Source organism: Eriocheir sinensis, chromosome 24, assembly GCF_024679095.1.
Source record: "Eriocheir sinensis breed Jianghai 21 chromosome 24, ASM2467909v1, whole genome shotgun sequence".
Taxonomy (NCBI): domain Eukaryota; kingdom Metazoa; phylum Arthropoda; class Malacostraca; order Decapoda; family Varunidae; genus Eriocheir; species Eriocheir sinensis.
Genome location: NC_066532.1, coordinates 13,314,741 through 13,386,829, shown reverse-complemented (window position 1 = coordinate 13,386,829; position 72,089 = coordinate 13,314,741). Strand labels below are relative to the sequence as shown.

General features: G+C 45.5%; 2 long non-coding RNA genes across 42 annotated transcripts; one reads left to right on the top strand and one right to left on the bottom strand.

The window, feature by feature from the left end:
- Positions 1-33,193: 33,193 nt before the first annotated feature.
- On the bottom strand, positions 33,194-34,781 carry LOC127002866 (uncharacterized). Of its 8 annotated transcripts, none has more exons than XR_007756625.1 (4): positions 34,661-34,781; positions 34,463-34,595; positions 34,197-34,397; positions 33,194-34,128 (listed from the first exon to the last, which is right to left on the bottom strand). It is a non-coding gene; the product is annotated as an uncharacterized LOC127002866 (long non-coding RNA). The 8 variants fall into 8 exon arrangements; XR_007756624.1 differs by having other exon boundaries at positions 34,463-34,527; positions 34,596-34,722; XR_007756626.1 differs by lacking the exon at positions 34,661-34,781 and having other exon boundaries at positions 33,194-33,797; positions 33,863-34,128; positions 34,463-34,585.
- On the top strand, positions 33,562-35,961 carry LOC127002865 (uncharacterized). Of its 34 annotated transcripts, none has more exons than XR_007756595.1 (5): positions 33,562-33,706; positions 33,837-34,102; positions 34,236-34,371; positions 34,437-34,968; positions 35,105-35,961. It is a non-coding gene; the product is annotated as an uncharacterized LOC127002865 (long non-coding RNA). The 34 variants fall into 34 exon arrangements; XR_007756600.1 differs by lacking the exon at positions 33,562-33,706 and adding an exon at positions 33,714-33,836 and having other exon boundaries at positions 33,905-34,102; XR_007756609.1 differs by lacking the exon at positions 33,562-33,706 and adding an exon at positions 33,717-33,836 and having other exon boundaries at positions 33,970-34,034; positions 34,171-34,371.
- Positions 35,962-72,089: the final 36,128 nt, after the last annotated feature.

Here is a 72,089-nt window from a genome sequence, read left to right as displayed (position 1 = left end):
CTGTCGGAGAATTGTCCACGACATGTCGTCGACACTTCGGTGACATGCGAAGACAATTCGGAGACTTGTCGCCAGTTATTCCGCGACAAAAAACGACATGGACGCCAAATAGTCGGCGACATGTCTCCGAATTGTCCCCGAATTGTCTTGAGCATTCGCCGACATGGCGCCGAATGGTCACGAACTGTAAGAATTTTGGTCATGTCGGTGAACCGGTCGCCGAATTTTTTCACGAACTGAAATGGTAAGTCAGTCAGCTATGCACGGCAATATAACGCAACCACAAACCCTTAAGGAATACGCCAATAGTGTTCTGAATTGTGTGAAGGAGAAAGAACACTGAAAGGCGGTACATGTATGCGCACCAATTCTTTTTAAATACAGCTCTGGAGTGAAGGAAAGAGAAAGAACATTGAAATTATAATACTCAGTTACGTAAAGCATGAAAATACATGTATCAACCCTTAAGGAAGATTCTAATGCCATTCCTAAGTGTACAAAGGAGTAAGAACACTGAAATGCGGTAATTATATATCCATTACCTCTTTTAAATACTGTTCTAGAGTGAAATGAAGAGAAAGAACATTGAAGGTATACTACTCAGTTACGTACGGCAAGATAATACATGTATCAACCCTCAAGGAGGATTCTAATACCATTCTAAATTGTATAAAAAACACAGAAATGCGGTAAAAAAAAAAAAAAACGAATTACATGACTCCAGACTGGAGACTGTAGAACGCTTAACCTCAGACCATTCTATCATTTCTGATTGGGGTAAAAGGAACTTTGTGTCCTTCAATGCCTCAAAAATCCAATTTCTCCACCTATCAACTTGACACAATCTTCCAAACACCTATCCCCTATTCTTCGAAAACACTCAGCTGTCGCCGTCTTCAGCACCAAACATCCTCGGTCTATCCTTAACTCAAAATCTTAACTGGAAACTTCATATCTCTCTCACTAAATTAGCTTCCTCGAGGTTGGGCGTTACGTATCGTCTCCGCCAGTTCTTCTCCCCCGCACAGTTGCTATCCATATACAGGGGCCTTGTCCGCCCTCATATGGAGTATGCATATCACGTGTGGGGGGGCTCCACTCACACAGCTCTTCTGGACAGAGTGGAGTCTAAGGCTCTTCGTCTCATCAGCTGGCGATTACGAGAGAGAGAGAGAGGTAATCTAACCTAATCTCGCCTTACCTAACAAACCGAACCTAACCTAACCTAACGTAGCCTTACTTAATATAGTGTAAAGTAATGCACGAGGACCTAACCTAACAACTATCGTTACCTGACCTAACAACCTAATCTATCCTGGCGAGAGGGCGAGGGCGAGAGAAGGCGAGAGAGGGTAAGGGAAGGATGTGAGAGTGGGGCGAGTCTAGAGACTGACAGGAAGACCTAACCCATCTTACCCTAGACTTATACCTCACCTAATATAATCTAACCTAATATATCCTAGCGAGAGGGAGCAGACAAGGGAAGGAGAGGTAAGAGGCATGATGGGGACGAGTCTATCTTAGCGAGAGGGAAAGGGCGAAGGAGAGGGAGAGGGTGAGAGGGACGACTTACCTAACCTAACCTCACCTAGTCTTACCTACTCTAACTTTAACTTGTCTTACCTAACCTAGCTTCATCTAGCCTTACATAACCTAATCTATCCTAGAAGCAGGTAGGAGCGAGAGAAAGGGAATGCCAGTGCGAGGCAAGGAGTGCAAAGGGACGACTCAACCTAACCTTACCTAGCCTAACCTAACCTAACGTAACCCAATCTTAACTAGCGAGCAGACAATTAAGCCAAGGTCAGCATCCCACCCAGACAATTAAGCCAGGGTCAGCATCCCACCCAGACAATTAAGCCAGGGTCAGCGTCTCACCCAGACAATTAAGACAAGGTCAGCACCCCACCCAAACAATTAAGACAGGGGCAGCATCTCACCCAGACAATTAAGACAAGGTCAGCATCCCAACCAGACAATTAATCCAGGGTCAGCATCCCACCCAGACAATTAAGCCAAGGTCAGCATCCCATCCAGACAATTAAGCCAAGGTCAACATCCCACCCAAACAATTAAGCCAAGGTCAGCATCCCACCTAGACAATTAAGCCAAGGTCAGCATCCCACCTACACAATTAAGCCAAGGTCAGCATCCCACCTACACAATTAAGCCAGAGTCAGCATCCCACCTAGACAATTAAGCCAAGGTCAGCATCCCACCTAGACAATTAAGCCAGGGTCAACATCCCACCTAGACAATTAAGCCAAGGTCAGCATACCACCCAGACAAATAAGCCAAGGTCAGCATCCCACCTGGACAATGCAGCCAAGGTCAGTATACCACCCAGACAATTAAGCCAAGGTCAGCATCCCACCTACACAATTAAGCCAGGGTCAGCATCCCACCTAGACAATTAAGCCATGATCAGCATCCCACCCAGACAATTAAGCCATGATCAGCATCCCACCCAGACAATTAAGCCAAGGTCAGCATCCCACCCAGACAATTAAGCCATGGTCAGCATCCCACCAAGACAATTAAGCCAAGGTCAGCATCCACCCAGACAATTAAGCCAGGTCAGCATCCCACCCAGACAATTAAGCCAAGTCAGCATCCCACCCAGACAATTAAGCCAAGGTCAGCATCCCACCCTGACAATTAAGCCATGATCAGCATCCCACCCAGACAATTAAGCCAAGGTCAGCATCCCACCCAGACAATTAAGCCAAGGTCAGCATTCCACCCAGACAATTAAGCCAAGGTCAGCATCCCACCCAGACAATTAAGCCAAGGTCAGCATCCCACCCAGACAATTAAGCCAAGGTCAGCAATCCACCCAGAAAATTTATCCAAGGTCAGCATCCCACCCAGACAATTAAGCCAGGGTCAGCATTCCACCCAGACAATTAAGCCAAGGTCAGCATCCCACCCAGACAATTAAGCCAAGGTCAGCATCCCACCCAGACAATTAAGCCAAGGTCAGCATCCCACCCAGACAATTAAGCCAAGGTCAGCATCCCACAAACACAATTAACACCGCGTCATCATCCCACCCAGACAATTAAGCCAAGGTCAGCATCCCACCCAGACAATTAAGCCAGGTCAGCATCCACCCAGACAATTAAGCCAGGGTCAGCATCCCAACCAGACAATTAAGCCACGGTCAGCATGCCACCCAGACAATTAATCCTAGGTCAGCATCCCACCCAGACAATTAAGCCAAGGTCAGCATTCCACCCAGACAATTAAGCCAAGGTCAGCATCCCACCCAGACAATTAAGCCAAGGTCAGCATCCCACCCAGACAATTAAGCCAGGGTCAGCATCCCACCCAGACAATTAAGCCAAGGTCAGCATCCCACCCAGACAATTAAGCCAGGGTCAGCATCCCACCCAGACAATTAAGCCAGGGTCAGCATCCCACCCAGACAATTAAGACAGGGTCAGCACCCCACCCAGACAATTAAGCCAGGGTCAGCATCCCACCCAGACAATTAAGCCAGCTACAGCATCCCACCCAGACAATTAAGCCAGGGTCTGCATCCCACCTAGGCAATTAAGCCAGGGTCAGCATCCCACCCAGGTAATTAAGCCAGGGTCAGCATCCACCCAGACAATTAAGCCAGGGTCAGCATCACCCAGGCAGTTAAGCCAAGGTCAGCATCCCACCAGGCAGTTAAGCCAGGTCAGCATCCACCCAGGCAGTTAAGCCAGGTCAGCATCCCACCAGGCAGTTAAGCCAGGTCAGCATCCCACCAGGCAGTTAAGCCAGGGTCAGCATCCCACCCAGGCAGTTAAGCCAGGGTCAGCATCCCACCAGGCAGTTAAGCCAGGGTCAGCATCCACCAGGCAGTTAAGCCAGGGTCAGCATCCCACCCAGGCAGTTAAGCCAGGGACAGCATCCACCCAGGCAGTTAAGCCAGGTCAGCATCCCACCAGGCAATTAAGCCAGGGTCAGCATCCCACCAGGCAGTTAAGCCAGGTCAGCATCCCACGGCAGTTAAGCCAGGGTCAGCATCCACCCAGGCAGTTAAGCCAGGTCAGCATCCCACCAGGCAGTTAAGCCAGGGTCAGCATCCCACCCAGGCAGTTATGCCACGGTCCGCATCCCACCAGGCAGTTAAGCCAGGTCAGCATCCCACCCAGGCAGTTAAGCCAGGTCAGCATCACCCAGGCAGTTAAGCCATGGTCAACATCCCACCCAGGCAGTTAAGCCAGGGTCAGCATCCTACCCAGGCAGTTAAGCCATGGTCAGCATCCCACCCAGGCAGTTAAGCCAGGGTCAGCATCCCACCCGGGCAATTAAGCCAGGTCAGCATCCCACCCAGGCAGTTAAGCCAGGGTCAGCATCCACCAGGCAGTTAAGCCAGGTCAGCATCCACCCAGGCAGTTAAGCCAGGGTCAGCATCCCACCAGGCAGTTAAGCCAGGTCAGCATCCACCCAGGCAGTTAAGCCAGGGTCAGCATCCCACCAGGCAGTTAAGCCAGGGTCAGCATCCAACCCAGGCAGTTAAGCCAAGGTCAGCATCCCACCCAGGCAGTTAAGCCAGGGGTCAGCATCCACCCAGGCAGTTAAGCCAGGTCAGCATCCCACCAGGCAGTTAAGCCAAGGTCAGCATCCCACCAGGCAGTTAAGCCAAGGTCAGCATCCACCCAGGCAGTTAAGCCAGGGTCAGCATCCACCCAGGCAGTTAAGCCAGGGTCAGCATCCCAGGCAGTTAAGCCAGGTCAGCATCCCACCAGGCAGTTAAGCCAGGTCAGCATCCCCCAGGCAGTTAAGCCAGGGTCAGCATCCCACCAGGCAGTTAAGCCAGGTCAGCATCCCACCCAGGCAGTTAAGCCAGGTCAGCATCCCACCCAGGCAGTTAAGCCAGGGTCAGCATCCCACCCAGGCAGTTAAGCCAGGTCAGCATCCCCAGGCAGTTAAGCCAGGTCAGCATCCCACCCAGGCAGTTAAGCCAGGGTCAGCATCCCACCCAGGCAGTTAAGCCAGGGTCAGCATCCACCCAGGCAGTTAAGCCAGGGTCAGCATCCCACCAGGCAGTTAAGCCAGGGTCAGCATCCCCAGGCAGTTAAGCCAGGTCAGCATCCCACCCAGGCAGTTAAGCCAGGTCAGCATCCCACCCAGGCAGTTAAGCCAGGTCAGCATCCACCCAGGCAGTTAAGCCAGGTCAGCATCCCACCCAGGCAGTTAAGCCAGGGTCAGCATCCACCCAGGCAGTTAAGCCAGGGTCAGCATCCACCCAGGCAGTTAAGCCAAGGTCAGCATCCCACCCAGGCAGTTAAGCCAAGGTCAGCATCCCACCCAGGCAGTTAAGCCAAGGTCAGCATCCACCCAGGCAGTTAAGCCAGGGTCAGCATCCCACCCAGGCAGTTAAGCCAGGTCAGCATCCCACCAGGCAGTTAAGCCAGGTCAGCATCACCCAGGCAGTTAAGCCAAGGTCAGCATCCCACCCAGGCAGTTAAGCCAGGTCAGCATCCACCCAGGCAGTTAAGCCAGGTCAGCATCCACCCAGGCAGTTAAGCCAGGGTCAGCATCCCACCAGGCAGTTAAGCCAGGTCAGCATCCCACCAGGCAGTTAAGCCAGGGTCAGCATCCCACCCAGGCAGTTAAGCCAAGGTCAGCATCCCACCAGGCAGTTAAGCCAGGGTCAGCATCCACCCAGGCAGTTAAGCCAGGTCAGCATCCCACCAGGCAGTTAAGCCAGGGTCAGCATCCCACCCAGGCAGTTAAGCCAAGGTCAGCATCCCACCCAGGCAGTTAAGCCAGGTCAGCATCCCACCCAGGCAGTTAAGCCAGGTCAGCATCCCACCCAGGCAGTTAAGCCAGGTCAGCATCCACCCAGGCAGTTAAGCCAAGGTCAGCATCCCACCCAGGCAGTTAAGCCAAGGTCTGCATCCCACCCAGGCAGTTAAGCCAAGGTCAGCATCCCACCCAGGCAGTTAAGCCAAGGTCAGCATCCCACCCAGGCAGTTAAGCCAAGGTCTGCATCCCACCCAGGCAGTTAAGCCAAGGTCAGCATCCCACCCAGGCAGTTAAGCCAGGGTCAGCATCCCACCAGGCAGTTAAGCCAGGTCAGCATCCACCAGACAATGAAGCCAGGGTGTAGCTACATGGAATCCGGGCCACTAAGCCAGGGTCTTCATCCCTTCCCATTACTTTTATTTTTGATACCCTTCCGTTGTTGTGGTCTTCCCCCTTCTCCCAAACACACACACACACACACACACACACACACACACACACATACACTCACACAGTCCTATTGTTTGTGCAGTTGGCAACGTTTTTTTCTGCATTTTACAAGATTTTCTTCAAGCGCCGGACGACTGTTGTGAGTGGAATCCTTGCTCCTTTTTCAACGTTAAACTTAAATCCTTATTTAAATTAAAGTTAAACTGAACTGAAACTTAACCAAGTTGTAAAACCTTGCACACATTTTTTTTGGTCTTATCTTTTTTGCTTGTTTTTTTGGCTGTTTTTTTTATTTTTTTTATTTTTTTTTTACTTTTATTTTTTAAAGGCCATATAGTTGCCCGGCAGGGCGGGTTATATGCTTAGTGAATAGTTTTGGCACTCTTCGCTTCTGGCGACTGCTCCTCCCCTTCCCTCGCTCGCTTCACCCTCGGTAGAATAGGCCTAACAAACTGCTCAAGCGGCCAGCCGGTCTCTTTATACATCCTTTCCTCCTGTTGCTTGATCCTCTCGGCATCCCGCCTCACCGTCTCTTGGGCCGCGAGAAACTGCGCCCTGACCTCCGCCATGTTCTCCCCCGGCCTCTCTCCCAACCAGCTGGCTCGCAGTTCAAGATACTGCTCCCACTTCTCCTCTTCACGTCTCCGTTTGGCCTCCTTTCTGTCCTCCGCTCTCTCCCTCGCCCGCCTTTTCTCCTCCTCCTCTTGCTCTCGCAGCAGGCGGTCCAGTGTTCAACAACCCTCTTCAACTCCTCCTGCTGACGGATCCGTTCCTGTTACCGCCTCTCCCTCTCATGCTCGTACAGCATCTGTCTGTACTCCCTCTCCTGCTCCATCCTCTCCTCCTCCTCCTGCAGCCAACGACGCTCCTCCTCCTCCTCCCTCTCCTTGCAGCGATGTCTCCAGTACTTCCGATCGGCTCGCCCTTTTCCCGCTCAAATTCTGTCTCCGCGCTCCCCTTGGGGCGCTTCTTGAAACTCCTTCTTTGCTTCTTTTTCTCTCTCGGCAGGGGCCTCGCTCTGACCCCTTCCTTCCGAAACAAAACACTTGGTGCATCCAACCGCAGCCCCTCTTCGACGACTTTTCTCTTTCGAGGGGCCTCCTGCCCGCCCTCGGCCCGCTGAGCTTTCCTCCTGAAGCACTTGGTGCACCCAGGCTTCCCACAGCCCCCTTCTTCCGCGGCAGGCCCTCTCCTCCGCTCCTTCAGCACCCTGAAGGCAGACTGTAGCGCCTGGAACTGCTTGGTGGCAGCCTTAATATTGTCCGGGTTTTGTCGGGGTGAAGCCGCAGGGCCGCCTTGTGGTAGGCCTTCTTCACCTCGGCGAAGGGCGCGTCCTCAGCCACGCCAAGGAAGCGGTAGATGCTGCGTTGGGGCAGGCCATCAGGGCTCTCGTGCTATCATAAGGGCGCCGATTCAACACGTCACCTCGGTTTGGCATTGGCGGATTTAGGTAGCCTGGGTTGACATTGCACCCCAGAGTCTAGAGCTGGTGGCACCCAAGACCTGGGTGGCACCTGCTGCTGAACTCTGACGACTTCACGCGCCTCACTCCCCTGTTTCCTGACACTGTCGCTTGATATTAAGAAAACTGCGGCCGCCATCGTCTCCCAGAAACTTCCGCATCATATTGCCGCGAATCTGCAACAGTAATGTGAACATAAGGATGCACATAATTATCTTCTCGCGCATGTTATTGAGATCCATGAAAGGACACGTTTCCTTCCCTCTAAAGCGGCGTCCACACAATGCGTGACTTGTTATAATTCCCCTGCCATGCCTCTGCTTCCCTTCCCTTCCCCGGGCACCCCCATCCCCCCCACTTCCGCCCCCTGTCATTCCTTTGCTTCCCTTCCCTGCCGTCCACACCTTACCCCTTACCCTTGCCATTCCTCTGTGTCCCTTCTCCTCGCCACCCCGTCTCTGCCTTCCTTCCCCTTGCCATTCCTTTGCCTCCCTTCTTTCTTTCCCCTGCCACGCCCTCCCTGGATTCCTTCCTTCCCCCTTCCATTCCTCTGTTTTCCTTCCCTGCTGCACCCTTCCCTGTCATCCTTCCGCCCCCCTGCCATTCTCCTGCTTCCATTCTTTAACCCTATCTCACTTCCTCCCCCTTCCATTCCTCTGCTTCCATTCTTTAACCCTACCTCACCAACCCTGTCTTACTTCCTCCCCCTGCCATTCCTATGCTTTGCTTTCCCTGCCGCTCCCTCCATGCCTTCCTTCCTCCCCTTGACGTTATTAGAACTTAATTTATCTGATTAAATTTGAAAACGTCTAATGTCTGGGCAAAGAAGGAGAGAGGGAGAGGGCGAGGGGGAGGGTGTGAGAGGGGCGAGTCCAGAGGAATGCACGAAGACCTAACTTAACTCTGCCTTACCTGACCTGACCTAACAACCTAATCTATCTTAGCGACAGGGCAAGGGCGAGAAAGGGAGAGGGTGAGAGGGACGACTTACCTAACCTAACTTTACCAAGCCTTACCTAACCTAGCAACCTAATTTATCTTGGCGAGAGGGCAAGAGGGAGAGAGAGGAGAGGGCGAGGAGAGGGGGAGACGAGGAGAGGGGGAGACGAGGGGGAGGCAATGGGTGTGACAGGAGGCTAGAGAAATGCACAAAGACCTAACCTAACCTAATCTATCTTAACGAGAGGGCAAGGGCGAGAGAGGGAGGGTAAGGGTGTAAGAGGACGCCTTCGCTTAACCTAACCTAACCTAGCTTATCCTAGCCTTGCTTAACCACATCTAACCTTACCTAACTTTCCTAACCTAACCTAACCTAGCTTATCTAACCTAACCTAGTTTATCCTAGCCTTACTTAAACACATCTAACCTTACCTAGCTTCCCTAACCTTACCTAACCTAGCTTATCCTAGCCTTACTTAACCACATCTAACCTTACCTAGCTTTCCTAACCTTACCTAACCTCACCTAGCACCAGGCCTTCCCTAACCTAACCTAACATTGCCGAGCCTTACCTAAGCTAACCTATCTTAACCTAGCTTTACCTTACTAACCTACCTTAACCTATCCTCACTTAACCTAACATAATCTAATATATTCCAGCGAGAGAGACGGTAAGCAGAACAGGTTCAGGGAGGCGGTGGCTGAACGGATAGCGAGACGGCCCCGCGTTCAGGAGGACGCGAGTTCAATCCCCGACCGGTGCCACCAAGCTGGGATTTTCAGCCGCCGCCAGTGGCTTAAAACTACCCACATGCTGTCCAGAAGACCACCTATCAACCCGGACTCTAGATTCTAGGATCAAAGATGAGTTCCGGGAGGGCAGCATGAGCCAATGCAAGATGGCGCCACTATAAACACTCGCCAGCGCCAGGACGGGCTGGGCCGACCATCAGGACCCACCGGGAAGAAGCCTTGGACCGACCATCAGGATCCACCGGGAAGAGGCCTACTGGCGCAATAGGCCAAGACGTAAAAAAAAAGGTTTAAAATAGTCAGTGACGTGAGGCTGCCGGAGACCGTCTTGCTCCACCTGCACGGTGTCTCTGCCTGCCTGCCTGGCTGCCTGCCCCCCGCCCCCTGCCCCCCCCCGCCACCCACCCACCTCCCACCCTCTCTACCCCCTCCACTATCCATCCACCCATTAACACCCACCCACAACTCTGACTTTCCACCTTCCCTTCCATTCCCTTCCCTTCCTTAACTCTGATTAATCCTTCTCCTTATTTTCCATTCTACGTCCTCCTCCTCCTCCTTATCAGACTCCTCCACATTTTCTTCATTTCCTTCTCTTTCTTCTCCTGCACCTTCTTCTCCTTCTCCCTCTCTTCCTTCTCTCCTGCTTCTCTTCTCCCAAACCTTTTATTTAACCTGCGTGTCTTCCTTCTCTTCTTTTCTTCTTCTGCTTCTTCTTTTTCTTCTTCTTCTTCTTCCTTTTCTTCTTCTTTTTCTTTTTTTTATTTCTTCTTCTTTTCTTTTTCTTCTTCTTCTATATCGTTTTCAGTTCCCGATGCCAGTCCTTTCTCTTCTCTCACTCACTCAACACCCACTAACCCCGCCACCACCCATCTACCACCCCATCTACCACCCACTTACCGACCCAAACTACCCTCCCACTCTCCCTCTCTTCTTCGTGATGCCGTTTCTTCTCCTCCTCCCTTCGCTTGGCTCTTATTCCTCCCTCCCCTTCCTCTCCCTTACCTACCCACCAACAACCCCACCCACAACCCCCGCTACCTACCCTCTCGCCCGCCCACTCGTCTCCGTGATGCCATTTCTCCGCCTTCCTTTCTCTTAGCTCTGATTACTCCTTCCCTTTCCTCGCTCCCGCCCACCCACCCACCTCCTCAAAACTCCGTGATGCTCTTTCCTCACCTTTTCCCTTCCCTTCTTTTCCCTACTGTAATTCCTCCTTCTCCTCCTCCTCCTTTATCCACTTGTCCTCTTCATCCTATCCCATTTTCTTTTCTTCATTTCCATCAGTTTTTATATTTTTACTTTCATCACATCTTGTTCTCTCCACTTTCCTCTCCTTTTCTTAAACTCACATTCCCCTTTCCCTTTCAGTCATTTTCCTCCTCATTCAATTTCCTTTTCTACATTTTCTACCCGCCTGATAATTCTACTTTTATCATATTTTTTCTCTCATTTTTTATATTCCCTTCCCTTTCCTTCCCTAAATTCTAATTCCTCCTCCTTCCCTTCCTCACCCATCTCTCCTCTTTTCCAGCATACCTTCCCTTTCTCAACAATATCCCGTACATTTCCTACCCTTTTTTGGCATTCATTCTCCACCCTTCCCTAATCTGTAATTCCTCCTTCCCTTCACCCAAGTCCTCTTCCCTACATGTCCTATCTCTCCCTCATCCATCGCCTTTTCTGCATTTCCTAACCTCTCCGTAATGTCACTCTAAGCCAATTTACTTTAACAGGTCATTCATTCTTAACCTCCGTTCCTTATGTAACCTCTAACTCATTCCTTCCCCTTCCCATCCCCATAATCCTCATCCATTTTCTTTTCTATAATTCCTAATCTCTCCATGATATTACTCTCATCCCATTTTTTTTAACAGGTCATTCATCCTTAACCTTCCTTCCTAATGTAAACTCTAACTCATTCTTCCCCTTCCCATCCCCGTCATCCTCATCCATTTCCTTTCTATATTTACTACACTTCTTGATAATTTTACTATCATCGCATTTTTTCAACAGGTCATTCATTCTTAACCTCCTTCCCTTATATAACCTCTAACTCATTCTTTTCCTTCCCATCCCTTTATCCTCATCCATTTCCTTCTTTACATTTACTCACCTCTTGATAATTTTAGTCTCAGCACATTTCTTTTAACAGGAAAAAGAGGAGAGAGAGCAGGAAGGTTGAGGATGTGAGGGGACGATTCTATACCTAACCTAACACCTATCCTAACCTAACCTACCTTAACCTAATCTAGCAAGCAGGCAGGCAGGCCAACCTAACCTTACCTAACCTTACCTAACACCTTACCTAACTTAACTCCTTTCCTTATATAACCTCTGACTCGTTCTTCCCATTCTCATCCTTCTCTCCTCTACCCACACATCCACCCTCATCCTCATCCTTTCCCTCTTCTCCATTCACTCCCCTCTGCTCTACGGTTTTGGTCCCGGTTTTATTTTTCCTCACAGGCAGGCTATTTTTTTTTTTTTTTTACAGCAAAGGAGACAGCTCAAGGGCACAAAAAGTAAACATTAATAAAAAAATATTGCCCGCTACTCGCTGCTCCTAAAAAGAATCCAATGAGGTGGCCGAAAGATAAGTCAGTTTCCGGGAGGAGAGGTGTCCTGATACCCTCCTCTTGAAAGAGTTCAAGTCGTAGGCAGGAGGAAATACAGATGAAGGAAGATTGTTCCAGAGTTTACCAGCGTGAGGGATGAAAGAGTGAAGATGCTGGTTAACTCTTGCATAAGGGGTTTGGACAGTATAGGGATGAGCATGAGTAGAAAGTCGAGTGCAGCGGGGCCGCGGGAGGGGGGGGCACGCAGTTAGCAAGTTCAGAAGAGCAGTCAGCGTGGAAATATCGATAGAAGATAGAAAGAGAGGCAACATTGCGGCGGAATTTAAGAGGTAGAAGACTATCAGTATGAGGAGGAGAGCTGATGAGACGAAGAGCCTTTGCCTCCACTCTGTCCAGAAGAGCTGTGTGGTGGAGCCCCCACATGAGATGCATACTCCATACGAGGGCGGACAAGGCCCTGTATATGGACAGCAACTGTGCAGGGAGAAGAACTGGAGACGGTACAGAACGCCCAGCCTCGAGGAAGCTGATTTAGTAAGAGATGAGATATGAAGTTTCCAGTTGAGATTTTGAGTTAAGGATAGACCGAGGATGTTTAGTGTTGAGGAAGGTGATAGCTGGGTGTTGTCAAAGAATAGGGGATAGTTGTTTGGAAGATTGTGTCGAGTGGATAGGTGGAGAAACTGTGTTTTGAGGCGTTGAAGGACACCAGGTTCTTCTTGCCCCAATCGGAAATAATAGTAAGGTCTGAGGCTAAGCGTTCTGCAGCCTCCAGCCTTGAGTCGTTAAGTTCCTGAAGGTGGGTCTTCTATTAAAAGAAGTTGAATAATGCAGAGTGGAATCATCGGCGTAGGAATGGATAGGACAGTTCGTTTTGGAAAGAAGATCATCAATGAACAACAGAAAAGAGTGAGATAGGACAGAACCCTGTGGGACACCACTGTTAATAGATTTAGGGAAGAACAGTGACCGTCTACCACGGCAGAAATAGAACGGTCAGAAAGGAAACTGGAGATAAAGGTACAGAGAGAAGGATAGAAACCGTAGGAGGGTAGTTTAGAAAGCAAAGATTTGTGCCAGACCTTATCAAAAGCTTTTGATATGTCCAGCGCAATAGCAAAGTTTCACCGAAACGGCTAAGAGAGGATGACCAAGAGTCAGTTAAGAAGGCTAGGAGATAACCAGTAGAACGAACCTTTAGGAACCCATACTGGCGATCAGATAGAAGGTCAGAAGTGGAAAGGTGCTTTTGAATCTTCCGGTTAAGGATTGATTCAAAAGCTTTAGATAGACAAGAAAGTAAAGCAATAGGACGGTAGTTTGAGGGATTGGAGCGGTCACCCTTCTTAGGTACAGGCTGTGTGAAGGCATACTTCCAGCAAGAAGGAAAGGTAGATGTTGACAGGCAGAGGCGAAAGAGTTTGACCAGGCAGGGTGACAGCACGGAGGCACAGTTTTTAAGGACAATAGGAGGCACTCCATCAGGTCCATAAGCCTTCTGAGGATTGAGGCCAGAGAGTTCATAGAAAACATCATTTTGAAGAATCTTTATAACATGCATAAAGGAGTCAGAGGGGGGATGAGTAGGAGGAATATGCCCAGAATCGTCCAGAGTGGAGTTTTTAGAAAAAGTTTGAGAGAAGAGTTCAGCCTTAGAGATAGATGAGACGGCAGTGTTGCCGTCAGGACTGAGGAGTGGAGGGAAAGATGAAGAATTGAAGTTGGAGGAGATGTTTTTGGCTAGATGCCAGAAGTCACGGGAAGAGTTAGAGAAAGCAAGGTTTTGACATTTTCTATCAATGAAAGAATTTTTGGTTAGTCGGAGAATAGATTTGGCACGATTTCGGGCAGAAATGTAAAGTTCATAATTAGCATTAGTTTGAAGGCTCTGGTATCTTTTGTGAGCTACCTCTCTATCATTGACAGCACGAGAACAAGCGTGATTAAACCAAGGCGTTTTAGCGTGAGGAGTAGAGAAAGAACGAGGAATGTATGCCTCCATTCCAGAGACAATCACCTCTGTGATGCGCTGAGCACACACAGAGGGTCTCTATCCTGGAAGCAATAATCATTCCACGGGAAATTGAGTACATCCTCAGGTCGTCCCACCGAGCTGAAGCAAAATGCCAGAAGCATCGCCTCTTCGGTGGGTCCAGAGGATGTACAGGAGCGATAGGACAGGATGCAGAAATAAGATTGTGATCGGAGGAGCCCAACGGAGAGAACAGTTTGACAGAATAAGCAGAAGGGTTTGAGGTAAGGAAGAGGTCTAGAATGTTGGGCCGATCTCCAAGACGGTCAGGAATACGTGTAGGGTGCTGGACCAACTGCTCTAGGTCGTTGAGGATAGCAAGGTTGTAGGCTTGTTCACCAGGATGGTCAGTGAAAGAGGATGAAAGCCAAAGCTGGTGGTGAACATTGAAATCTCCTAGGATGGAGATTTCAGCGAAGGGAGAGTGGGTCAAGATGTGCTCCACTTTATAATTCAAATAGTCAAAGAATTTTACATAGTTGGTAGAGTTAGGTTAGATAAACAGCACAGATGTATTTAGTAATAGAATGACAGTGAAGTCTTAACCAGATGGTGGAAAATTCAGAAGAGTCAAGGTCGTGGGCACGAGAGCAAGTGATGTCGTTGCGCACGTAGGCGCAACATCCAGCTTTGGATTGAAATTTAGGATAGAGATAGTAGGAGGGAACAGAGTAGAGATTGCTGTCAGTAGCCTCAGAAACCTGTGTTTCGGTAAGGAAGAGAAGGTGAGGTTTAGAGGAGGAGAGATGATGTTCCACAGAATGAAAATTAGAGCGAAGACCGCGAATGTTGCAGAAATTGAGAAGAAAGAGGTTCGAGGAGTTATCAAGACACCTCTCGGGTCGGCAGCCAGAAGGGGAGTCCTCCCTGGGGGAATTTGTGGTCCCCCCCCCAGGCGGGGACTCCGAGGCATTGCTTAATTGAGCCATTTTGAATTTTGAATTTTGGAAAAAGGTGTATATGTTATGTGAATGTAGTGTGGTGTGGATAAAGAGAGGATCTGTCTTTAGAGAGCATGCTGAACTACTCTCCGGTGTTGGTGAGACAATAGGGAAACGGTTAGTGAGGACATGGGAAGGGTCTTTGGAGGGCTTCAGCTCCCTTCTCACCTCCCATATATACCTCACCGGGAGTGGCTTGCGCCCGTTCGGTAGGTGTCTTCCTACCTACTCCAGCCTCCCCAGCTTCTCTTTACTAAGTCTCTGATTCCTCCTTCCCCTTCCCCTCCTCGGCCCAATTCTCCCTTCTCGGTGTATCCGTTTTCAGTGTATTCCTCTTCTATATTTACTTTCCTCTGTTCTATTTATCTATCTACCTTTTATCAGCATTTTTTTTCAATCTCAAACTCACTCACTCTCAGATTCTTTCAGCTCTCACAACTATTTCCAAAGGCTACAAAGGAGATTAGTCGGGTTCTCATGAGTGTTTCTTCACGTTCATGGTCCAGAAGCCTTGGCAAACTCTCACTAGGCTCATAAAACTACCCATGGAAATACTACTAACGTGACCTCTACCAAAGTGTTATCTAATGTGTGAATCGTGAAATGTTTGAGACTATTGGCTTTTTTTTCAATCTCATGGTACAGTAGCCTTGTCAAACTATCACCAGGCTCATAATACTACCCATGGAAATACTTCTAACACAACCTCCACGAAAGCCTTGCCAAATGTGAGTGTGTAAGCCCCGAAATGTTTGAGAAGACAGGCATTTTTCCCCCATACATAGTGCGGAAGCCTTGTTAACTCCCTAAAACTACTAACACAACTCCCACGAAAGCCTTACCATGTGTGTGAGGATATGTCAGCCTCGAAATACTTGAGTCACTCCTTTGCCTTATCTCCGTTTCGCTTCGGCACTACACAGCAGGCACCCGCATTTGGCAACTCCTCCCTTGGGTCCTCTACTGCCCTCATCGCTCACGTCCCTTTCCTTTCCTTTTTTTTCTACCCTCTTCTACCTCTCCTCCTTACTGCCTCTTTGCTTACCCTCCGTTCTGCCTCCAATGATCAGTCCCAGCTCTTGTTCCTTCACCTCCAGTTCACCTTCTTTCCCTCGCTGCACTTTCCTATTTTACCGGCCTCCTCTGTCTCTCCGTCCGACTGCCTCCCACTCTTTATTACTCCACCTCTCTGCTCACCCTCCGTCCTGTCTCCAATGGTCAGTCCCAGCTCTAGTTCCTTCACTTCTAGTTCACCTTCCGTCCCTCGCTGCACGTTCCTCTTTGTCCGGCCTCCTCTATCTCTCCGTCCTACCGCCTCCCACACTTTATTCCGCCACCTCTCTGCTCACCCTCCGTCCTGTCTTCAATGGCCAGTCCCAGCTCTTGTTCCTTCACCTCCATCTCCCCTTCCTTTCCTCGAACCGCCAATTCTTTCGTCTGAACTCTTCTGATCTCTTAACATCCAACCCTCGCCTCAGTTTCCTCTCCTCCTCGCCTTCTCTGTGCTTTCACCGGTGTCTTAGAATAGAAGAGCAACGCTTGACAGAAGTGCGGCCGTGTGACATTTGATAATAGACATCTACTGAAGGGTACAAAGGCGGTGGCTGAGCGGTTAGAGTGGGAGCTATCAACCCAGACTCTCGATGCTTGCTCTAAAGAGGATCAAAGATGGGCTCCGTGGGGCAGCATCAGCCAAGCAAGCAAAAAGAAGAAAAAAGAAAAGAAAAAAATACTCCCTCGGTTAGAAATTTTATCTCTGTGTCTGGAAAGGTTATAATGCCGCCATGATGCTGATAGTTTATGAATAGTCGTGACTGGAGTGGCCTCGGCTGTTATGTTTCCGTTGATTACACGTTATAATTTTCTTGTCCCACCCACATCCCATTTTAGGTGACGAGGGAAGGCCAAGGGCGAGGGCAAAGGCTTCCTGGACAATGGTAAGTGAATAAACAGATAAATGGTCCTTGTTCTTATCTTCTACGTCGTTTAAGTTCAGGGTTGTCCATTTTTCCTCACCACATAATATTTTCTCACCCACCACAGGCTCAAAGGCTAATGCGACGGAGATGAGCACCGAGGCCACGCGCAGCTATAGCGGATGCTCTCAACTTTACTGCCTTACATAATCTTTTGTATTGTCACGAAAGGGCATGGGCGGTGGTGTGGGAGCAGCGATTAGCGGGCTTTTTTTCTACACTTTTTTGTTGCCCTTGAGTTGACTCCCTTCCTGTAAATAAATAAATAAATAAAATAAATAAGAAACAACTAACCCAATCAATGACCTCTGCTGTAATCATTTCTATATATTGATCACGGTTCATCTTTATTTCTCACCCCAGAACATTTAGGGCGAGAAGAAAAGGGCAAGGGCGAGGGTGAATGGTTCCTGGTAAACAACTAACCCAATCAATGACCTCTGCTGTAATCATTTCTATATATTGCTCACGGTTCATCTTTATTTCTTAACCCAGAACATTTAGGGGAGAAGAAAAGGGCAAGGGCGAGGTGAATGGTTCCTGGCAAACAACTAACCCAATCAAAGACCTCTTCTGTAACCTTTCATATATTTTGCTCACGGTTCATCTTGATTTCTTCACCCAGAACATTTAGGGGAGAAGAAAAGGGCAAGGGCTAGGTTTGAGGCTCCTGGTAAACAACTAACCAAATCAACGGCCTCTGCTGTAACCTTTTATATATGCGGCTTACGGTTTACCTTCATTTCTTACCCATAACGCTTTAGGTGACGAGGCAAGGGCGAGGGCGAAGGCTTCCTGGGAAACGACTAACCAAACCAATGACCTCTGCTTTAATCTTTTCTATACGTCGCTAACAATTCTTCTTTATTTCTTACGCCATAGCACTTTAGGAGACGAGGAAAGGGCAGTGACGAGGGTGAATGCTTCCTGGCAAACGACTAACCAAATTAACGACCTCTACAGTATCCTTTAATATATGGTGTTTACGGTTTACCTTCTTTTATTGCCCATAACGCTTTAGGTGACAACGAAAGAGCAAGGGCGAGAGTGAAGGCTTCCTGGCAAACGACTAACCAATCAAAGTGTTTCATCTCGCGGGCACAGCGGCTCCGTCTATCTCCATGACGAATGACCCGCCTGCCGATCGGTCACCCGGGTCGCTGTCCTGCACTAACACGACCATTTCCAGCAGCAGCGGCAGCGGCGGCCTAAAGGAGAGGGACAGGTGTTTGGTTGGTATTTTCAGACGCTTCCACCTCACGCTCCTCTCACGTCATCTGTTTACAAAGGCCCAAAAGGAGATTAACAGGATCTGCTTGAGTGTATTTTACGTTCATGGCACAGTGGAAGAATTGGACTACCACCAGGGTCATAAACGTACCTCTAGATATGTCCCAAACACCTCCGAAAGTCTTGTCAAATGTGTGTGTGCTGTGGTATCGAAAAGCTTAAGAATATGACCCTCAGACGCTTCCACCCTTTCAGCAACTGTTCACAAAGGCCCAAAAGGAGATTAGTCCAGGTTTTCATGAGTGGGCTTTTACGTTCCTGGTACGGACGAAGGATCAAACGACTCCCGAGGTCATAAACGTACTTCTAGGAACTCCCAAACTCCTACGAAAGCCTTGTCAAATGAGTGTGTGCTTAGGGCCGAAATATTTAAGAGTAAGGCCCAATGACCTGAGTTTCTGCACTGCAGCGCTCAGTATATATATATATATATATATATATATATATATATATATATATATATATATATATATATATATATATATATATATATATATATATATATATATATATATATATATATATATATATATATATATATATATATATATATATATATATATATATATATATATATATATATATATATATATATATATATATATATATATATATATATATATATATATCTCTCTCTCTCTCTCTCTCTCTCTCTCTCACCTCTTTCCTTCTTCCTTCCCTCTTTCCTTTCCTTCCTCCCTCCTTCTCCGTGCCTCTACCTTCCCTTCTACTACTATCTACCTCGTACTTTCCCATACCATTCTCCTCAAACCTTCCTTTCCTTCTCCTTCCCTTCCCGTCTCTGTCTCTTTCCTTCCCTTCTCTTCCTTCCTTCCTACCCTGTCCCTTCTCCCTTTCACCCTTTCCAAATCCCTTCCCCTTCCTTCTCCCACGTCCCATACCCACCCCGTCCACTCCCCTAACTCTTTCCCTTCCCTTCCCTTCCCTAATTTTGTCAGCCATTTCTCATCCTCCTACAGTCCTTGCGTTCCCTTCCTTCTCAACAAGCGTGACCTCGTGTCATACCCTCGCTCTCTGATGCCGTACCCTCACTCGTTGAAATGCAGATCACCTTTTTTTAGTCGTGGTGTAACAAGTCCTTCGTCCACTTCCTAGTCCGCTGTTTTCATTCTCTCTCCCCTCTGTTGAGCCCCTCGAGGGAACACGCGGCCTGCAAGTGTGTTCTCCCTTCCCCTTATTCCCCTTCCCCTCTTCTTCTTCTTTGTCCACTTTCCTTCTACTTCTTCCTTCTTCCCATCCCTTCTTTTCCCTCCTTCCCTGCATGTCTCTTCCCCTTACTCCTTCACCTCCCTTCTTTCCCCTTACCCCTTCCTCCTTTCCATCCCTTCTTTTCCCTCCTTACCTGTCTCTTCCCTTTTCTTTCCCCTCCCTTCTTTCCCCGCTTCTTCCTTTCTTTCCTTCCCATCCCTTATTTTCTCCCCTTTTCTGTCTATCCCCCTTCCTTTCTCCTCCCTTCTTCCCCCGTTCCTTCCTTTCCTCCTTCTCCTCCTCCTCCTTTTCTGTATCTTCCCTTCTTACTTACTTCCCTCTCCTTTCCTCTTCCTTGACGTGCCTCTCCTTCCTTTCCTCCTTCTCTCTCCTCCTCCCTTTTCCCTGTTCATTCATCTTTCTCCTTTTACTCCTTTCTTACCGCTCCTTCCCCTTCCCTTCCGATCTCTCCTTTCTTCACCTTCACTTCCCCTCTAATCTTACTTTCCGTCCCTTCCTCTCCCTCCTTCCTTTCTTTTTACCATCCTCCTCCCCTTGCCTTCCCTTCCTCCCATCCCTTCCTTTCATAACCCTTCATTTGTCTATTAGCTTGTCCTTCGTTACGTTTTCCTTCCCATTGCAAGAGTGATCCTTTCCTCTCTCCTTCTTCCTCCTTCTTAATAATTTCCTTCCCTTCTCCTTTTCCTTCCTTCCTGTCTCTCTTAGATTGCCCTCCGCCCCGTTTCCCTCCTCGTTTCAAGTGTTCGTGCGTGCGCTACCTATCCACAGCTTCAGCTTCAGCATTGTGGTGAGTCAGGCAGGGAAGGTTCACTGCTCGGCACGAACTAATATTTGTAAACACCTGATCCGCCGTGGGTGTCGGATCAGCCTGGCGACGGTTGCACTGGATTCCTTTACTGACACACTGACGCATTCACTCCCCTCTGCCTGGCCGTGGATTGCTGCGTCATGTGAGTATTGACGTTTGAGGCGTGTATTCTCAGCTGCAACAAACTTCCCAAGGCCACAAAGGAGATTAGTCGGGTTCTCAAGTGTTTTTTTCACGTTCATGGTGCAGACGCCTTGTCACACTATCACTAAGCCCATAAAACTACCCATGGAAATGCCTACAACCTTTACCAAACGCTTTCGCCTCTCACAGTCAATATTTTCAAAGGCCACAAAGGAGGTTAGTCGGGTTCTCATGGGTGTTATTTTTACGTTCATGGTGCAGAAGCCTTGTCAAACTATCTCTAGGCTCATGAAACTACTCATGGAAATACTAACACAACCAAAACATCTACGAAAGTCTTACCAAATGTGGGTGAGTGAGCGCTGAAATGTTTGAGAATATGGAAGCCTTTTCAAACTATCACTAGGCTCATGAAACTACCTATGGAAATACTACTAACACCACAACCTCTACGAAAGCCTTACCAGTGGTGGCTGAGTGAGCCCTGAAATGTTTGAGACTATAAGTGTTAAAGAGAAGAGGACTATGAGGCGTGGTGTTAGATATATGAGGAGTATGACTCGTGAAGGTGAGGATAAAGAGGAACATGAAGTTTGAGGGTGTGAAGGTGTTATTTTTTTTTTTTACAGTAGAGGAAGCAATTCAAGGGCAAAAAAATATCAATGAGAGAGAAAAAAGCCGCTAAGCACTGTCCCTTTAAAAAAAAAGACTTCAGAAGAGTGGCCAAAAGAGAGGTCAACTTCAGTCAGAGGTCAGTTTCAGTTAGTTAGTTAGTTTGTTGGTTACTAGCAAATTCTGACGAACTTTTTGTCTAACCCGTCAGCAAAGAACCTAAACTCCCCCTCCACACACAAACACACACACATCCCTTCCCTTCCCTCCCCCTTTCTTTCCCTCCTTCCTTCCCTTTCCTTCCTTCCTTGCCCGTCCCTACTCTTCCTCGTTCCTCGTTTCTTTCTCTTTCTTTCCCTTCCCTCCTTCCCGTTCCTTCTTTTCCATCCTTTCCCGTGAGAACAAAGAGAAATATGAGGTTGAAAGGTATGTGGCGTTAGTTAGTTTGTTACTGACACATTCTGACTAACCGTTTTCTACCCCGCCAGGAAATAGCTTTAACGCCCCCCACGCCTACACACATCGGTGGTCACTGCCCCCCAAAAGCCCTTACGCTATTATATGCGTCGATAAACAGTGACAGACCCAGCACACACACACACACACACACACACACACACACACACACACACACACACACACACATATGGTTGCTCCTCTCCCCTGCCTTCCTTCCCTCCCTGCCTCCCCCTTCCCCTCCTCCGCCGCCCTCATGGCATACTTGAGGTTGTTGGTGTGACGCGCCCCGCCCCTCTCCACCACGAGAAGGCTGTTGTTGGTGGAGAACTGAACTTGCTTTTCTTATTTCTTTTCCTCGTGGTTGACTTGAGTTCTGGCGGTGAGTTCCAGGTCCATTTGTAGAGTCCATCATGCTTACAAATGACTGAAACCATGAAAACAAGACCGCTTCTTTTACTTGACTTCCACTGTAAATCATCTGAAAGCCTTGGAAAAGAATTTTTCTTTTTCCTACTTTTCCTCAACGTTCACTTCCTGTTTAGTTTCAGGCCCATCCGGCAGGTCTTTCATGCTTAAACAAAGACTTAAAATTAGAAAACAGCTTTCATATGACGTCACTTGTTAATCATTTCAAAGACTTTTTATATTTAAGAATGAGTAACACCATAGAAAAACACAGCTTGTCATACCCAGCTTCTTTTAAACGACTTTGTGTGTTCATCATTTGGAAGGCTTTTCATGCTTTAAAAATTACTAAAACCATGGAAAAACACAGCTACTTTTATATACGACTTCAATTCTTTGTCATTTCCAACGCCATTTATGTTCAGAAACGACTACAACCACAGAAAACAGCATTTCCACATTGATGGTGCAGAAGCTTTGTCGAATTATCACTAGGCGCATAACACTACCCATGGAAATGCTAACACAACCTCTGCAAAAGCCTTATCAAATGTTTGAGAATGTGGGCCAAAGACGCCTGCCCGATCAGAGCCTAGAGGGACAGTTTTACAGTCCAATACAATAGCAAGTTGGTAAGTCCCCCAGCCAAACACAAAACACGAAAATTCTTTGTCTAGTCTTTGGCGTTGATGTAAAAAGGAAACTTAAAAAAAAAAAAACAGGTAATCTTTAAATCTTTAAATAACGGATCATTGTGGAGAAAATAGCTTGGTTTTGGCGCTAACAATGACTGTGTTGGAGTGTCGAACTGGGGGCATATTCTTAAGCAAGGCTTTCCCAAGAGTAGTGGGCATTTCCAGGAGTAGTTTTATGGCCCTGGTGGTAGTTGGATCCTTCTTCTGTGCCATGAACCAAAAAAACTCACATTAAAACCCGAATTATCTCCTTTTTGGCCTTTGAAAATAGTTGGTGTGTGGGGCGGGAGCGTCTGAGAATACCATCCCTGCCCTTACATCCGCCCTCGCCGCCACGCCAACCCAGTGCGAGACGAGCTCAACTCTTAGCCGCTGGCATGACAAGAGCTCGAGGCCGTTCACCTTATTGAGAGCGTAGAGTAGGCGCTTCCTTGTTGTCCTCGCGGCGACTGGATTCCTAATGGACATGTCTGCGAGGAACTACTGTGAGAATATGTTTGTTTGTGTGTGAGTGAATGTATGTATGTGTGTGTGAATGTATGTATGCTTATATGTATGGGCAGGAGGATGGTCGGAAAAAAATAGAGAGAGAGAGAGAGAGAGAGAGAGAGAGAGAGAGAGAGAGAGAGAGAGAGAGAGAGAGAGCTCTTGCTCTTGCTGTACAGGTGACCCGTTGGAGAGTCAGGCCTTCGTATCGGCACACCCTGTAAAATAAAACAACACAAGCAGTATCCATTACAAATCTTCCAATTCCCTATTTCTTGCACACCACATCTTTTCCAGAAAACTCTTCATGGCTTCTATAATTCTATCATTTGCTTCATCACTCAGTCCCAGCAGCAGCAGCATCCATTCCCTCTCTGTCCTTGCAATCCTCCCATTCACATCCCAGCCCATCTCACTCAGTGCCACCCTCATCATCTCCGTCCTTTCTCTCCGGTACCTCCCACACACCAGTATCACATGCACGACAGTTTCATCCACACCCCTGTCACACATCTGACACACTTTGCTGCGGGACTCAGACCACCTGTAGTTTCTTGCATTCACATTCATACACTGCGCTCGAGCTTGGAAGAGAAGATCACCACCCAGGCTTCCATCATACCAGCTGACACACTGCGGGGCTTCCTTTTCCCTGTACCACTCCAAAGTAGTCTTTCGCTCCATCACATGCTTCCACCTCCTCAGACCGTCACCTTTCACTGCACTGTCTATCTCTTTCTTCCACTTTCTCACATTCCATTCTAGACCCTCACTATTTCTGTCAGTCACCTTCCATTCAAAGAAACGCCTCCTTCCTCTCTGCTCACCCACCTGACTCGCATACCACTGTCACCAACCATTCTCATGCAGTTTTAATCCATTTGCTCTCATGCACACTCCACAAGTAGACCTTCCGTGCCAATCTCGCGTCATCCATTCGTTCCAGTCTGACTTTGTATCTAAGGGTAGCCTTCCTAAATCTTTCCCTAAAGGTACTCCACCCCATATCACCCCTCAATGCTTCCACCGCTGCATACCTTGGTGCATTCAAAGCTAACCTACCGATCCTATTTTGCCCTACTTCCAATTTATCCATTTCCAACTCACTCCATGTAATCACCTCCATCCCATACATCACACTCGGCACTGCTACACTCTTCCACACCTCTCTCAGCACATCATACTTACATGCTCTCATTCTTGCTGCACTTCCCAGACAGCCCACCCATTGATTAACTAGGCTAATCTTCTCATTCTTTGTCCTTTCACATCCTCTCGGACTCATCCATACACCCAGGTACTTGTATGCATCTGTTTGCCCTAGCTCTGTGTCTCCTAGCCTCCAGGTCCTATTTCTCTCATCTTCTGCCCCATTCACAACCATTATCTGACTTTTCTCACTACTATATTTCACTCCAAAATCTCTCCCATACTCATTTACCACATCTAATAGTTCCTGCAGTTCCTCCGCTGACTCACTCATGACTACCACATCATCTGCATATAGAAGCACACTTACCCTGTCTTCTCCCACTTTTACTCCTGCATTCTTTCTCCTCATCCTGGCTGCCAACTCCTCAGTGTACAGACTGAAGAGAGTTGGAGACAGGATGCAGCCCTGCCTAACACCTCTTTCACTCCTCACCCACTCTGTCTCTAATGCTCCTAACCTATACCTGGCTCTTGTATCCACATACATGCTCCTAATGATTCGCACTATCTTATCACTCAAACCTACTTTCTCCAGAACCTTGCACATCACCTCCCTGTTCACTCTATCATACGCTTTCTCAATATCAAGAAACCCAAGATACAACGGACTTCCATTCTTCCTTTTCCTCTCTATCATCTCATTTACCACATACATATTGTCCTCTGCCCTCCTGTCTGTGCGAAAACCATTCTGCTCCTCACCCAGCACTCTCTCTCTTTCAATCCACTTACACAGCCTTTCATTCAACACAGCACAGAAAATCTTTCCAACCGTATTCGCCAGGGCTATCGGCCTATAATTCTTCAGCTCTTTCTTACTCTTATGTCCTCCCTTGTGTATCAGAGTCACTCTGCATTCGTTCCATTCCCGAGGCACTCTCTCATTCTCCCATACACAGTTGAATAGCTCAGTCATCCTGTCTATCACCACCTCACCTCCATTCTTATACAATTCATACGGGATCTCATCCAGCCCTGCTGCCTTGCAATTCTTCTGCTTCTTCAAACATACCTCGACTTCCTCTCTGCAAATTCTCTCATTCAGCTCATCCGCATCCTTCCTCTCAAGCGTTACACATCCCTCTCTCACCTCAAAAACTTCACCCAACCCTCCAATCTCTTCCCAGAAACCTTTTATACACTCTTTCATTCTATCTGTGTTCCTGATATCCTCACCATTTACTTTTAGGCACTCCACGGTTTCACTATCAGTCACACTCACCCCTCAAGAATTTATACCATTCACGCCCACCTTCTAGGCCTTTGTCTTTCAGAGCCTCAATCACACTCCTCTCACACCTGACCTTGGCCTCCCTAATCTTCCATTTAGTGACCCTCTGTTGCCTTACATACTCTGACCATGTATTCTGATATTCATTCTCTGCCTCAATGTTTTCATGTCTCTCTTTCCTCAGTCTCCTACAAACCTTTTTCAGCCTCTTTCGCTCCTTCCTAGCATCCCTGATCTCCCCATTCCACCATGGCTTGTACTTTCTCTTCCTTCCATTCGTACTCACATACCCAATCCGTCGAGTTGCGGCTCTCCTTACATTTCCTACAAACTCACTATTGGCTCCATCCACGTCATGCACACTTCCATTTATCCAGTCTAATTCCCTCAGGTCTACCTGGAAAGAGAGAGAGAGAGAGAGAGAGAGAGAGAGAGAGAGAGAGAGAGAGAGAGATATTTACATAGAAAATCAGACCACACAGACCCCATGGTCCAGACTAGGTGGTCTGTCCTTAAACCTAAGTGATTTTACATTAATCAGATTGCTCCAAAACGTTGCTTTTCTACTCTAGTTGATATTAAGTTCAAGGAAGTGACGGTCGAGCTTGTTTTTAAAGGAGTCAATCGTGTTACACTGGACCACTGATGGTGGGAGCTTATTCCATTCTCGCACTACAACGTTTTTGAAGAAAAATTTGGTGCAGTCTGAATTTACTTGTCTACATTTGAGTTTTGTGCCATTGTTCCTCGTTCGCAAAGTGTCATCGATCATAAACAATTTTGATCTGTCTACATTCGTGAAACCATTAAGTATTTTAAAACATTCGATCAGTTTTCCTCGGAGGCGACGTTTCTCAAGAGAGAACATGTTAAGGGTGGAAAGCCTTTCTTCGTATTGTTGCGCAAGGAAGGGATCATTTTTGTTGCTCGACGCTGAACACCTTCCAGTTTAGCAATGTCCTTTGCATGGTGAGGAGACCAAAACTGTACCGCATATCCCAAGTGGGGTTTGACTAAACTATTGTAGAGCGTAAGTATTACATCTTTATTTTTGAATAAAAAGTTTCTTTTAATGAAGCCCAACATTCTGTTCGCTTTATTTGCTGCATCGATGCATTGATGTGAGAATTTGAGGTTTGATGCGATTTTAATCCCCAGGTCCTTAACGCATTGAACACTTGTGAGTTTAACGCTGCGTATTTCGTAATCGAACTTCTTATTTTTTGTTCCAACTTGAAGGACCTGGCACTTGTCTACGTTAAAGGGCATCTCCCATTTATCCGACCAAGCTGAAATTTTGTGCACATCCTCTTGGAGGCTTTGCCTGTCTTCGTCAGTGTGTGTGAGAGAGAGAGAGAGAGAGAGAGAGAGATTTACATAGATTTACATAGAAAATCAGACCACACAGACCCCATGGTCCAGACTTGGTGGTCTGTCCTTAAACCTAAGTGATTTTACATTAATCAGAAGACTCCAAAACGTTGCACTTCTACTCTAGTTGATATTAAGTTGAAGGAAGTGACGGTCGAGCTTATTTTTGAAGGAGTCAATCGTGTTACACTGGACCACTGATGGTGGGAGCTTATTCCATTCTCGCACTACAACGTTGGTGAAGAAAAATTTGGTGCAGTCTGAATTTACTTGTCTACATCTGAGTTTTACGCCATTGTTCCTCGTGCGCAAAGTGTCATCGATCATAAACAATGTTGATCTGTCTACATTCGTGAAACCATTAAGTATTTTAAAACATTCGATCAATTTTCCTCGGAGGCGACGTTTCTCAAGAGAGAACATGTTAAGGGTAGAAAGCCTTTCTTCGTAGGATTTGTTGCGCAAGGAAGGGATAATTTTCGTTGCCCGACGCTGAACACCTTCTAATTTAGCAATATCCTTTGCATGGTGGGGAGACCAAAACTGTACCGCATATTCCAAGTGGGGTCTGACTAAACTGTTGTAGAGTGGGAGTATTACATCTTTATTCTTAAATAAAAAGTTTCTTTTAATGAAGCCCAACATTCTGTTCGCTTTATTTGCTGCATCGATGCATTGCTGTGAGAATTTGAGGTTTGACGCTATTTTGACCCCCAAGTCATTGAACGCTTTTGAGTTTAACGCCGCGCATTTCGTAATCAAACTTCTTATTCCTCGTTCCAACTTGAAGGACCTGGCACTTGTCTACGTTAAAGGGCATCTCCCATCTATCCGACCAAGCTGAAATTTTGTGCAAATCCTCTTGGAGGCTTTGCCTGTCTTCGTCAGTGAGAACCGAGTTACCAATCTTTGTGTCGTCTGCAAATTTACTAATGCGGTTATTGAGTCCAACATCCACGTCGTTGATGTAAATAATGAAGAGCACTGGGCCAGAACCGAGCCCTGAGGACGCCACTAGTGACCGGCGCCCACTCTGAGTTAAATCCGTCAATCACTACTCTTTGTTGTCTGTTGCTCAACCAATTCGCGATCCATTGGTTTACCTGACCGTCAATACCTATTTGCTTTAATTTGTAAAGTAATTTATGATGCGGGACTTTATCAAACGCTTTCTGGAAATCAAGATAGACTACGTCCAGTGATTTGGTTACGTCATAAACAGTGAAGAGGTCGTTATAAAAGGTTAATAGATTTGATAGGCAGGATCTTTTGTTTCGGAAGCCATGTTGTGAGTCCCCAATTAATGAGTGGCTTTCAAGGTAACTCACAATTTTGTCTCTAATTATGCCCTCAAGTAGCTTACCTACAACCGAAGTTAGACTAATGGGCCTGTAATTACCTGGTACTTTTTGTCTCCTTTCTTAAAATGGGTGTCACGTTAGCCTTTTTCCAATCTGAAGGGACAATGCCTTGTCGCAAGGACATATTGAATACGGTTGTGAGGGAGGAGAGTATTTCGCACTTTGTTTCTTTCAGCAGAGTTGGATATACTTTATCAGGTCCAGGACTTTTATTTGTTTTAAGTGATTTGAGGGCTTTAAGGACTTCATCGGGTTTTATTTCAAAGTTAGACAATGCATGCTCTGGATTTACATTAGTACTGGTGTTGGTGGTGGTGGTGGGAGGACTGTTATTATTAAACACCGAGGAAAAGTAATTATTTAATAGGTTTGCAACGTGTTGGCTGTCAGTCACTAGTGCACCGTCGCTGTTTGTTAAAGGTCCAATTCCACTTCTGATCGCCTTTCTGTTGTTTATGTAACTGAAGAAGGATTTCGGATTATTTTACAGTTGGCTGCAATATTTTCTTCATATCTACGCTTTGAGACAGAGAGAGAGAGAACGTGGAGTGGACGAACCGTATACAAGTGTTGCGAACAGGGTATACTGGGTTTCATCTCAAGGAGCGTAAGCAATAGGAACGCTGAGGTCATCTCCAAACTCTACTTAGCTCTAGTTAGACCTCACCTAGATTACGCGGTCCAGTTCTGGTCACCCTACTATAGAATGGATATCAAGATGTTAGAATCTGTACAGAGAAGGATGACAAAAATGATTCAGGGTGTGAGAAACTTGCCCTATGAGGATAGACTTAAGCATTTAAATCTACACTCTCTAGAAAGGCGAAGGTTGCGAGGAGACCTTATCGAGGTCTATAAATCGATGAAGGGCTTTAATAAAGGGGATGTCAACAGGGTTCTGGTAGTAAAGGAGCCAGGTAGAACACGTATCAATGGTCTCAAGTTAGATAAATTCAGATTCAGCAAAGACATTGGCAAGAACTGGTTCACAAATAGAATGGTGGATGAGTGGAACAGGCTTGACAGTTATGTTGTGGTGCCAATACCATAGATACATTCAAGAAGAGACTGGATAAATTCATGGATAGTGAGGTAAGGTGGTGTTAGGATAACAGGAGCTGCCGTGTATAGGCCGACCAGCCTCTTGCAGACTCCTTACGTTCTTATGTTAAATCACAGCAACCCTCAAATGAAGAGCTTTTTTAATAAACACACTAAGTCCTGACCAGCACCACGCCGCTCCCCTGAAGAACAAGGTGTATACTCGCTGCATCCCGCCAGCCCTAACACATGACTCAGACACTTGGCGCCGCACGTAATAATACTTAGACAAAGCTAAGAACCGCACAGAGAAGAATGGAGAGAAAGATGCTGGGTATAACATGGAGACAGATAGATAGAGAGATAGATGTGGAGATAGAGAAGATAAGAGAAGAGAAGAAGAAAACAAGAAGAGATTGAGATATAGATAGATAGATAGATATGGAGATGGAGATGGAGAAGAAAAGAAGAAAAAAAGAAGAGAGAGAGAGAGACAGACAGACAGACAGAGAGATCATCATGGATTAGGTAACAAACACAAAATAAAGATAATCCAACGACAAACAAGACGAGAAATGGACTCGGCGGGACACACCACGCGGAGAACTGACATCAGGAGGACAGCCAACGCAACAGTGACGACCCAGAACATGTACAAGTCAGGGCGGGCAGAGAGCGAGCAGGTGGAGAGATTACATGAGAGTGGACCATTTGCCGGAGCAGGATGGAGTACACTAACATCAAACAGAAAAAAGGTAGAGGAATAGACAATTGAGAAAGGCCTTTGTAATAGACTAGTAATAGCTTAAGATGGTGAAGATTAGAGGTTTGCAGTTACTTAAGTTCGAGCATTTGCCGGAGCAGGATGGCGTAATCTAACATCAAACAGAGCAAGGTGAAGGAATAGAGATGGACCATCTAGAAAGACCTCTGTTCTGCCGTAGACTGACGATATGAAGTTTACAGTGTCAATCCCTAAAGTTAGAGCATTTGCCAGAGCAGGATGAAGAAGTCTAACATAGAAACATAGAAACCTAACATAGAAAGGTGGAGGACGTTGGGAAAGGCCTTTGTTTTGTATTGGACTAGCAAGGCCTTAAGATGAAGATTAGATTAAGTTTGAGTATTTGCCAAACCACGATGGAGTATAATATCAGAGAAAGGTGGAGGACGTTGGGAAAGGCCTTTGTTCTGCAGTAGACTAGCAATGCCTGAAGATGAAGATTATATTAAGTTAAGAGTATTTGCCAAAGCACGATGGAGTAATATATCAAACAGAGAGGGGTGGAGGACGTTGGGAAAGGCCTCTATGCTGCAGTGGACTAGTAATGACTGAAGATTATGAAGGCCAGAGTGGGGTTAGGTTAGGTTAGGTGGGGTTAGGAGAGGTGGAGGACGTTGGGAAAGGCCTCTATCCTGCAGTGGACTAGTAATGGGTGAAGATTATGAAGATCAGAGTGAACAGTGACGTTAGGTGGGGTCAGGTTCACGGGAGCTGCCTTGTATACGCCCACCGGCCTCTTGCAGACTCCTTGGTTAGTATTGGCAGACACTTCCGCCTCACACCAACTATTTCCAAAGGCCAAAAAGGGGATCAATTGGGTTCTCATGAGAGTGTTTTCAGGTTCATGGTACAGAAGAAGAATCAAACTACTACTAGGACCATTAAAATACTCCTGGAAATACCGAAAACTCATACGAAAACCGTGTCAAGTATGTGAGCTCGGGCGCCGAAATGGGTTAAGATTCGTTTTAGTACCGTGCCAGTATCTCATTACCTACTTTATGAAACATCAGTATCTCTTCATATATCTTTTCTACAAACCTTCAACAGTCATGGAGACGCTTTGAAAATCCAATTCAAGGACTCTTTTTTTGCTATTGAAAATAGGGGATAATGTTGACGAAAGCGCGTCGCCTCCTCTGGCGGCGGCCGCGGCGACACTGCCGCGGGTGTTGCGAGAAATACGTCCTCGCCGAAATAAGTCACATATACATGTCGGGGGGGGGGGTCCTGGCTAGAAGGGGGGGTCAAGGGGGGCGCAGCCCCCCCGTTAGTAGGTCGTAAAGTTCGGATGGAGTAGTTTAACTATGCTCCCCGACCCTAAACCCTTTGCGAGCTATTTCACGGCCGCAGCGTCGCCGCGGCCGTCGCCAGAGGAGGCGACGCGCTTTCCTAAACATACAGCACGTTTGTAAGCTCCACTTACCCTCTTCTAGGTTCTATCTGTACACCTCTATATAGTTTCTCGTGGAAATACTACAAGAATACACAGTCGTTCCACGCACAGCATGATGACGTCACACTCTCATCTGACCTAAATCTCGGCTCCAGGGTTCCCATGAAAACAACAACAACTAAAAGTAAAGGGATGACTCATGTGTGACGAATATAATGCAAATAAAAGGTAGCGAAAACAAAGAACCTGATGTTAAGGGCCAGTCCTACAGTCCAGTACAGCACGCTTGTAAGCTCCCCAACCGAATACACAACACGACGAAAATTCGTTGTTTAGTTTTTTTTTTTTTAACATTTGTTACCTTTTCATGGGAACCCTGGAGCCTAGATTTAGGTCAGATGAGAGTGTGACGTCATCATGCTGTGCGTGGAACGACTGTGTATTCTTGTAGTATTTCCACGAGAAACTATGTAGAGGTGTACAGATAGAACCTAGAAGAGGGTAAGTGGAGGAAGAAAAGGAGGAAGAGGAGGAAGCAGCGGAAGAGGTGGAGGAAGACTTTAATCCAGACCCAATAATTCGTAGATAAAACTTTCTTCTCATAAGGATTGAACCCCATTTTGCTTCCCCATCTCTTTCATAACATTTACCCGTTCAGTCATTTTTTCCGACATACTCATAGAATAAGTTCCGCACAATGGCAATATAAATAAAAAAAGCTGCATGCTGAACTTTCATCAACGTCAAATGAAACTCCTATGATGTGAAAACTCAATGAATCAATGAAAGAAAAGAAAAAAAGAGAAAAAGCACTTGATGGCAGCTATTTTTTTCGTGTGTTTGTGTTAGGAGAAGTGGTGGACAGACTTTTTGTGTGTCATTGTTTTACCTTTGAGCTGCTTCCTGTGATGCGAAAATAAACAGATAAATGGGAGAGAAAAGAATAGAAAAAGCACATTATGGTGACTGTTTTCTGATGGTGGGAGAAGTGGTTATCGTTTTTTGTGTGTGTGCTGTGTGTTAACGTTTGCCTGCTATGATGCGAAAATAAATATATAAATGGGAGAGAAAAAAAAAGAAAAACACATGATGGTGAGTGTTTTCTGATTGTGGGAGAAGTGGTTGGTGTTTTTTTAGTGAGTGTGTTTTGTTTTGTCTTTGAGCCGCCTCCTGTGATGCCAAGAAATGAATAAATAATTAACAGTGCATATCCTTAACCCAACAAGAGGACACTCGACTTATACATGACAACTCCTAGGCCGGTATTCTCAGACGCTTCTGTCTCTCATACCAACTTTTTCCACGGGGGTCAAAGCAGATCAGTCGGATTCTCATGAGTGTTTTTTTAGGTCCATAGTACAGATAGGAGGTCAGACTACCACCAGGGTCATTAAACTACCCCTGGCAATACCCACAACGCCTACGAAAGCTGTGTGTGTGTGTGTGTGTGTGTGTGTGTGTGTGTGTGTGTGTGTGAGAGAGAGAGAGAGAGAGAGAGAGAGAGAGAGAGAGAGAGAGAGAGAGAGAGAGAAAGAAATAAATTCATAGATGGAGAGCAAGGATGCAAGAAAGGGAGAAATAGAATGAAACAGAAAAGAGAAAATAAAGAGACAGACGACTAAGGAGAAGTGGGCCCCGATGCGAATGTTAGGAAACTCTAGCGGGCCGTCCTCGTGAGCGTCAGCACTCTCACTGGTGTTTTCTCTCGGCAGGTGTGTGGGTGCAATGTACACCTGAATGATGTTAATTGGTGAACAGCTTCCTACCAAGTAAAATCAATCCATCAATCAATCAGAGAAGGAAAATATAATAAAAAAGAAAAATTGGAATGAGAAAGAAAAGGGAAACGGATGCTGCGTCGCAAGCCGTCGCGAGGATTCCTTTGGATGCTTGTGCGCGTTTCCCAGGCCCGTCGGTCTTCCATCCCTGAACCGATAAACGCGGTGACCGGCGCCTTCACAGTAATTATGATTAATTTTATAATCCAGTCTGGTAGTTTTAAGAAGCGAGTTCTTGCATCCTCGCCTCGGCGGGGGTGTGGAGCGCCAGCGAGCCCAAGGTCTCCCTGGCGAGCATGCCAGGAATGCAGGGCTCCAGGCAGGGCTCCTCGGCGTCCCTCGGGGCCCCGATGGAGGTGCCGGAGATCTTCCGGCTACAAACCCGGGCAGGTGGAGGTCGTTAGCCGTGGTAGGCAATCTGCCTAGGAGAGCAAACTCTATACAAACCCGGGCAGGTGAGGCTCGTTAGCCGTGGTAGGCAATTCACCTAGGAGAGCAAACTCTATACAAACCCGGGCAGGTGGAGGTCGTTAGCCGTGGTAGGCAATTCACCTAGGAGAGCAAACTCTATACAAACCCGGGCAGGTGGAGGTCGTTAGCCGTGGTAGGCAATTCACCTAGGAGAGCAAACTCTATACAAACCCGGGCAGGTGGAGGTCGTTAGCCGTGGGAGGCAATTCACCTAGGAGAGCAAACTCCGAACAATAAACCCGGGCAGGTGGAGGTCGTTAGCCGTGGTAGGCAATTCACCTAGGAGAGCAAACTCTATACAAACCCGGGCAGGTGGAGGTCGTTAGCCGTGGTAGGCAATTCACCTAGGAGAGCAAACTCTATACAAACCCGGGCAGGTGGAGGTCGTTAGCCGTGGTAGGCAATTCACCTAGGAGAGCAAACTCCGAACAATAAACCCGGGCAGGTGGAGGTCGTTAGCCGTGGTAGGCAATTCACCTAGGAGAGCAAACTCCGATCTCCAAACCCGGGCAGGTGGAGGTCGTTAGCCGTGGGAGGCAATTCACCTAGGAGAGCAAACTCTATACAAACCCGGGCAGGTGGAGGTCGTTAGCCGTGGGAGGCAATTCACCTAGGAGAGCAAACTCCGAACAATAAACCCGGGCAGGTGGAGGTCGTTAGCCGTGGGAGGCAATTCACCTAGGAGAGCAAACTCCGAACAATAAACCCGGGCAGGTGGAGGTCGTTAGCCGTGGGAGGCAATTCACCTAGGAGAGCAAACTCTAAACACACCCGGGCAGGTGGAGGTCGTTAGCCGTGGTAGGCAATTCACCTAGGAGAGCAAACTCTAAACAAACCCGGGCAGGTGGAGGTCGTTAGCCGTGGGAGGCAATTCACCTAGGAGAGCAAACTCCGAACAACAAACCCGGGCAGGTGGAGGTCGTTAGCCGTGGTAGGCAATTCACCTAGGAGAGCAAACTCTAAACAAACCCGGGCAGGTGAGGCTCGTTAGCCGTGGTAGGCAGTTCACCTAGGAGAGCAAACTCCGAACAACAAACCCGGGCAGGTGGAGGTCGTCAGCCGTGGTAGGCAATCTTCCTAGGAGAGCAAACTCCGAACAACAAACCCGGGCAGGTGGAGCTCGTCAGCCGTGGTAGGCAATCTTCCTAGGAGAGCAAACTCCGAACAACAAACCCGGGCAGGTGGAGCTCGTCAGCCGTGGTAGGCAATCTGCCTAGGAGAGCAAACTCCGAACAATAAACCCGGGCAGGTGGAGGTCGTCAGCCGTGGTAGGCAGTCTGCCTAGGAGAGCAAACTCCGAACAATAAACCCGGGCAGGTGGAGCTCGTCAGCCGTGGTAGGCAGTCTGCCTAGGAGAGCAAACTCCGAACAATAAACCCGGGCAGGTGGAGGTCGTCAGCCGTGGTAGGCAATCTTCCTAGGAGAGCAAACTCCGAACAATAAACCCGGGCAGGTGGAGCTCGTTAGCCGTGGTAGGCAGTCTGCCTAGGAGAGCAAACTCTAAACAAACCCGGGCAGGTGGAGGTCGTCAGCCGTGGTAGGCAATCTGCCTAGGAGAGCAAACTCTAAATAAACCCGGGCTTGTGGTGCTCGTTATACTGTCGTAGACAATCCACGCGATGGGAACACCAAAGAAAAGGAAAATAAAAAAGAACACCAGAAAAATGGAAAATACAGAAACGAAACATCAATAAAAGAAACAAAAAGATCATCCACCTTTAGGCCCTAACATCGCCAAAATTATGGGTGGGTCTCTTCTGGGGAGAAAGCGGCTCACCCAGACCAAAGAACATCAACAAGGGATGATATAGAAAAGAACACCAAAAAAATATGGAAAAAGAACAGAAAAAACATCGAAAAAGAAAAGCAACAGAAATAAATGAGCAACATCGAGAAAAGAAATACAAAGAAACATCATCCACCTTTCGGCCCCAAACAACATCACCAAAATTATGGATGGGTCTCTTCTGGGAGGAAAGCGGCTCATCCAGACCAAGGAACATCAACAAAAGGATGATGGGAAAAAAATAACAACAAAAAACATCAAAAAGAAGTAAAAAGAAAAAGAACAGGAAAACATCGAAAAAGAAAACAAAAGCAATAAAAAGAACGAAAAACACGACATCAAGAAAATAAAATAAAACAAACATCATCCACCTTTCTGCCCTAACAACATCTCCAAAATTATGGGTGGGTCTCTTCTGGGAGGAAAGCGGCTCACCCAGACCAACGAACATCAACAAAAGGATGATAGGAAAAAAGAACACCAAAAAAGAACATAAAGAAAGAAAACCAACAGCAAGAAAACACAAAGGAAAAAGAAAGAAAAAGAAAAGAAAAGAAATCAAATAGAAAAACAGAAAAGAAAGAAAGAAAAGTAAAAAGAAATAACAAAATAAAATAAAATAAAATAAATAAACAAAATAATATAAACAAATAAATAAATAAATACAGAATATAGTAAAATTAACTAACTGACTCTAACTGCTTAACTAACTATCAAACTATCTACTTAACTAACCTACCTAACTAACGGAAATAAAGCTGTTTGACTACCCATTAACAAACAAACTAACAAACCACTTAACGATCTAACATGGATAGTGAGGTAAGGTGGGATTAGACTTACAGGAGCTGCCTTGTATAGACCAACCGGCCTCATGCAGACTCCTTACGTTCTTATGTTCGTTTACGTTTAAGAATATGGCCTTTAAACCCCATTCACACCTGTACTAATACCTGACAGGTTGGGTGACTCCTTCTACCTCTGCCTGTTTCCTCTCCTGCTACTGTCTCCGCTATCAGCACACAATCTTCCCTCAACCATAAAACCCACACCTAACCTAACCTAACCTTCCTGTATACTCCATTCACACCTGTGCTAATACCTGGCTGGTTGGGTGACTCCTTCTACCTCTGCCTGCCTTCCCTCCTGTTACTCTCTCCGCTATAAGCACAAATCTTCCCTCCCCCATAAAACCCACACCTAACCTAACCTAACCTTCCTGTATACCCCTTTCACACCTGTACTAATACCTGGCTGGTTGGGTGACTTCTACATCTGCCTGCCTCCTCCTGTTACTGTCTCCGCTATCAGCACACAATCTTCCCTCAACCATAAAATCCACACCTAACCTAACCTAACCTTCCTAACCTAACCTTAATGTATACCCTTTCATACTTGTGCTAATACATGACTGGCTCACTTCCCTACATTCAACCACTAACACCTCACCCCCCCACACACACACACACACTCATAAAACTATCAAACCCTCATTTAAAACAATATATCAAACACTCACAAGAAAAAAACACCAGGACGCAACACTGTATAAAGCAAAGATGATGGTGGGAAGAGGGGGGAAGGGGGGGGGGGAGGTCACACGATAACCTACGCATTACCCCGGCGTGCTCCTCCGTCCCCTTGGCCCGTGACCCCGCGCAGGTAACAGCAGACCCCCTCAGCCGGCGACACAGGACCGATTGTGACACGCAGGTTACCTCAGTTTACCTTTCCCAGGCATACCCATTTCACTGACCCACGCGTGAGGAGGAGGAGGAGGATAAAATAGCAAAGGAAAAAGACGACGAGGTAGAGGTCAAGAAAGGGGAGCTAGCGAGAGGGAGGAAAAGGAGGAGGAGGAGGAGGAGGAGGAGAAACTCAACGTGGAGGGTAAGGTAGTGTAGGCTGCGGGGTCAACTAAGCTCCGCACCATTATCCCCTATTTTCAAGAGTAAAAAAAAAAGTCCTTGAATTGGATTTTCAAAGCGTTTCCATGACTGTTGAAGGTTTGTAGAAAAGATATATGAAGAGATAGTGATGTTTCATAAAGTAGATTATGAGATACTGGCACGGACCTAAAACGAATCTTTACCTCGAAAGAGTAGGTAGGAGCAACCCCTCACATAACTATTGCTTAAATGACACTCTCATAAGCAGGTCTGGGTGCGAGAGGGATTTAGGGGTCTTAGTGAGCTCTGATCTCCGTCCAAGGGCACAAAGCATTCAAGCTAGAAATCGAGCTAATAGGGTACTGGGATTTATTTCAAGGAGCGTAAGCAACAGAAGCCCCGAAGTCTTCCTCAAACTATATTTAGCATTAGTTAGACCTCATCTTGACTATGCGGTTCAGTTCTGGTCACCCTACTATAGAATGGATATCAAAATGTTAGAATCGGTGCAGAGGAGGATGACTAAGATGATTCAGGGGTTGAGAAACTTGCCATACGAGGAAAGACTCAAACAGTTAAACTTGCATTCTCTAGAAAGGCGAAGGGTGCGTGGAGACATGATCGAGGTTTATAAATGGATGAAGGGCTTTAATAAGGGAGACATTCATAAGGTTTTGTTGGTAAGAGAACCGGGTAGGACACGAAGTAACGGGTTTAAACTGGATAAATTCAGATTCAACAGGGACATAGGCAAAAATTGGTTTACTAACAGGGTGGTGGATGAGTGGAATAGGCTTAGCAGTCATGTGGTGAGTGCCAATACAATTGTCACATTCAAAAATAGACTAGATAAATTCATGGACAGCGATATTAGGTGGGGTTAGATACACGGGAGCTTAGGGTCAAAGGAGCTGCCTCGTACAGGCCTACCGGCCTCTTGCAGACTCCTGCGTTCTTATGTTCTTATGTTCTTAAATGTTTAAGAATATGGCCCCTTATGTTCTTACGAGTATAGAGGTTTTGCAGTGACGTCACGAAATAGCGTCTTCTGCACCTTGTGCGTCGTCTGCAGACCCGCTGGTGGTCACCTCCCCAGCAGAGTGAGCAGACGGACCACGTGTGCCCCCTCCCTAAGTCACTACCCGCGGGCAACTGGCAGGACCTTCAGCATCATTTGTGTTAAGTGATTACGCGAGATCGCTTGAGAATGCTGCGAAGCTAATAGACATCGAACAAATCAGTGCTTTTGTGGTTCATGAAGTGTGATTCCAGAAGTGGCTCGGCGAGTGTTAATGCCTTCACCTGGCTGTATTTCGTGTAATAATTCTCTCAAATACGGTGGACGGACAGTAATCAAAGCTTGGTGTGTCAAAACACATAACTTAAATACTATCCTTGCTTTTATTGGCAACCAGTGGAGTTCTATCAGAACAGGAGTAATTCTCTCGTGGTGGAGTTCCTTTGATTAATCTCGCTGCTCTATTTAAGACCATCTGTAATTTCCTTAATTGGAGCTTTGGCAGGTTATAGTAGATTGAGTTGCAATAATCCACTCTTGATATGATATTGTTAATCAACAATTTCTTGATAGAATCTTCATCCAGGTATTTCTTGATAAAAGCGATATTTCTAAGGTGATATCCGGCAATCCTTACAACATTATTTATCTGACATTTCAGTGTCAAATTGAATCAACAACACTCCCAAGTCACGAACACTTTCAACAATATGAATTTCATTACCACTTATAGTCATGTTACCGTCACCAAAATAACGTAGAGTGTCCTTCTTCCCCACAAGTATGAATTCAGTCTTATCATCGTTTAATTTCAATTGCTTATAATGCATCCAATCCTTGACTGAATTAATAACACTATTGATCTTAGCACTTGTATTTTCAATATCAGTGATGGAAAAGTAGAACTGGGTGTCATCAGCAAATAACTTGAATCCTACACCATGCTGTTGTAGTATCCTGGATAAACTAATCGTGTATATACAAAATAAAATAGGTCCCAGCACACTTCCTTGTGGAGCTCCTCTTGTCAGAGCTTCATATGAAGAAAAACAATTTCCAATTTGCACACAATAACTTCTGGTTTGTAAATAACTCTCAAGATACTTTAACGCATTGTCTACCACTCCAATGTTCCTTAAGTCTTTTATAAGCAATTCATGAACAACCGTATCAAATGCTGCACTAAGATCTAGAAGAACCAATATAGCACATTTACCCCCATCCATCATTTCTAGTAAATCATTAACAACAGAACAAAAAGTAGTCTCAGTAGAAAATATTGGCCTATATGCAGACTGACTATCAGGCAAGACATGGACCTTCTCCAAGTGTTCCATCAACTGCTCAATAATTGCATACTCTAATAACTTAGACAAAAAAGGCAAATTTGATACTGGTCTATAAGAGCTTACATTTTGATAATCAAGTTTTCCCTTTAAGACTGGTTTTATAACAGCTCGCTTTTCAGAATCCGGAAAGTTACATGAAGAAATACTAGTATTGACAATTCTTAGCACCATATCCATGAAACTAGGAAAATTATCTGCATCCATGATATCCAATACAGGCAATGGGTCACTGGCACAATATGTTTTCTTAGCTTTCTTGAAAAGTCGAACAAGATCATCCTTCCTAATGATTTTAAAACACTGCAATCTACAATCCACCTCAACATCAGCAACAGGCATAAAAGGTGTGTACACAAATTCCGATACAATATTCATAATCTTACTCTTGAAAAAACTACAAAAGTTATCCGCTAAATCTTTATCACAGAAACCATCGGGAAGCTTTCTTCTCAAAGTAGTACCAGTAAGACTGTTGAAAAGTTGATATAATTTGTTCATATCTGATCCTGCCTCAAGAATTTTAGTATGATAATAGTTTCTTTTACTCCTACTTATCAAGTCATTATAGCGATTTCTCACATTTTTATAATCCTCCCAGGCCACAACAGACCCCTCATTTCTCCATTTACGTTCCTTGCGTCGTTTCTCTCTTTTCAGTGTCAAAATTTCACCATTAAACCAGGGAGATCTATCCTTGACAGTAATGACCTTCTCTAGGATCGGACACACATTGTTATATTGTGTCTTAATCACCTCATTATAAATATCAGTAAGACAATTCACACAATTTGATTTAAATAACAAATCATTGTGAACACACTCTCCAGTCATATCATCATAAAAAGTCTGACTAATTTCACTGATAAATGTAGCAGCAGAGAAACCCACCTTATTCCTAAAATAAATTTTCTTAGTTACCTTACATATTGGCAATAATAATTTAAATGTTATGAGCCTGTGAACTGGGGAAATAGTAAATTCATGTTCAACATCCACCCTACCTATGAGATTGTTTACATCATCACTAATGACTAAGTCTAACATATGGTGTGTGTGTGTGTGCGTGCGTGCGTGCGTGCGTGTGTGTGTGTGTGTGTGTGTGTGTGTGTGTGAGAGAGAGAGAGAGAGAGAGAGAGAGAGAGAGAGAGAGAGAGAGAGAGAGAGAGAGAGAGAGAGAGAGAGAGAGAGAACAAGTCCACCAATTAAAGAAAGACTGCTCGTATTGCGTCATTTTCACTGCTCGAAGCAAAACACATAAAAGGCGCGAGTCATTTACGTCTGCATCAAAAACACGTCAACAAATAACACAACGCTTGAAATGCATTGCGCGTCACTCACATCCTGTTACTGCAACGTCAGATTTACCTGATATGTTCGGACGGAAATATAAACACGACCATAAACACGGATCTAAGGTCTTCTATATATGCTACTGGACTCCCTACAGGCACTTGTTGACGGTCTGTTCTTAGCGCCGTGACCCTGAGTGCGCGTCTCTGATTCAAGCCGTATTCTTAACGTGTCGGCATCTGACTTCGCCTGTTTCAAAATTCCTCTCGGAGAAGTTGCTGGGTTATGCATGGACTGTTTTGTGGGAGAAGAGAAATATTTCCACTGGAGTTCTTAGCATGAAGGAAAAGCAACAACAGTGTAACAAAAGTGGCAATCTATCGAGTCTCAAATCTGAAACCCACGTCGCTCCGCCTCTCTGTAACGAAGACCTTGTGTATACAGAGACTTAGGAAAGGAAAGAATGCGCCTCACTGCCTTTATTTATATACGTTTTCCTTGCATCAAAGGAAGGTCAAATTGAACGTAGGGAAAACCTCGCAAGCAATTCAGACTCTTTCGTCTTTTGAAACTTTTATGAATTGAAAACAGCGCCGCGGGGCAGAGAACGAGATACCCAGATCATGACAGTCTGCTTACCTATAGGGATTCTGAGTCTCTCCAGCTACGGCCGTGTTCTCAAACCTTTCAGGGCCTACACACCCACACTTGATAAGGCTTTGGTAGAGTCTGTGTTGGTATTTCCATGGTTAATTTTATGAGCTTAGTGATAGTTTCACAAAGCCTCTGCGCCATGAGTGTGAGAATGACACATTATCAAACCTTCCAGGGCACACCCACACTTGATAAGGCTTTGATATAGGTTGTGTTAGTATTTCCATGTTTAGTTTTACGATCCTAATGACAGTTTGACCATGAACGTGGAAAAGACACATTCTAAAACCTTTCTTGGCTTACACATCCACATTTGATAAGGCATTGATTGAGACTGTGTCAGTATTTCCATGGGTAATTTTACGAGCCTAATGATAGATGGACAAGGCTTCTGCACCGTGAATAGGAAACACACACATGAGAACACGACCAATCCCCTTTGTGGCCTTGGGAAATAGACGCTGTGAGAGCCGAAAGCGTCTGAGAATACTGGCCCGTATGTCTTCTTATAGGCGACAGCAGAGGCGCTAACAGACAGAAGGCCACAGCTAGCAACACACGGCAGAGCAGGTCGAAAAATAAAGGCTAATGAGCACGTACTAATAAACGATTCCGGAATTGTTTTTTGGGGGAAACTTTGTGAATAATGGAAACCCGATGAAAAATACCAATAATTTTTTTACGAGTTAATGTAATATAAATAAATATGGTTTATGAGGCGCTCTGATGAATATAATTATATTAATGACGCCGGGAAAATTCATACACACACAAAAAAAAAAATTAAATAAAAAATAAAAAAACAAGAAACATACACACTAATATATCTATCTATCTATCTATTTATTATCTATCTCTATATCTATCTGTATCTTATGTCTATCTATCTATCTATTTATATATTTCACGCTATCTCTGTCTACTTATCTTTCTATCTGTCTAACTCTCCATCTATATCTAATTACTTATATATCTGTCTATATTACCTATCTAACCAGCTTTGTATCTATTCATCAATCTATCTATCTAACCTTACTATAACCTAACAATTCCCAGAAGAAACCAGGAGCAGACCCTCACAAAACATACCAAGACACACTCACGTTCCGCCCTGCAGTAACCCAGCACACACACACACACGGCCTGCCCGAGGACTGCACCAGGCGACCCGAGGCTGCGGAACGTACCTGAGAAAAGAAATGAAGATAAATTACTTTGTTTTACCTTTGAATGAGATGCCTGCAGAGAGAGAGAGAGAGAGAGAGAGAGAGAGAGAGAGAGAGAGAGAGAGAGAGAGAGAGAGAGAGAGAGAGAGAGAGAGAGAGAGAGAGAGAGAGAGAGAGAGAGAGAGAGAGAGAGAGAGAGAGAGAGAGAGAGAGAGAGAGATTCAGATTCAGATTCAGAAGTTTATTCCATTTTCCAATGGTTATTCTTCACATTTATACAATAAAGCACATGAATATATAAGTACATAGTAGCTACATCCTGTCTTGCCTTTATCTACGGCAAGGGGTCTAATTTTAAAATAGATGTGTAATAAAAATATTAAAATTAAAAGAGAAATAAAATATATTAAAATACATTAATAAAAGACTAAAAAAGACTACATATTGAACTGGTCACTAAAAAGATATTGGTGCAATTGCTTCTTAAAAGATGGTAAAGATTGTGCATTCCTTATCGAGAGAGGGAGGCTGTTCCAGAGTGTTGGTGCAGCCACAAGCATGGATCTTGCCCCTGTATTGGTGCGTGCTTTGGGGACGTGCAGCTGATGCTGCTGTCTGGTAGGAACAGTGCTCATGTCACTCACATATGGCAAATAAAACAAATAGCTCGGTACGTTTCCCTTTATGATGTTATAGGTCATTACGCCTAGTTCGTACTCGTATTTTTTGTTTACCTTCAGCCAACCGAGTTCCTTTAAGAATGGCGTCACATGGTCACGTTTGGCGCCGCCACCCAGTGCAACTTTTGCAGCATAGTTTTGCAAATTTTGAATTTGTTGCATGTGTGTTTTATTAGCGGTGCCCCATATTTTTATTCCATAAATAATTATGCTTAATACAAGCGATTGTACAGCTGTAACTCTTGCCTTTTTGCTAAAGTTCTCTTTTATACGATTTATGTACATAATGGTACTAAAAATCTTACTACTTATTTTGTTTCAAAAGTCAAGTGAGCGTCAAAATATACACCCAAGTTCTTCAGGGAGGTGCTGGGGATGATGTTACTATCATCATCCTGTAGGTGGATGTTTTGTGGGATCTGGGATGTCATTCCCCGACTTCCAATAAACATGCACTGGGTTTTCTTTGTGTTTAACATTAAGCCATTTAATTGGAGAGAGAGAGAGAGAGAGGCAGTAATTGGGTCTTTAATGGGCGAGTGGCGGTGAGGGTCGAGGGTCGAGGGGATAGGGCGAGGGGCGAGGCAATGATCTTAATGACGCGCTCTGGCCCCCAACCTTCGCCCGAGGTAAAATATTTGCTTAGTCTTAAAAGGGAGGAAGGTGGCCGGCCGCGTCAAGCTAACTGCAGGCGTCCTCTGATCGTCCAGAGTCACGCTAGACACCGGCGAGCAGAGCCGTGTTCCTCGTGGCCCTTAAATGGACGGAAAGTGGCCGCGTCAGGCAAACTACGGGCGTCCTTTGATCGTCCAGAGTCACGCTAGACGCCGAGGAGCACCGCGTTTCTTGAGGCAAAGCTGACACATGCTCTCAGCCAAGTCTTGGTGAACCTTCCTCGGAAATATTGAGAAACAGAAACCAAGACTGGGCTTCGATAAGTCTTAGGGCGATCTTGGTCTTCTGAATAATTGTTATTGAAAAGCCAGTCTGTCGAAGGATGGCCAGAAAAGGAGAATGAAAACGTGTGTGATGTAGCAAGGATGAAAGAATCATGACAGAATAGGAGGTTTACAAGAATCATACCAGAGCACGCAGGGTACAAGAATCATACCAGAGGAGGCAGGGCACAAGAATCATGACAGAGTACAAACCTTTGTGACGCAGGCAGAATACAAGAATCACGGGTGCACAAAGTAACGCTATTTATGGAGTCTGATGCAGGCAGGGGCAACATTCATAGCCAATCATAAGATTTTAAGTATCAAGTCCACGAGGAGATGAGGTACATGAATATTAATGTTTTTACAATAAAAGAGGTAGCATATTCAGTCAGTCAATTGGGTCATAAGCCGGGGGCGCGTCGCCACGCCCACCCTACGACGTCAAACCCGCGGGTTCCTCCGGGCAGGTCCCCATGTAGTTCTCTTCCCGTCCCAAGTACCTCCTGACAGGATCTGTTGATTTGCTCAATCCACAAACTATGTGGGCGTCCCCTCGGCCTCCTCCACTCGGGGTTAACTCTTACAAAAACAACCCAGTGATAAAGATTGACTTCTGGGTGCCGTGCTGGAGTTGGTGTCCACGCACTCTGCAGGTAACAGGCCTCAAATCAGTCTTACGAAATGATTGCCGGTTTGACACAATGTCATTCCAGCGATATCCCGTGATTCTCCGCAGACACTTAATACTAAATGCATCAATCCGCAGTTCAAGGGCGAAATAAAGATTAAACAAAAAAAAAGTCCGCTGTAGTCAACCCCGCAAATAGTTGACAGAGTAGCCGACAATCGGGTGGAGAGGTGTCTTGGAACTCCCCTGGTAGAGCTGCAAAGACGGCGGTGATCGCATCTTGCTGACGTTAGTGCCGGGCGCAGCAGCGAGCCACGCGACGCCACTCAAGGCTGTCACCACGCTCGCCGTCACGTGTCAAATCAAAGCCAGGCGCCGCGGACATGACTGGCTGCTTTTTGTTCGTTTATATGTTTGCGGCGCGGACACGTATTTTTCGGTTCCGATCACATGAGTCATCATATTATTTTGCCGGGAAGGAGGCAGCTCAGGGGCAAAAAAATAAAACATAAACAAGAGAGCCTGCTAAACGCTGCTCCGGGAAAAAGATAACAGAACGAGAGGTCAAGAGAGGTCAGTTTCGGGTGGCGAGGCGTCTTGAAACTCTCCTCTCGCATTCTTAACGTGTCGGCGCCTCACTCAGTTCGCCTGTCTGAAAAGCCTCCCGTAGAAGCTGACGGACCTTTCACGAACTGCTTTGTGATCCCGGTGATAGTTTTACACGACTTCAGAACCACGAACCGGAAAAAAAACACTCATAAAAACCCGGTTAATCTTCTCCGTGGCCTTGGGCAATAGTCGTAATGGCAGCCCGAGGCGTTGATGAATATGGACCTGTGTGATTTTAAAGTTCATCAAATCGAATGTTATATAAGAAATGTGTGTTTAAATATTCTTGCTAAGGTTTGAAATTACGGGATGTTGTTATTTCGTCTCTTTCTAGCATTACTTTCACGCATTTATATTTTCTCTATTTATTATCACCCTTTGGATATATATTTTTCATAGCATAATATATTTTTCGAGGCGAGTAAATAACACAATGATTATTTATCTATTAATTCATCTATTTATTTATTTCATTATTATTATTTTGTCTGTGCAGCAATACATCAATAACGGCTGACTAAGAAGGGGACACCACGCCCGCACGCTAACCACTCGGCCACCGCCTCCCCTACTGCCAACTGAAGTGTAGAGGGAGACGGTCTGAAGAGTCACCTTGTTTCCTCCCGCCACTCCCTCGCTGCACATCAATCAGTCCGAGGCCGCGCGGAAGCCTCAACGGGGGAGCCAAGCTTTGGGGTGGAGGCATGATGATGGTGGTGTCAACCCTACCGAACGAACTGCCACACAGGAGGAGGACGAGGAGGAACAAGAAAAAGAGAAAAAGAGAAGGAAGAGGAGGAGGAGGAGGAAGAAAAACAAGAAGATATAGAAGAAGAAGAAGAAGAAGAAGAAGAAGAAGAAGAAGAAGAAGAAGAAGAAGAAGAAGAAGAAGAAGAAGAAGAAGAAGAAGAAGAAGAAGAAGAAGAAGAAGAAGAAGAAGAAAAAGAGGAAGAAAAAGAAAAGAAAAAAGACGAGGCGGAGGAGGAGGAGGAAGAGGAGGAGGAGGAAGTGAAGGAGGAGGAAGAGGAGAAGGTGGTATAGATTGGATGTAAAACTGGTTGACATGTGGCTTCGACTGTAGAAGAAATTTCGAAGTGATCATCTAAATATTAGCGAACGAGAGAGAGAGGCGTTGCAGGGGAGGGGAGGGGGCAGCGGCTGAGGCTAAGGACGGGGTCGAGATAGATAGAGGGATGGTGTTCTTAGACGCTCCCTTCCCTTATATCAATCACTTCTAAAAGCCAAAAATGAGGTCAAACGCGTCCCCATGAGTGTTTCTTTAATTTCACAGCGTAGGAACATTTTCAAACTTCCACCAGAGTCATATAACTACCCGTGGAAATGCCCACAAATCCTACGAAAGCCTTGTTAAATGTGTGTGCATGGGCTCCGAAAGGCTTGATAATATGGTCGGTATTCTTAAACGTTCCCTTCCCATAAATAAATCATATCTAAAGGCCAAAAAAGAATGTTTCCTCACGCTCCTGGTGCAGAAACTAAGTCAAACTACCACCAGGGTCATAAAACTACCCCTGGAAATGCCCACAAATCCTACGAAAGCCTTGTTGAGTGTATGTCCTTGGGGGACGAAAGGTTTAAGAACATGACCCAGAGAGCGTTGGTGGCAGCGAGGGGGCGTGGAAGGCGGGGACCGAGGCATCAGCAGGGACGTCCTCGAGTGTGTTAGGGAAGTGTACCCGAGAAGCAAGTTTGAACACACGAGAAAACTTCTTTCACACGGGAAAAAAGTTATATATGTTAGCAGCACGAGCGAGTGACTGCCAGGAAGGAAATTACTGAAGTGGAAATAATAAAGTATCGAAAAAAATGTGATTAATGCAAAAAGGGCACAGGAACAGAACAAGATTACAGAAAAAGTTATAAATGTCCACGGCACGAGCGAGTGACTGCCAGGAAGGATACTGTTAGTGGAAAATAATATTTAGTGTCGAAGAAAATGGGGTTATTACGAAAAGGAACCCGATAAGAGAAAAAACAAACAAATATATTACAAATGTCTACAGAACGACCTACGACGAGAGGCATATTCTGTTAACAGTTAAAGTACAAGAAAACGAAAAGAGAAAGGAAAAAAACCTTGTGATTAAAAGCCCAAAAAACGGAGCAAAAAAACACGGCAATAAATCACAAATGTCTATAGAACTACCGACGACAGGAGACAAATTCTATTAACTGTTAAAGTGCAAGAAAACAAAAAGGGAAATGAAAAAAAAAAAAACGTGATTAATAGTCCAGAAACAGAAGAAAAACAAAACAAAAATATATTACAAAATGTCTATGGAACTACCGACGACATGAGGCAAATTCTACTAACTGTTAAACGGAAAGAAAACGGAAAGCGGACAGTGTTAATCACGGACCGGGTACAATTGACACCCCACTCTTAGTACGATCAAAAGGCAGCCAAATAGCACACTAGGGAGGGTAATGTTTAATCAGAAAATATGTCACAGTACGAAAAGTCTAGTGGACAGAGGTGGACGGGAAATAGGACAGACTCAACATGTAGTGCAGAGGGAAGCAAGTAATATGTAGCTGGTGTGGGCCATAGCGGGACACACACACACACACACACACACACACACAGCGGCAGCCTCAGGTCGGTATTGCCAGACGCTTCCACCTCTCACATCAACGATTTCCAAAGGCCAAAAAGGAAATCAGTCGGGTTCTAAATTTCTAATGAGTGTTTTTTTAGGGTCATGGTACAGAAGAAGGGTCAAACTACACCAGGGTCATAAAACTACATTTCGAAATGCCCACAGCTCCTACGAAAGCCTTGTCAAATGACTGTTTCTTTAGGTTCATGGTGCAGAAGGGTCAGACTACCACCAGGATGATAAAACTATACCCGTGGAAATGCCCACAACTCCTACGAAAACCTTGTCAAATGTGTGTTTCTTTAGGTTTATGGTGCAGAAGAAGGGTCAAACTACCACCAGGATCATATAACCACCCTTGGACATGTCCCAAACACCTACGAAAGCCTGTCAAATGTGTTTTTCTTTAGGTTTATGGTGCAGAAGTGGCCAGGTCAGCAGCCACACAGGTGGGTGGTGAGGTAGAGGTAGTTGTAGATAGTCGGATGTGACGCACTATTCCAGTGAAACGACAGTTGATATATGGCGCACACTCGGCGAATAAATTAAACATCTTCAATGTAAATGCCCGTAGCATTATTCAGAAGCGTAGCCACTTGATAAGACATGCAATTACTGAAGAACCCGACTTCATTTTGATCACAGAAACATGGCTAAATACGCGTGACAAGCACCAGTTAAGAGAAGTAGCTATCAATGGTTACAACGCGTTTGCTAAGTGTCGTCTACACACAAAAAAAGGTGGAGGTGTAATAATATATGCTAAAAGTAATTTAGAAGTCATTCAGCTTAACACAACCGAAACAGAGGCTTATGATTCATTGTATGTACAAGCGACGATCAATAATGAAAAGTATGTTCTTGGCGTAATTTACCGACCTCCTAAATCAAATGAAGACATTGATGGAAATCTCTACGCAGAGATAAATAAAATTATCAGAAACAGAAATGCAATACTATGCGGCGACTTCAATTACCCCTCTGTTAACTGGTCTGCACTCTCTGCCGACAGGGAAGTTAGATTAATAAATTTTGCGCAAGATACATTTCTTTATCAAACAGTTACCGCGCCGACGCCAGGAAATAACACTCTGGATTTAGCCTTCACGACCGACAGCCACCTCATAACCGCCTGTGAGGTCGGCGAGCAATTTGTAAGCAGTGACCACAACATAATCAGATGCGTTCTAAATATTGAAACAAAAGCACGAGAAAACTCACTCCTAATGCTTAACTATAGTAAAACAAAGTTTACGGACCTAAGAAAAGAATTGGTTTCAGTAAATTGGAATCATTTGCTAAATAACGTCAGCGTTCAAGAAAGGTATACTCGTTTTACTGCACAAGTCACAGCGAGCGTAAATAAATTCGTCCCACTCAAGCCACGAAGGACAGAGAATCAAAAGCCGTTATGGATGACTAATTACCTGCAGAAAATCATCCTCGAAAAAAGAAAACTGTGTAAGAAATATAAAGTGTCACACACTTCACAGGATTATACTAATTATATCAATATCAAGAGAGAGTGCGAAAGGAAAATCAGAAAACAGAAACGCTAGTATAAGATGAAAATATCACTTGATGCGAAGAAAAATCCCAGATTATTTTTCAGTTACATAAGAAGGAAAAAAACTGTAAAAAAATATATCGGCCCACTATTAGTAAATGGCGACACGATTAATGATGACAAAGGCATGGCATCGGTCCTAAATTCAACCTTTAGTAGCGTATTCACAAAAGAGAACGTGACATCGACCCCAGCCCCAAGGACTATTTTTCAAGGTCCTGAAGAACATACGCTTGCGTTGACCGAAATTGATATCAGTGAAGTGCGTGCGTACCTGCAAAAAATAGATTTAAATAAATCTCCGGGCCCCGACAATTTATCTCCTCGCATGTTAAGAGAATGTAGTCAAAAACTAGAATTACCCAAAACGTTAATGTTCAACAAATCATTAGCACAGGCTAGTCTGCCTCTAGAGTGGAAAGAGGCCAATGTTACCCCCATATTTAAAAAAGGAGATAAAAAACAAGCCAGTAATTATCGTCCTATCAGCCTTACGTCCGTCCTAATTGGATTATTCGAAAAAATAATCAGGGATAAAATGATCACTTTCCTAGAAACAAATGATTGATAACTGATAATCAGCATAGATTTCGTAGTAATCGATCTTGCCTTACCAACTTATTAACTTTTTTCAACGACGTTTACTCAAGTTGGGACGCCCGAGCCCCATATGACGTAATTTACCTGGACTTTCAGAAGGCGTTTGATAAAGTTCCCCACGTTAGGCTTATTTAAAAAATGCGTTCCCCCACTATTAGTGACCATCTGTGTGCGTGGATTCATGACTGGCTCACCGACAGAGAACAGCGTGTAGTTCTTAATGGTGAAGCATCCGACTGGCAACCCGTAACCAGTAGCGTGCCCCAAGGTTCGGTCCTGGGGCCAACACTATTCATAGTTTACGTGAACGATTTAGAGACTGATATCCTGTCAAAAGTAGCCAAATTCGCCGACGACACCAAATTAGGAGGTACGGTAACAAACAGTAAAAATTGCGAGATCATTCAATCAGACTTAATAAGACTTTCCGATTGGAGCGAAAAATGGCAAATGTGTTTCAACGTAGATAAATGTAAAGTAATCCTAACTTTAAATATCAGCTTCAAGGACATGAGCTCAGCGAAGTAAAACAAGAAAAAGATCTTGGTGTCATTATCAGTAACACTATTAAAATGAGTGATCAATGTTCTGCGGCTAGTAAAAAAAGCCAATATGAAGCTAGGATTAATTTCAAGAAACTTTGATTATAAATCACCCGAACTTATGAAGAGATTATATTTAGCATTTGTAAGACCACACCTAGAATACGCCGTTCAGTTCTGGTCACCGAATTATATAAAAGATCAAGTTTGCTAGAAAGGATACAGCGACGAGCAACCAAACAAATTCCAGCGCTCCGTAACTTGAAGTATGACGAGCGTTTAAAGCGTTTAGATATGTTTTCTTTAAAGAAGCGAAGAGTAGGAGGGGACTTAATTGAAGTGTTCAAAATCCTTAATAGATTCGAAAACATTAACCCAGATAGTCTATTTCAGAGAGACACCAACACAATAACACGCAGCAACGGTATGAAGTTAAAGGGAAACCGATGTAACACATTGGCGCGCAGAAGTTATTTCAATAATAGAGTCGTCGATCACTGGAATAGACTCCCACCGTCAGTAGCTAGCGCACAGAGTATTAATAGCTTCAAGTCTTCATTGGATAAGTATTTCAGGGATATAAGATTTTACTGACCCTTTTTCATATGTTTCAGGCAGTGAGGTGTGGGAACAGTAAAGTTAACAGGATACTGGAGCGTACCCCTGTACCGAAGGTAAACGAAGATCAAGCCTCTACCGGTAACCCCTGAAACTACATCTCACCCCATCGTGAGCAGTCCAACTTAAACAGACACCCTCCTCATAGACCGACAGGTCTTCTGGTGTCTGTTCTTCCTATGCATTCCTGTGTATTCCACCTCCTCCTCCTTCTCTTTCTACCTACCCTTTTCCCGCTCCTCATTTTTTAACTCGAGATCACAGGCTTCCTTATATTTGACAGCCTTCATAAGCACGCCGCCTGCCCTAAAAAACTGTGAGCGCGCGTGTACACGAACTGGAGGGAAAGAAATGAAGGAAGGAAAGAAAAGGGAGGAAACCAGGGGAAAAGTGAGGAAAACAGCCGTGAGTGAAAGAAGAGGGAGGAAGAGAAAGAGTGGAGTAGGAGGAGGAGGAGGAAGAGGAGGAAACATGAAATGCAGGCAACAGAAAGCCTATTGGCTCATTACGAGGTCGCCCACTTGGGTGATTTAATCTGCTCGACAGCCACTTGGGGCTTGAAGAGCAGATGAAAGCAACTCGATATTGAGGAGCAGATGAAATCACCTCGATATTGAGGAGCAGATGAAAGCACCTCGATATTCAGTTTACTCTACTCCCGACGCAGCGAAATGACGGTCGATTCTATATTTGAAGGAGTTGATTGATGGTATTCGCATTTACTACTTCTGAAGGAAGATTGTTCCAGTGGCGGATGACTCGGTTTGAAAAGAAACTCCTTCCAATGTCTGTGTTACATCGACTCGACTGAATGGGTAAACCGTTATTTCTAGTTCTTGAGGTGGTTTGCAGTTGAAAGAAATTGGAGTAATCGACGTTATTGAACTTTTTCAGGTACTTGAAGACTTGAATCATATCTCCTCGTAGGCGTCTTTTCTCCAAAGTAAAGAGATTGAGTCGCTTGAGTCGTTCCTCGTACGGTTGGGCCCTTAAGGTTGGAATCATCTTCGTGGCGCGTCGTTGAATCCTTTCCAGTAAAACAATGTCTTTTCTGTAATTAGGAGACCAGAACTGTACTGCATACTCGAGGCGCGGTCTTACCATGGAGTTATACAAGGACAGCATCACGTCTGGCGTTTTACACTCGAAGTTCCTCGCTAAGAACCCGAGCATAGTGTTGGCTTTGTTATATGCTTTTTTACAGTGATTCGCGTGTTTCAGGTCACTGCTGATAGTGACTCCAAGATCATTTTCCTCCTGCATCGCCTGCAGAGGTTTCACATTCATGATGTATGTGTGGTTATTATTTCTGGACCAAATGTGGATGACATTACATTTGTCAACATTGAAGGACATTTGCCAATTTTCCGACCATTCGATAATGTGATTGAGGTCTTTCTGAATGATTTCGCAGTCGGTCTTTGTGAGGGCCTTTCCACCCACCTTGGTGTCATAAGCAAATTTGGATATTGTGGATTTCAGTCCTGATTCTAGGTCATTGATATATATCATGAAGAGAATGGGTCCCAGCACTGACCCTTGAGTCACTCCACTAGTGACTGGAAGCCAATCGGAAGGCTGTCCGTTGAGTAGTACTCGTTGTTTTCTGCTGGTGAGCCAATCTCTTATCCACGCGATCAGATTGGCTCCAATGCCCGCCGAGTGCAGTTTCTTAAGGAGTCACTCGTGCGGTACCTTGTCGAAGGCTTTCTGAAAGTCCAGGCATATAACATCACTGGGGATGTGGGCATCCCAGTTCTTATATATACCTTGGAAGAAGTCTAATAAATTTGTTAGGCAGGAGCGCTTGTTTCTGAAACCATGCTGGGTGTCGGAGATTATATTATTGTCTTCGAGAAACTTAACAAGTTTGTCTCTAATAATCTTTTCGAGTATTTTTCGTGCCACTGACGTCAAACTTATGGGCCTGTAGTTTAATGCAACGCTTTTGTCTCCTTTTTTGAAAATCGGTGTTACGTTTGCCATCTTCCAGTCTTCCGGGACCTTGTTCAATTGAACTGACCGGTTGAATAATTATGTTAGTGAGTGGTTGAAGTATTTGTTGTTTAAGCTCTTTTCATAACCGCGGGGACAAACTATCGGGTCCCGTTGACTTGTTCGTGTCCAGTTTGTCCAAGTACTTTTTCACTTCTTGGTCGCATATTGCGTCAATTTCTAGCGGCGTGATCCCCCTCGGCGGGTCAGTGCCCTCGGGAATGGTTTCGATGTCCTCGACTGTGAATACGGATGCGAAGTTACTGTTGAGGATTCTGGCCATCTGTTTACTGTTCAGAGTTACAGATCCAGTCTCGTCTGTCAGGGAACCAATATTGGATTTTACTTTCTTTTCAATTTGATGTATGTGAAGTCTTGATGTCGCGCGCTATTTGTTATTCACAGTTGCGTTTACTACTCCGAATAAGGGTGCGACGAGCTCTGAGGGTGGTGTGGTACTGTGTACGGGCTTCGGTCGTGTCATTCTCTTTCATTAGATTATAATTCCTTTTTTTTAAGGTTTACTACCCTTTTTATTTCTCTGGTCATCCACGGTGGATCTACGGCACCATTTACTCGCCTGGATTTCGTAGGCACTGTAGCCTTTTCTACCCCCAAAAGCTTATCTTTGAAGTCGTTCCACACGTTGTTAAGTGGGTTCAAGGTCGCAGGGGGAAGCAGCTCACGGGCTAGGTTGAAATTTGCTTTTTTGTAGTCTGGTATCACTGACGGATTGTCTACGAGTTTGTGACTTATGTTGACATTAAAACGGATTAAGTGGTGATCGCAACCAGTAATTTTCTCACCAACTTCACAGTCGCGAGTGAGGTCAGGGGTTACTTACTAGTACCAGATCCAGCAGATTGTTTTCTCTTGTCGGTTGAGTTACGACTTGAGTGAGGAACGAATCCTCCACCATTTCTATAAGCCAGTTACCCTCTTGATCTCCAGTAAATTCTCCCCAGTCAATGTTAGGGCAATTAAAGTCCCCAGTTATCATTGCTTCTTTGATTTGTGTTAGAGAGTGAAGCTCTTCGTACAGGGCAGTGTCGTCTGCTGCCTGTTGTTTTGGAGGCCGCAAGTCGCAAGTGTTAGTTTCTTATTATTCGCGGTTATTTCCACATAGACGGAATCGTAATTCTCTGCATCCTGTTTGTCTATTTTTATGGCTGGGAGCGTACTTTTTACGTAGCAAATTACTCCTCCTTTCTTGTGGTTTCGATTTTTGTGGAAGCTTTCGTACCCGGGGAATGACAGTTCGGATACTAGATGTGCAGAGTTGGCCCAAGTCTCTGTGATGGCTACCTCATCTGGTTTCTCTGTTGCAATATACGCCCTAATTTCGTAATTTTTGGGTATTCTTCCATCCCGTCCGCTGGTAATCATGTGAGCTGAGGTGATGTGTCTTGTAGTAACCGAGGAAAGACTTACTACTACACCACTTACTACTGAACTTTGATGCTATACTTGAGAGGTTACTACTCTACAATACTATGCAAGAGTTAACCAGCATCTTCATTCTTTCATCCCGTCCGCTGGTAAAACGGTGAGCTTAGGCTGTGTGTGTCTTGTAGGAGCTGAGGGATAGGTTTACCACTACAACATTTACGACTATATGCTATTCCCCTACCAGTATTTCCCTAGCCCACGCGCCGACTACTAAAAAGAAAAAGCCACTCCATAAAGAAAAAGTATAAGTGTAGCTTCCACATATTGAAAAAAATGAAGGCATACATAACATTCTAACCTCGCAGGTCAGTATAATATTTTCTGGCGGCGTGGAAAAAAAAAAGGTAAAAAATGTCGCCCGTTAATAAAGAAAAACAGAAAATTCTGCTGTGGGAAAAATATTAACGTTAGGAACACACACACACACACACACACACACACACACACACACACACACACACACACACACACACACACACACACACACACATACACAAGCGAGGTAGATGACGTCATTTACAAACAAGAGCTTTCCGCGTTGGTCCAATGGCGCGGCTGATTCTTGAGGAGGCGGCTTCCGGAGACACGAGGACAAGGGAGAACGAGACGGAGAAGACGGAGGAGGGAGCTGGAGGAAAGGAGGAAGAGAGGGGAGGGAAAGGAAGGAGGGAGAGGAGGGACGGAGAGAAGTTATAGTGACGGAAGGGTTGACGAATGAAGGGAAAGAAAGAGGCAGGTGGTAACGAGAGGGTGGAGGAAGGGAAGGAGGGAGAGAAGCAGGGAGGGAGGATAGGAAAAAAAGGAGAAAGAGAAGGGAAGGAAAGAAGCAAGTGGTAAAGGAAGGGTTGGAGAGAGGGAGGAAGAGAGGGAGAGAGGAAAGGACAGGAGATAGTGACGTAAGAGCTAACAGACGGAGGGAAGGGGGGAGGGAGGGAGGCAGAGGAGGGAAAGAGAGAACTAGATGGGCACGGGAGGGCTGGAGAGACGAAGGAAGGGAGAGACAGAGAGGGAAGGACAGGAGTTAGTGACGTAAGGAGTAACAAACGGAGGGAAGGAGAGGAAGGACGGAGAGAAGGGAAGGAAAGAAGCAGGTGGTGACGGGAGGGCTGGAGGAAGAGAGGTAGGGAGAGAAGGGGCGGAGAAAAGAAGGGCTAACAGACGGAGGAATGGAGAGGAGGGACGAAGAGGGAGAGAAGGAGGGAGCGAAGAAGAGACAGAAGCAGGCGGTGACGGGAGAGGTGGAGGAAGGGAAGAAGGAAGAAGGAAAGGACAGACGGAGTTAGTGACGTAAGAGCTAACAGACGGGGGGAAGGACAGAAGGGACGAAGAGGAAGAGAAGGAGAGAGGGAAGAAGAGACAGAAGCAGGAGATGGCGGGAGGAACGCTCTAAGCTTTTCCTCCATTCACCGCGGCTCGTCCCTCACGCCGCTAAGCGCCTCTCCGCGTCTGTATCTGCCATTGGTCAGTATTCTTAGACGCTTTCGCCTCGCACATCAATAATTTCCAAAGGCTGAAGAGGAGATCAGTCGAGGTCTAATGAGTGTTTTGTTACATTCATGGCACAGAGGAATGATCACACTACCACTAGGGTCATAAATTACCCCTGGAAATGCCCACAACTCCTAGGAAAGTCTTGCCAAATGTATGCTCCTGGGCGCCAGAAGGTTTGAAAATACGGGCCATTGTGTTTTCCGCGCCGCCGTTCAGCGTACAACTTCTCACTCGTGTAAAGGAAGCCGTCCCCGCCGAGGTGCAGCGGAGAGCGATTCGTTTCGGAGTCTTTGGTTTTATTTTCCAGCGCGTCAGTGAGTCCCCGCAGTTACTGTCGCGGCCTGAAGAGCGGACGGAGTTACAGATATAAATTAGGAGACGTCTTTCAGCAGCGGCGAGGCACGGCGAGGCACAGCGAGGCACGGCGAGGCATAGCGAGGCACGGCGAGGAAGGCTGGATCGGTATTCCCAAACGCTGCCGACTCCACAACTATTTCCAAAGGCCAGAAAGGAGATCAGTCGGGTTTTAGGAGTGCTTTTCACCATAGTGGCACGGAACAATGGTCAGACTACTACCAGGGTCATAAAACTATCTCTGCAAATGCTCAAGACTCCTACTAAAGCCTTGTTAAATGTGCGTACTTGGGCGCTGAAATGTTTAAGAAAATGGGTCGGTGGCTGGGACGAGAGGCGTTTCAAAGCCACGCGTCTCAGGCTGTCACTCCTGACACCACCGTTGCCTGATTATCGTACTCAGAACATCGTATTTACCAGTTTCTGACCCATGACTATTGCAAAAAAACACCAACAACTAACCATTTCAATGATAACTACAAATGAATCTAGTTATCGGGGTGGAGGAGACAGTTTTTGGCTCGGAAATCAGCAAATATAAGAGCCTGAGTACGATAATCTGGCAACGTTGCGGCCGGCACGTAGCAGGGAGCTTTTTGTGTGGCTCAGTGTGTCGGTGTGCTCAGACGCCTCCGCCTCTCGCATCAACCCAACCCACCCACATGAACCCAAATGACTGGCGTACAATATTAACCCCTTGACTGTGAATTTCCTACTAGAAGACCTCACCAAGCTACAGAAATGGAACAGAAAATGGCTGCTACAATTCAATGAAGATAAATGTAAAGCCATGCATCTTGGAACAGGATATCCAGCACACCAATACCACATGGGAAACACTTCACTATCCACCACAGAGGCAGAGAAAGACCTGAGAGTATATGTTGCCAGGATACCAATGAAGGGATATCCAGCACACCAATACCACATGGGAAACACTTCACTATCCACCACAGAGGCAGAGAAAGACCTGAGAGTATATGTTACCAGGATACCAGTGAAGGGATATCCAGCACACCAATACCACATGGGAAACACTTCACTATCCACCACAGAGGCAGAGAAAGACCTGGGAGTATATGTAACCAGGCTACCAGTGAAGGGATATCCGGCACACCAATACCACATGGGAAACACTTCACTATCCACCACAGAGGCAGAGAAAGACCAGGGACTATATGTTACCAGGCTACCAGTGAAGGCCAAATACGTGCCAATCGCAGCGGATGGATTAAAGCCAGAAACATAAAAAAATGAAGAAAAATGAAAATAAATGACTAATAAAACCAGACACAACGAAATGCTGAACCGTAGATCCGGGTTCGAATCCTGTCAACGCAATAATGAATCAGGTAACACCGAAGACCTGCCTCGCGTGATTAATGTGTGTGTGTGGGTGGGTGTGTGTGTGTGTGTGTGTGTGTGTGTGTGTGTGTGTGTGTGTGTGTGTGTGTGTGTGTGTGTGTCGCCCCCATTCACCGGCTCTCATAACAATACACTCCTTCCCCACCTCACCTCAACTCACCTCACCTAGTCTAACCTAACTTCACCTCTCCTTACCTAACCTAACTTAACCTAATCCTCATTTCACCTAACCTCACCTCGCCTCACCTAACCTAACATAACATAACCTCAACTCACTCACCTACCCTCCCCTCCATTCCCTTCCCCTCTCCTCACCTAACCTCAGCTCACCTAACCTAACCTCCCCTCAAAGCCTCGTTTACAGCGGCCGCGTCTCCCCCGCTGATGGCGACACCCCTGGACAAACAATGCGGCCTGGCCCGGTCATATCCACTTCCATTCGTCTGGCTGAAGGAACGGAGATACGCGTGGCCGCCGGCAGTTAGGGGGCCGCTCTGTTGACATTCGCCTGAGTACCTCGGGATCACGGTTGTTATACTGTGGTGTGTGTGATGGCGGGGAAGGAGTGGCGTGAATAACTATACCTGGGGAAGGGAGTGTCATTCAAACCAATACCAGTCGACTTTAGCCATGCAAAACTGTACCCGGTGAATCTAGTGCCATGCAAAACTGTACCCGGTGAATGTAGAGTGCCATGCAGAACAATACCCAATGAAAGCAGTGTGGCGTGAAAAACTATACCAGATGAATGTATGCAAAACTATACCAAGCGAAGCGGGTGTCATTTAAGACTATACCCGTTGAATTTTTGTCCTACATAACTATATAAGTTGACTGTACTATACTCGTATGCAAAACTATATATACCCAATGAATGTACCGTACTGTCATGCGAATATACACCCGGCAAATGACCCGTTTCCTTCAAAGCAATTTCCAAAGGACAAAGAAGGGATCAATCGGGTTTTATTGACTGTTTTTTTAGGTTCATGATATAGAAGAAGTCAGTCTACCACCAGGGTCATAAAACTACCCCTGAAAAAGCCCACAACTCCTAGGAAAGCCTTGTCAAATATGTGTGCTTGGGCGCCGAAGTGTTTAAGAGTATAACCGTGTACCTCGTGAACAGACTCAGAAGCTAACCTTAACACACACAGCACAGAAACTACATAGCACACTACTCTTACACCCGGCCACACGTAGGTCGTTTAAGGATGAGCCGCTGGAGTGGTCACGAGGCGCATTAAGATTCGGGAGAAAGGGCCGCGCGGGGAAAAGAAAAGTGGTCCGCAAAGAAAGACTTTGGCGAAGAGTGCGGGCGGAGTTGTGCAGCAGTGAGTGATGACCAAAGCCTCGGGGCAAGAAAAACGGAAAGTGGCTGGCGGGGAGGCAGTAGTAGCGGTGGAGGCGGCTGTGGTGGTGGAGGTAATGGAGGTAGTAGCAGGTAGGAAGGAAAGAAATCGATGAGTGTGGCGGTGAAGATCAGCGGTGGGTGACTGGTTCTGGCTGGCTGCATGGTGCTGGTGGTGGAGTCTGACGGAAGGCAAAACTTTAGAATTTGCGGAAAACTAGAAAGGGAATGTGTATGAATTTCCTACGGTGACATAGAACTTTTTTTTCACCTTTGTTTTAAAGAATGCATGACTGGTTCTGGTTGGATGGCTGATGGAGTGGCTGACTGAAGGAAAAAAAATCAGCATTGGCGGAAAACTAGGAAGGGAATGTGTCTTTACTTCCTACGGTGACTTAGAACCTTTTTTTTCACTTTGGTTTATAAAATGCAAGACTGGTTCAGGTTGGATGACTGATGGAGTGGCTGACTGAAGGAAAAAACTTCAGAATTGGCAGAAAACTAGAAAGGGAATGTCTTTACTTCCTACGGTGACTTAGAACCTTTTTTTCACCTTTGTTATATAGAGTGCAGGATGGGTGGCTGGCCTGAGGCGGCTGTGACTGTGGATGACTGAACGAGAGACTTTGAGACTTTACGACAGGCAGAAGACTCGAAAGGGAATGTCTATTTATTTTTCACTTTTTCTTATAGTGTGCAGGACGAGCTTCTCTTTTTCTATCTATATTTTTTTCTCTCTCTACCCACCAGACTTAACAATGGGCAGAAAATTCGGAAACGAATGTCTCTCTGTTTGCTACGGTGGCTTATAATCTATTTTTCACCTTTTCTTTTAATGTAGGATGAACTTCACCATTTTGTTTATTTCTTTCATTTTTTTTCTCTCTCCTCAGATTAGTTTCATATATATCTCCCCTTCTTTTCTAGTGCAGGATGAACTTCACTTCTTTTCTCTCTTTCTATATCCTTTTCTCTCTCCGAACATCATCTTCATATATTTGACGCAGGGGGACATTCAGTGGTACCATTAAATGAAATCGTCAATCACTTCTTCGGCGCCTCCTCGGTCAGTGCCGCATCCTCTGAGACAGCGACCTTCAAAGCGAGCGACCCAGGGCCCATATTCCCAAACCTTTAGGCGCCCAAGTACACATAGTTGACATGGCTTTCGTTGTTATAGTAGGATATCAATGTATTATTATTATTATTATTATTATTTAATATCACCACGAATTAGGCATACAATTGTCAATGGAAAAAAACCACGACAGATAGATCACGCCACCTTATAGGAATGTCGTCCGTCAGTGTTTACCGTCTCAGCTTGTATACAAAGCATTTCATCAAGCTTAGAGGTCACCTTGACATACGTGACCAATTGTAACTTCATTATTTTCCAATCTGTAACTCGTCACTCCTTCACGAGAGTCCGACTGACACACACCTGCAGTCTCTCTCGATCAGACGCTCCTGTACATATAGGCTTAAGAATATATTCGCCTAAAGGAAGCTGAGTCTTAATCAACGCCTTTAAACGCCCCCCGGTACACCGTTACATCGTAGGTGTTCGGGTCATTTCTACGGGTAGTTTTATGGCCGTAGTGGTAGTGTGACTCTTCTTCTGTACCATGAACTAAAAGAACGCTCATTAGAACCCGATTGACCTCCTTTTCGGCCCTGGGAAATAGTTGATGTGAGAGGTGAGAGGCGGAAGCGTCTGAGAATATCAACCCAAAGTTCTGTGTCCTCCAAACTCTCCCCACCGCCTCCTGGTTCTCCTGAAAGCAACACCCTCGCGACCCATTCCCGAGCCTCCTCACAGCACGAAGAGTTGTGTGCATCCCGCGGACTGGTATTTACTTTGCTCGTGAGGAAGAGGCGACACAAGGGATACTAGGCTATTGGGACCCGGTGCTGCTTGGATGGGGCGCGAACTGAGCTTTGAAGATCACTCGCTGGCCTCGAGTTTTCCGTAGCGATGAATGCAAGAATGGAAGGAAATAAAAAGACGCCGAAGAAGTGACTGAAGATTTCCTCTGTGGAACTTTGCACCACTTAATGTTCCGCCACGTTAAGTATATAAAGCTAATGTGTGGAGGGAGAGAAATTGCTATATATAGAGACAGACAAAGAGATGGATAGATAGATAGAGAGAGGAAATGATGTATACAGATAGAAAAATGTTAAGTTCTTCCTACACTCAGTAAAGAAGGTCAATATATATGTTCAAAACCGCCAAAAATAAATAAGTATACATAGATTTTTTTCAGTAAAGGAAGCAGCTCAAGCAAAAAAAAAAAAAAGCTTATCACTGCCCCATAACAGAGAATATAGACGAGTGGACAAAAGAGAAAAAAAAAGTACGGTAAGGTCAGGGGCATATGATCACATTGCTGCGCGTGGCCTCGGTGCTCATCTCCGTCGCATTAGCCCTTGAGTCTCTGATGGGTGGAGAGAGAAAAAAAATATGGATCGAAAAAAATACAATTCTTCCACCACTCCACAACAGAAGGCGCACAAGCACGCCCTCAGCCGCCGGTCCTGATACAGAGAGGAGTATTACCCATCCAGTGTCCCGCCCATTGTAAGTCGCCAGTAAATTTTAAGCCCCGCCGCGGACGTCCATAATTTCGTGAGGCAAAAATGATCGGAATAGCGGGGAAATAAATATCTACAAGCACGCACACTCACTCACTCACTCTCTCTCTCTCTCTCTCTCTCTCTCTCTCTCTCTCTCTCTCTCTCTCTCTCTCTCTCTCTCTCTCTCTCTCTCTCTCTCTGTTACATACACTGTCACGTTTGGCCGAGGCTACGACCTGCCCCAACCAAGCACCTCACGACTGACAGGCACGACGCGGTGAGAGGCAGCTGCCGACACTCACGACTTTCTACTCTAGCTCACCCCCATGCCGCCCGAATCCCTTATGCAAGAGTTCACCATGCAGCATCTCAAGTCTTTCATCCTTTTCGCTAGTAAATTCTGGAATAGCCTCCCTCTGTCTGTATTTTCTTCTGCATTGGACTTGAACTTGAACGTGAAGGGAGTATCAAGCAACGTTGCCAGATTATCGTACTCAGCCGCTTATATTTCCCGACTTCCTACCCCAAAACTGTCTTCTGGGCTCCAGTAACGAAACTCATTTATATTTATCCTTAAAAGAGTTAGATCCTGATGTTTCTTGGCAATAGTTAGGCGTCAGAGACAGGTAAATACTATGCTCTGAGTACGATAATATGGCAACGGTGGTATCAAGACACCTCTCCAACTGACATGCAGTGACCTCTCTTCTGGCCACTCGTTCTGGGGTCATATTCTTAAACATTTCGGCGCTTAGGCACACACATTTGACAAGGCTTTCGTAGGAGTTGTGGGCCTTTCCATGGGTAATTTTCTGACCCTTCTTCCGTACCGTGATCCTAAGAACACACTTACTAGAACGCGATTGATCACTTTTTTTGGCCTTTGAAGCTTGTTGATGTGAGAGGCGGAAGCGTCTGAGAATACGGGCTCAGTACCCTTGTTGCTGGAACATTGCTTAGCGGGCTTTTTGTTTTCCGTTTTTGTTGTTCTTAAGCTTCTCCCATTGCTGTAAAAACAATAGTAAAGACAGAAAGCTTCGTTGTGTTATTAAGAATTGATGGATCACTCCAACTCCAAAGAAATAAACAATGATCGGCAGCGGGCGGCCTCGGCGAGACGTCAAACCGAGCTGCGGCGGGGCGACGAGAGATATATTACAACATTACCGATCCAACAGAGACTAGAAGTTAGTACGTGTGAGAGCTGAGTCTACATCACAACTCGTACTGCCTCATAGAGCACTACTTGCACTGCCTAGTAGAGGACTAAACCGTGTACATTTTTTTTACAGGAAAGGAAGCAGCTCAAGGGCATAAAACAAGTGGAGAAAAAAAGCCCGCTAAACGCTGCTCCTAATATATTGCCTAACAGAGAACTAACTCTTGTACTGCCTCACAGAACACTGAAGATCTCACTAAGAAGAAGAGTTATCATTATGAAGGATATTGTCAGGCTGTCCCCCTCCCTTGTACAGCCTCATGCAGTGCTGAGCCGTGTACTGCCCCACCGAACACTGATACGCTCACTAAACATAAAGAGTAACCATTACGAAGGACAGGTTCCTCCTCCCCTCTACTTTGGCTTCCGTCGCGGCCCTCCCTCACAGCACCAAGCCATCATGTCCAGAGCCTCGTCCCATTCAGGCCAGCAACGAGCAACACCTGTGAGTCCCGGATCAAATTACCGTTCATCTGAGTGTCGACCCTCGGCCAGTCAGCCCGCATATTCCCAATCTCTACTGGTATGTGGCGCCCACTCTTGAACAGGGCAGGTTGCGTTAGGCTAGGTTAGGATGGCTTATGTTAGGTTTCGTTGTAGTCATATGAGGAAATTTTGAGTGGGAACTAAAATGAGAGTATTTTCCAGAGCACCCAGTGGTTAAGGTATTTCCTATATACCTAATGATATGGGGTGCCCACTCTTGAACAGGGAAGGTTACGTTAGGTTAAGTTACGTTCGGTTAGCTCGTTTGGTTAGGTTACGTTAGGTTAGCTTAGGTTAGGTTAGATTAGCTCAGGTTAGATTAGCTCAGGTTTATGTTATATCAGGTTAGGTTAGGCAAGCTCAGTTTAGGTTAGGTTAGGTCAGGAAAGGTTTGGTTAGGTTTAGAAGTAGTCATTTAGGGTAACTTTGAGAAGGAATTACAATGAGGGTATTTTCCAGAATGCCCCGTGGATAGTTTCGAAGCTACAGCCGAGCGTCTTCACTCAGGGACCACAAACCCGTAAAGAGACTGGGTATATGCAGCCCGCCCTGATATGCCTGGCGTGGCGGGGGCGAGGCCATGCAAAACGAAGCGCTGCCACACTGCTTACCCGCCTCCCACCCGCCTTGCCTCGCAGTGACCCGACTCGAATGTTTCACTTCTCACAGACTGAATTTCACGCTCAGGAACTCCACAATCAAGCCACTTACCGACCCAAGACGTCTTTCGCAATGGTAGTCCCGTGTATTCAAGCCGGTTAGCATGTGTTTTATTATCAAGTTCCGTGTCTGTGTTATATAAAAAGACAGACTGAGGTTCATATTCCTAAACGTACCGTGCTCCCATTACGACTATTCTTCAAGGCCACAGAGAAGACTAACCGGGTTGTCGTGGGTGATTTTCTCATTCAAGACGCGAAAGCCGTGTCAAACTATCACTATGAACATAAAACATTCCATGAAAACGCCCGGAACTTTTACGAGAGTCTTTTCAAACAGGCGAACCGAGGCGCGGGGCGTTTAAGAACACGGGTATCAATGTTCCTGATCATGATACTGTCGCAAGGAGCCCAAACCTTACCATTTGAAATAGAACAGCACGCCCTATAAAAGAATAAATAAACAAATAAATAAATACACACACACCAAACAGCCTTAACTTGTCTCCACTCCCTAAATTTGTCAGAAACCCGCATTTATTTACACTTAGAAATAAACATTGCATCGCTGAAGATCATCCGTTGCTCACGTGGCAAAATAAATAAATAAGTATATAAATAAATACTCCTATACACACCAAACAGCATTAACTTGTCTCCACTTCCTGCATTTGCCACAAACCTACATTTATTTACATTTCAAAACAAACACTTGCCTCGCTAAACATTACCCGTTACTTTCGTGGCAAAAAAGCTGCTTGATATTCGCTACAAAGTTCATTGCCTCCGGGTAAAATCGTTTCCCGATATTACGCTCCAAAACTATGCCTTCACGACCCGGTAAATACTTTAAGTGCTCGGGATTTCATGGAACCATTACGGGGCCGGAAACACAGGTAAAAAGGTTCCCATCGTGGACGGCCATCACCTGTGCTGGCTGGCGGGTCGGTGACGCCGTGACCCAGACAGGCTAGCACCAGTGCGCCGCGTGTCACTGAACGACCCTCATGTGGTAGACCTCTGTTTATATAGCGGTACTATGAATTATGGTAACAACAAACGATGAAACTCTCTCTCTCTCTCTCTCTCTCTCTCTCTCTCTCTCTCTCTCTCTCTCTCTCTCTCTCTCTCTCTCTCTCTCTCTCTCTCTCTCTCTCTCTCTCTCTCTCTCTCTCTCTCTCTCTCTCTCTCTCTCTCTCTCTCTCTCTCTCTCTCTCTCTCTCTCTCTCTCTCTCTCTCTCTCTCTCTCTCTCTCTCTCTCTTTCTTCCTCTCTCTCTCTCTCTCTCTCTCTCTCTCTCTCTCTCTCTCTCTCTCTCTCTCTCTCTCTCTCTCTCTCTCTCTCTCTCTCTCTCTCTCTCTCTCTCTTTTCAATAGACATCTTTTTCTAACAACTTTTCTTTCATTGTGAACTAGAGGGACGGAGATAAAAGAATCTTCCCACAAAAAAGGACATAAAAAAAAACACATGAGGCCTGTGGTGGAGCGTCGACGTGTTTGTGTCGCCACCAGTAATGTTTTCCATCAATACCAAGTTAGTGACGCTGCCCACAACTTGCCAGCACCTCATCTACTGACCACTGTTCTATATCACACACTGTTCCGTCTGGGCAGTGCATTTATAGCTGAGCGTCGGGTACAATCGTCTATCCATCAACCAGAAAACCCAATACAATTTTCCTTGGTAACTTATACAAGAAAGGCAATTCAGAGATGACACCGTGCTCTCAACTTGCCAGCACCTCCTTTACTGACCACTATTCTATATCACACACTGTTCTTTCTGGGCAGAGCACTCACAGCTGAGTGTCTGGTGCAGGTGTATGGTTGGGAGCTAGATAGCCCAATACAACTTTCCATGGTGACCTATAAATGAAAGAAAGGTAAGAGAAGACACCGTGCTCTTAACTTGCCAGCACCTCCTTTACTGACCACTGTTCTATATCACACACTGTTCTTTCTGGGCAGAACATTCACAGCTGAGTGTCTGGTGCAGGTGTATGGTTGGGAGCTAGATAGCCCAATACAACTTTCCTTGGTGAACTATAATGAAAGAAAGGCAACGTACGCTTAACTTGCCAGCACCTCCTTTACTGACCACTGTTCTGTATCACACACTGTTCCGTTTGGGCCAAAGCGTTCACAGCTGAGCGTCTGCTACAGGCGTATGAGCTCCATTATATTAAAAGCGCATATCTAGTAGCTAAAAAGAAAAAGACAATACAACTTTCCTTACAAGTATAGACCAATAAAAGAGAGGCAGTTAAAAATCAGTAACTCCGTAATATTCTCCCAAAATCGAGCCCAATCTACTTTTCGACACTCTCCAAACTTTCCGGAACAAGGAGTGTCAGCACCTTATCGTTTCTAACTCTCCTAGTGACCTCCGGCGCCTCGCCAAAATACTTCAAACTTTTTACCCCATCTTTCCCGCCTCGCCTGCACCCAGAAGGCAGCCTTGTCGCCTCCATCACAAGGGAAGGCTCTGCCTCCCCGAGTCTCGTGCGTACAGATTCACCCTCAGAAGACCCTGTATTTTCCATCCTTCCCAACCTTCGCCCATAAAAACTTAAGCTAATCAGGGATGAAGATTTCTTTTGATTTTCGTTTTTTTTTTTTTTGACAATGCTGAAGTTTTTGCCAGCGAGAAGAGAATAAACTAGTGTTACTTATTTTTCTTCCTTCTCCGTCTTCCTCAAAACACCAGCTAATCAGAGGCCATACTCAAACTCTTCCGCGCCCATGCAAGCACACATATTTGACACGGTTTTCGTAGGAGTTTTGGACATTTCCAGGGTTAGTTAAATGGCCCTGGTGGTACGCTGACCCTTCTTCTGTACCGTGAACCTATAAAAACACTCATTAGAACCCGATTGATCACCTCTTTGACCTTTGGAAATTGTTGATGTGAGAGGCGAAAGCGTCTGAGAATACCAACCCAGGGCTACAGACTTCCTATGAGTTTCGTTCTTCAATGTTTTGCAGAGCTGGTTGAGTTTTGCCAACGCCCTTAGAGTATAGTGCTTCTGTCCTGATGGTCTGCCTGCTAAGGCATCCCATGAGCACACAAGGGCACACACACACAAAGGGGCAAGAGCTCTATCGCTACTAACAAGCATCGACCTCTACACTTCCCTGGATACTCGTTTAAAGTCATTCATTGCGGACAAATGACAGAACGATATCACTGCTGCCCATTGTTAAAATATAGGAAGCTTGTTCTGAGGTTACGGGTGTGTATAACTAATTTCCAGCACGAGAAAAACGATATTTGATACGTAAAGACGGAAAGGTTTGATCGGGGACTTGCAAGGTACAGCGCCGGAAGGGTCAGGCTTGAAAACTCGATATTGAAGATTTTTAATACCTGGGAGAGAACCATCGCACGGGGGGGAGAGAGAGAGGATGCTTCGATTCGTCTATATTATTCTTGCCGGGAAAACTCTGAGCCAAGAACGGATATTGAGGGTGAGGTCAGGTGAGGTCAGGTGAGGTCAGAGCAGGGGTGGCGACCTTCGAATTAAGTTAAGGGAAAGACAAAATGCGAAGGAAAAGAAAAAAATACGAAGGCGCTGACAGTGAGGGAAAGTTTTGGTGATATCAATCTTTTGTTCGGTGCCGAAAAGACAGAAAAAAGTTGAAATTTGGGAAAGTTTTGAAGCTGCGAAAAAATGTGTGTACAGAAATACACACACACACACACACACACACACACACACACACACACACACACACGAAAAGCGTTTAATAATTTCCTATTTATGTTGTCCTCCTCTCCTCCTCCTCCACCTCTTCCTCCTCTTCCTCCTCCTCCTCCTCCTAAAGCAAATCCTAAAGATTTTTTTGCCTACGTAAGAAATAAAAAAGTTTTCACCACCAGTATTGGCCCAATAGCAACTGTAAATGGCGAATCCAGGAATGATGATAAAGATATCGCTAACATATTGAATGATTTTTTTGCCTCCGTTTTTACAGAAGAAATCTTATCCGAAAGGCAACCGGAAGCCCCTAGATATATTGATGACACATCCTTGAGTAGTATTAGCGACACTGTAGAAAGTAATACAGTACGAATCATCGACAATATCAAAGTAAACAAAACGCCCGGCCCTGATAAAATATCCCCGCGTATTCTTAAAGAGGCAAAACATCAGATCAGCAAGCCCCTCTTGAGCATATTCTCAAAGTCGCTAAACACAGGATAAGTGCCACTAGAATGGAAACTCGCTAACATAACTCCTATCTTTAAAAAAGGCGATAAGTCCCAACTAGGTAATTATCGACCGATCATTCTAACGTCAATCGGGTGCAAAATTTTAGACAATCATTCGCGAAAAAATGGTAAAGTTTTTTTTAAGATAGCAGACTAATTAAGGATTCGCAATATGGTTTTCGAAACAAACGTTCCTGTTTGACTAACCTTCTCGATTTTTTCAACTACATCTTTAATGTATACGATGAAAGTCAATAAGTAGACATTGCATATTTGGATTTTCAGAAAGCATTTGACAAAGTCCCTCACAACCGCCTCAGTAAATTGCAAGCTCACGGTATACCTGGTAATATTCATAATTGGCTCAAAGACTGGCTTACCGACCGTAAACAGAGAGTTGTTATGAATGGTATATCATCTGACTGGCGAGATGTCAGAAACGGTGTTCCACAGGGGTCGGTGTTAGGCCCTGTTCTGCTTTAGTGTACGTAAATGACATTGACGAGGGGCTATCGTGTAAAATATCGAAATTTGCCAACGACACAAAAATAGCCAGCAGAGTCACTACGACAATGGATAAAGAACACTTCCAAGCTGATCTCGAACGTTTAAGTAGTTGGGCACGAACATGGCAAATGCATTTCAATATTGAAAAGTGCAAGGTTATGCATATCGGAATCAACAACGATCGTATTCATAATCAAATTAACGGAGTGCAACTCTCTGAAGCCAACAAAGAAAAAGATCTCGGAGTAATAATTTCGAACGATCTCAAACTGAGTCAACATTGCACAGAAGTAGTAAAAACTGCCAACAAACTGATCGGATTTATTGGTCGTACATTTGAACACAAATCAGAAAAAGTAATATTGACATTGTACAATTCGCTAGTTCGCCCACATCTTGAGTATTGCGTTCAGTTTTGGTCTCCCTATTACAGAAAGGATATTGATAAACTCGAGAGGGGCAGCGTCGAGCCACGAAAATGATCCCTAGACTGCGAAATAAACCGTACGAAGACAGACTTAAAGAACTTAACTTATTCAGCTTATCACAGCACAGGCTGAGAGGTGACCTTATAGATGAGTTTAAAATTTTCAAGGGATTCGACAACGTTAATGTTCATGATTATTTTACAGTCTTTCAATCAAGTGTAACAAGAAACAATGGATACAAAATAACGAGGAAGCGTTTCAACTCAAGTGAATCAAAGCACTTCTTCTTCAACCGTGTCATCAATGTATGGAATGGTCTGCCTCGAAACGTCGCTATTTGCACGTTCACAAACCGACTGGACAAATATTTAGATGCTAACCCGAACATCCGCTATTTTGCTCCGGTCTAACAGAGAGTAGTGTTAGCTTAGTTGTCGTGTATGATCTTCCTTCTGTCCATGTAAAATTCCATTGTAGTTGTTCTATATTATATGGTATTCTTCCTTTCCATGCCAGCCTCGGCTGGAGGGACTGGTGGGAGGGGAGGAGCCTTCGCCTTTGCTGTCCTGTGTCTCTGACTCGTAGATTAGAGTAGTTGGTAGCAACAACAAACAGCCTAGTTAGGACCAAGAGGTCTGTTGCTGTTTGCTTTTCCTTTGTACTTTGTACTCCTCCTCCTTCCCAGGAACCAGAATTGAGGACGTAGCTGAGAAGGTTGACGACTTAGTCGCTACTACCTCAGAGGAGACAATGTTTGTCTACGTGGTAGGAACAAACAATGTAGCGAAAGGTAGATCAGAGGAAATTGTTGACAAATATAGGAAATTTGTCGGAAAACTAAGAGAAAGCAGGAGACGTTCTGTAGTGTGTGGTTTGCTCCCCCGCCATGATGTTAACTCCTCATTCTCAGTAGAATGCTGGGGATTAACGAACGTGTCAAGGATTTGTGTACATAAGAACATAAGAACATAAGAACGCAGGAGTCTACAAGAGGCCGGTAGGCCTGTACAAAACAGCTCCTTTGACCCTAAGCTCCCGTGTATCTAACCCCACCTAATATCGCTGTCCATGAATTTATCTAGTCTATTTTTTAATGTGACAATTGTATTGGCACTCACCACATGACTGCTAAGCCTATTCCACTCATCCACCACCCCGTTAGTAAACCAATTTTTGCCTATGTCCCTGTTGAATCTGAATTTATCCAGTTTAAACCCATTACTTCGTGTCCTACCCGGTTCTCTTACCAACAAAACCTTATGAATGTCTCCCTTATTAAAGCCCTTCATCCATTTATAAACCTCGATCATGTCTCCACGCACCCTTCGCCTTTCTAGAGAATGCAAGTTTAACTGTTTGAGTATTTCCTCGTATGGCAAGTTTCTCAACCCCTGAATCATCTTAGTCATCCTCCTCTGCACCGATTCTAACAAGTGTAGTAGTAAAGGAGTCATGTTTGTGGACGTATGGGATCATTTTATTCATGACAGAAGCCTGTTTGCTAACGATGGCCTTCATCTAAATTGTGTGGGCAAGGCGAGGCTAGGCAGAGTGTTAGAGGAGGAAATTTCGAAAGAGCTAAGACAGGTGCAGCAACGTGGTGAGGTAGCTTCCGGCTTAGCCGGGAGGAAACCACACCCTGATAGTGAGGTCAGGCCGCAGGTGTACAGTACTGCGCAGGATGTCAGGTCACCAGACCCACAGGTGATGGGTACTGAGGTAGCAGTGAGGTCAACAGCCACGCAGGTGGTTGGTGAGGTAGGGGTAATTGAGGGTAGTCAGGTCTGACGCGCAATTCCATTGAAACTACAGTTGATAGATGGCGCACACTCGACGAATAAATTAAACATCTTTTACGTAAATGGCCGTAGCATCATTCAGAAGCGTAGCCACTTGATAATACATGCACTTACTGAAAAACCCGACTTCATTTTGATCACGGAAACATGGCTGAATATGCTCGATAAACATCACTTAGGTGAAGTAGCTGTAAATGGTTACAAAGCGTTTACTAAGTGTCGATTTACACAAAAAAGGAGGAGGTGTAATAATATATGCGAAAAATAATTTAGAAGTCATTCAGCTAAACATTGCCGAAACAGAGGCTTATGATTCATTGTATGTACAAGCAACGATCAATAATGAAAAGTATGTTCTGGGCGTAATTTACCGACCTCCTAAATCAAATGAAGACATTGATGGAAATCTCTACGCAGAGATAAACAGCGTTATCAGAAATAAAAATGCAATAATATGCGGTGACTTCAATAACCCCTCCGTTAACTGGAATACACTTTCTGGCGACAGAGAAGGAGAGAGATTAATTGACTTTGCACAAAATTAATTTCTTAATCAAACTGTTACCATGCCGACACGCGGAAATAA